This window comes from Raphanus sativus, chromosome 8, assembly GCF_000801105.2.
Source record: "Raphanus sativus cultivar WK10039 chromosome 8, ASM80110v3, whole genome shotgun sequence".
NCBI classification, from domain to species: domain Eukaryota; kingdom Viridiplantae; phylum Streptophyta; class Magnoliopsida; order Brassicales; family Brassicaceae; genus Raphanus; species Raphanus sativus.
In genome coordinates this window covers 22,288,251-22,360,339 of record NC_079518.1, presented here as the reverse complement: position 1 = coordinate 22,360,339, position 72,089 = coordinate 22,288,251, and the positions used below count along the sequence as shown (strand labels likewise).

The 72,089-nt window shown below is 35.0% G+C and overlaps 2 protein-coding genes and 3 long non-coding RNA genes across 7 annotated transcripts in view; 4 read left to right on the top strand and 1 right to left on the bottom strand.

The window, feature by feature from the left end:
- LOC130498355 (uncharacterized) overlaps positions 1 to 2,368 on the top strand; it is a 6,565-nt gene extending 4,197 nt beyond the window's left edge. The window contains exons 10-11 of one of the 2 annotated variants that reach the window (XR_008937248.1): positions 1,793 to 1,874; positions 2,166 to 2,368. This is a non-coding gene — a long non-coding RNA (uncharacterized LOC130498355). Of the gene's footprint in view, positions 1 to 1,792; positions 1,875 to 1,975 lie in introns of both variants that reach the window. The other variant, XR_008937247.1, reaches the window with a different exon arrangement.
- A 16,886-nt stretch (positions 2,369 to 19,254) lies between these two features.
- On the top strand, positions 19,255 to 21,621 carry LOC108819191 (cysteine proteinase RD21A-like). The gene is made up of 5 exons (XM_018592186.2): positions 19,255 to 19,774; positions 20,161 to 20,396; positions 20,481 to 20,621; positions 20,739 to 21,188; positions 21,277 to 21,621. Exons 1-5 carry the CDS (start codon positions 19,315 to 19,317, stop codon positions 21,361 to 21,363), a joined length of 1,374 nt encoding a protein of 457 aa, XP_018447688.1. The 5' UTR covers positions 19,255 to 19,314; the 3' UTR covers positions 21,364 to 21,621.
- A 2,434-nt stretch (positions 21,622 to 24,055) lies between these two features.
- On the top strand, positions 24,056 to 25,761 carry LOC130498576 (uncharacterized). Its single transcript, XR_008937461.1, has 3 exons — positions 24,056 to 24,566; positions 24,968 to 25,487; positions 25,574 to 25,761. It is a non-coding gene; the product is annotated as an uncharacterized LOC130498576 (long non-coding RNA).
- A 5,502-nt stretch (positions 25,762 to 31,263) lies between these two features.
- LOC108821248 (uncharacterized) lies at positions 31,264 to 35,131 on the bottom strand. Its single transcript, XR_001944516.2, has 4 exons — positions 34,981 to 35,131; positions 34,430 to 34,518; positions 33,639 to 33,906; positions 31,264 to 31,460 (listed from the first exon to the last, which is right to left on the bottom strand). It is a non-coding gene; the product is annotated as an uncharacterized LOC108821248 (long non-coding RNA).
- Positions 35,132 to 49,464: 14,333 nt separating this feature from the next.
- Positions 49,465 to 51,163, top strand: LOC108821318 (ethylene-responsive transcription factor RAP2-1). Of its 2 annotated transcripts, XM_018594360.2 has the most exons (2): positions 49,465 to 50,006; positions 50,738 to 51,163. In XM_018594360.2, exons 1-2 carry the CDS (start codon positions 49,584 to 49,586, stop codon positions 50,792 to 50,794), a joined length of 480 nt encoding a protein of 159 aa, XP_018449862.1. In that variant the 5' UTR covers positions 49,465 to 49,583; the 3' UTR covers positions 50,795 to 51,163. The 2 variants fall into 2 exon arrangements, with proteins under 2 accessions (XP_018449862.1, XP_018449863.1); XM_018594361.2 differs by lacking the exon at positions 50,738 to 51,163 and having other exon boundaries at positions 49,476 to 50,246.
- The last annotated feature ends 20,926 nt before the right edge of the window (positions 51,164 to 72,089 follow it).

Here is a 72,089-nt window from a genome sequence, read left to right as displayed (position 1 = left end):
GGAGGTACATGAGCAGTTTTTGACACCGGCCTATACTTTTTGCTTTGTTTTGAAGTTTCCTTTGAAGCTGCAGGTTTTTTCTTGGCACCATCAGTCTCTCTCCGTGGAGGGGTATATAAGAGGCAGTTTCTCATGATGTGTCCAAGTTCATGACAGTGAGTACATGTTGGGGGAACCCAAGGATAGCTCACCAAAACCTCTACAACTTCTCCACTCTGCCTTTCAAACTCAACAACTGAGGGAAGCGGTTGAGTAAGGTCAACCTCCACCTTTACATGCGATAAAGTTAAGCTCACAAGGTTTTTTGTAAAATCATCTGTCTCTTTAGGTTCTCCTACTAGACCAGCAACTAAACTTAATCCTTCTTCATGTCGCAGGTCAAGCGGAACTCCTGTGAGATGCGCCCAAATCTTGATGGCTTTGAGGGGTGTAGCTGTCCTAGAGTGATCAGAAGACCATAGAGCCGTATGGAACATCGTATCGCCAACGTACCAGACGTTCTTATCAAGTATCTTCTGCCTGAGGTATTCACTTTGAATCCTTACGATTGCTGAGTTATTCAACAGATTATTATGGATCTCTAGACGCTTCCCTTTACCCCATAAGTGATTAAATACACTTTGTATCTGGTTAAAAAGCGGAGCTCTTCCGTTGAAATAACATATTATGAAATCCTTGTGTAACTCTGCTCCCTTTTGAAAGACAGAATCAGGAATCAAAACTCTGGGGCGACCATTTGAACCAATAGTGACTGGAGCTAGTCTTCTCAAAGTCTTGTCCTCAGACCTACGGATTCTTTCAACCAAGGAGGGAGGAGCAGTTTCAGGCAGAGAAGTGTTTGAATCTACAAAAAGAGTAGCACTTGAATCAGAGGTAGGGGGATAACAGGGGCAGACTTGGCTAATAGGGATGGATTTTGGTTAGGTAATGGTAGTATAGGATTGGATGAGGATGCTATGTTTGTGATGGTAGGAACAGAGTTTGTGGGGAAAAGGAGGTTAAGGCTTTGGCTATGGTTAGAGTCGCAAGAAGTTTCATGAACAGTGATGTTTCCAGATCCAACTAAAGGACCAGTTGAGACAGTCGAGACTGCTATATCCATCGGAGCAGCATCAACAGATTCAGTACCACCTGAAGTTTCGGGAACAGCAGCAGTTGGGGTGATTACTCCTTTACAAGACGTAGAGGAAATAATTTTAGATCTGAAAGAACTCTTTGCAGATTTAGGAACAGTTTTGGCTTCAGATAAGGTTGGGAAATTGGTTGGGGACAAAGGGGAAGAAGGGGAAGAAGGGTCAGGGGGATCTGGGGTAGCAGGCGGAGGGTCAGGGGGTTCACTAGCAGCCACAGACGGTGGATTACCGCCGGAAACGAGGCCAGGGACACACCAAGCACCGTGCATCGAAGTTTGTGTCAGAGAGAGTTTGACTTTTACTAGTAAAATATTTGCTGATCCCGATTTTCTTAAAACTACAAATATCTAAAAGCCTAATTTTCCTCACATTATCACACACCACGTTCCATATAAAATCATGATCAGAAACTGAATTTTCTATCTTATTTATTTTACTCTTTTATCTTTTTGAACATAGATTCTACTCTTTTTTTTTTGAACATAAATTTACTCTCTTTTTCATAGCTTATTCTCCTTCTGTCGAGTTTTTCTTCTGATCAGAAACAAATTCCACAGAAATTTATGATTATTCATATTCTAATATTTTATTTGATTATTCTTAATATAGATCAGTTTTCTTCACTTCTCAATTAATAACCTCTGAATTGTTCATTTCAGGTAAAATGGCAATTGGTTATGCTATCATCAAACTTATTTTTTCAATAAAAGACTGAGAAGTCAAAGATTTACACCAACTAAGGTAATGATAAGCATTTAAACTCTATTATCTACAAAATGGATATTTACAAATCTGTTCTTTGTCCGACTTTTATATAACTACTTGCCTTGCTTCTGAATTAGTAACAAAAAAACAGTAACGGAGGGGGAAGAAGAAAAAAGACAAACAAAACAAAATCAATGAGCCTTCTCTGCAAAAAACATAGAACACAAGCAGAACCGTACATAAATGAAAACAAGTGACATCTTTAGTTATTCTCTGATTCTCTCTGCATACGTTATTTGTTACTAAAAGCTCTATTTGTTTTTGTAGTTTTGAAGAAATCGCATCTCTTGGCTAACAAACAATTATTGTGATAGCTACGTACTCTACCAAGGGAAAAGAATATCAATGTGAAAGATTCAAATTGGGTAATTACAAATTTGTTTGTTATGGTTTGACTATTTTTGACATATCTATGTTTTCTTATAGATGAGTATATTATGACTGTTTTATAAACGTTTGTAGGTCTATTATATTAAAGTTAACCATTGTACATACACATTTACTTTCATGGTTTTTTATTATATCATTTTTAAGTAAAAATACAAAGACTTGATTACAAAAAAATACAAAATAAAACAGAATGGATCAATATGAATATCTAGGTAGTATACAACTCTAGAAAAAAATGTATCTAAATAGGTTTAATTTTGATAAAAATAAAATAAACTGTTACAACTTTCTTTAAATATAATTTAAATGCAAGAAAAGTCTTCCCGTGCATAGCACGGAGTAATAATACTAATATTTATAAAAATAAGTTATATTAGGCCTTAAACAGTGTTGACGAGATTTCAGACTTTTTAGCTAAGACAGTTAGATCTTTCCATAGGAAGTTACATTTTGTTGGTTGTTCTATTTCGGTATGATTACCCAGACCACCTCAAGCTTGAGTAATAGAATAGGCATTTGCCGTCAAAGAAAAAAAAACAGTGTTGACGATAATTTCCATTATTTCTGACATTTGATTTATACTTTCCACCTGCTCTCCAAAATAATGCATGGGTTATATTTTTTTTCTTATTGATTTTCAAACCAATATGTTGTACTTGTGTTCTATTAAGATCTACTTATTATTCTTGCTTTATGAAGTCTTATTACTCATTTGTAAAAATATTAGAATATTTATGAATCTTTATAAATTGGTTATATAATTGATAAACTAATGATAAAGGTTTATTAATTAGTTTTAAAGGCCTATAAATCAATTTTAAATAACACATAGATGATAATAAAGATTTTCTATTTAATGTTTTCAGTTATCAAAACCCTCAACTATTTTTGAATCGTAAAAACACTCTTCAACTAAGTTTTCAGGTTTATAAACCGTTAACATATGTCACCCTCTCTTACGGTATTTTAGTCGGAGGATAACGAATGTTAACGGACTTAAAAGTGATCAAAACCCTCAACTATTTTTGAATCGTAAAAACACTCCTCAACTAAGTTTTCAGGTTTATAAACCATCAACTTATAAACTTAGTTAATGTTTTTAGTGATCAAAACCCTCAATTATTTTTGAATCATAAGAACACTCCTCAACTAAGTTTTTCGGTTTATAAACCCTCAACTTATAAACCGTAACTTATGTCACCCTCTGTTACGGTATTTTAGTCGAAGGATAACGAACGTTAACGGACTTAAAGGTGAATATTTATCGTAAGATTTTTAGTTGAGGATTTATTTTCAGATTCATCTTTAGTTGATGGTTTTAATTACTAAAAACCCTAATAATCTCAAATAAAAATCCAAAATTTTTCGCAAATTCACTACCAATTAAGCATCTGCAAAACCAAAAAATTAAAAACCCCAAATAAAGTAATCATTTTCCTTGTGAAATATTCATTTAATTATTATAACTAGATTTTGAACTGCACATTCGTGCGGGTAATCTTTCATTTATAAATATAATATATTTATACTATTTTTTATTTAATCATTTTCAGATAATACATTGCTGTCATTTTAAAAATAATTGAATAGATAATATATATTTCTAAATATAAAAATTTAGCATATGTTAATTTTTTTTTATCTTTTTGTAAAAAGTATTACATAATTTATGATTTTAATCATTTTAAAAGGTGAACGCTATTTTAGTCAATTTAAATGGTGAATGATATTTTATTTATTTATCTAAATGAAGATATTTTTTAAAATATATTGGTTTACCAATTTAATATAATTTAATATGTAATTCATTTACTACTTCTATTTTAATATAATATTGACTGAACACACGAATAATTCAAATTTGAAAAGGCGATGGCGATTGTAAGGCGATTCCGCGACTAGGGTTCCACAACCTGATCACGCCGTTGCCTCTGTCGATGAGCCTCACGCTCATTGATGAGAAGATCTGTCTCTCGTTCTATTCCTTTCTCCAGACCATTTTCTCTCTGTTTCGATCTCTTTTCCGGGTTGTACATGGCTTCTCTGGATTTGATGGATCCAGCGGGGAAGTACCCCTGGGAGTCCCCTGTGGTTGGTTTCTCGCAACCTTCTTTCGAGGTATCTGATGGTGTGGCGACGATTAGCATCCCAGAGAATATCTATGCAAGTTCTGATCCGCTTTGGAAATTTTACGTTGTGGGGTACTTTATTGGGGATGCACCTCATGTTGGGAGTATCCATGCTACTGTGAATCGCATCTAGACCATTCCAGGTGCAAAGGTGAAAATTGATGTCCAGTTCATAAGCAAGACTTCAGTTTTGTTTAGAATCGACAATGAAGCTCTTCGCTTGAAGGTCTTGAGAAGGCGGTACTGGCATGTGGCTGATGTACCTCTAGTCATCAATCTATGGACTCTAGAGACAGCGGCATCTCCTCCGGATTTGTCTGCAATGCCTTTGTGGGTCGATCTAAAATCGGTGCCAAGCTACTTGTTCTCTCATAAAGGGCTGAAGTGCTTATCATCTCCAGTTGGGAAGTTTGTTAAATTCCATCCGTCTACAGAACGATGCACTCGTTTGGACGTAGCACGAGTATTGCTGGAAGTTAATCTCCATGAGCCTATTGTTGAGCCTGTGACTTTTACTGATCGAGAGGGATCTCAAGTGGAGGTGGGGGTGAATTACCCTTGGCTGCCCTCTCGTTGCAACCTCTGTAGAAAATGGGGCCATAAGGGTACATAATGTACCTCGAAGCATGTAAAAGTGATGACAAGGCAGTGAGCAGAATGGTTTTTCGAGTGAGTCGAGGGAGAATGAAGATGATCCAGGGGATATAAATCGTACTAATCTAGTGAGAATCCTGCTAGCAGAGTTGGAAGCACTCCCTGCAGTTATCTGGGGAACAAATGAATGAGATTATATGGGAACCTAAATCTCCAACCGAGAATGTTGTCAACGAGGACACTACTTCTATGGTGGCTAGCGCTCTCAACCATCACTTGATGATCCAGAAGTTACAAAAGTCTCTTTTGATGTTGAAACTATCAATCAGGCTTCAGATGGTGCTATTGTCTCACCGTCTCGTTTTAAAGTTTTTGAGGATTTGGCGGAGGATGGTGAGGAGGGTAGTACTGAGGAAGATGAGCTGGTTGAGGATGTAGGGGAACTGGATATGCGTGTCAATGACAAGAAGATGGGAACTCAAGTTGCTATACCTTCGTCCAAAACCTCTGTAAAGTTTGGGAGGGGTGGGGTGGGGAAAGTCAGCTAGAAAACCAATTCGTATGACTAAGGAGTTGAAGTTTCAGACAATGCAGGGCCACTCAAAGAGTTCTTCCTTTGGAAGGCATGACTAGTTTCTTCTCCTGGAATATGCAGGGATTTAATCTGCCGCACAGACACCTAGTGTTAAAAATTGGATGCGAGATGAGAAGCTAATATTTGGATGTTTGACTGAAACTCGAGTTCAACAAGGAAATCATGAAAAAATAATGAGATCTGCTCTCCCGGGGTGGTAGTCTATCACAAATTATGATCACAATCGGCTTGGGAAGATCTGGTTCTGCTGGAAGGATTATGTAGTTGTTACTCTCTTGCATAAAAGTGCACAAATAATCACTTGCACGGTTCAGAATCCAATTTCTTGGGAGCAGATTATTTGCTCAGCTATTTATGCTTCAAAATTTATTGCTGGAGGAGGTTACTATGGGAAGATATCAGAGCAACAAGGGTAGCAAATCCGCATCTCTCCCTACCATGGATTCTGCTAGGGGATTATAATGGAGCAACAAGGGTAGCAAATCCGCATCTCTTCCTCAGAGATTTCTAGAAGTCAAGATTATATGGTGGATCAGGCTGGTATGTGGCAATTCCAGGATAGTGATTGATTGTCAACTTTTGGATCTTCCTTTTGTGGGATATATGTACACTTGGTGGAACAAGCGAGGTTTGGACCCTATTGGTAAAATATTGGATCGTGCTTTGATAAACGGGGATTAGATCAGGTCTTTCCACATTCCTATGCCAAGTCTGAAGCAGGAGGAATATCTGACCATGCTTGCTGCATTGTATCCTTGACTGAGCGACATACCACAAACAGAAAACCGTACAAGTTCTTCAATTTTTTGATCGACAATGCAGATTTCTTACCTCTCATCACTCGTAAATGGGACGAGACGGGAAGTTAAAAACGCTAAAGCATGATCTACGGAATCTCAACAAAACGCACTATTGGGAACCTACTTCTCAAGACGAAGAAGGCATATGAGGATTTGTGTATCTGTCAAAATAAGGCTCTAGTAAACCCATGCTCGGATACTTTTCATGCTGAATCAGTTGCGTCAGACAGATGGCATCACTTGCGCGTCTCGAGGAACAGCTGTTCATGCAGAAATCTACAGTTTAGTGGCTCAGTTTGGGTGATCAAAATACTCATTTTTATCACAATGCTTGTCAAGAAAGGATAGCCAGAAATAACATAAATGTGCTTTTCAGAGAAGATGGAGAGGTTCTCACAGATCCAGTTGATAAAAAGAGGGAAACTGTGGACTATTTTTAAAAGTTTATCCAATCACAGCCGGACAATGCGGTATCTACTAATCTAGAAGAGCTGCAGGAATTACTAAATTACAGATGTTTTGCATTAGATGCCTCTATGCTGGTGGCCCCCTTCTCAGCATCAGCTATCCTTGAAACGTTGTGGTCGCTTCAAAATGGAAAGGTTCCAGGCCCAGATGGTTATAAGAAAGAGTTGTTTGTAGCAGCCTGGCCAGTCCTGGGAAGAGATTTTGTCACTGCGATTCATTTTTTTTCCAGTTTGGGTTCTTGCCTACGGGGGTAAATTTTACAATTCTAGCATTAATTCCGAAGAAGAATCAAGCACAGATGATGAAAGATTTCCGACCAATAGCGTGCTGTAACTTGATGTATAAAGTAATTTCTAAGCTGCTGTCTACTAGGCAAAATAGGATACTTTCTGATGCTATTGAGCCAAACCAATGTGCATTCATCAAGGGGTGTTTGTTGATGGAGAATGTCTGTCTTGCAAATGAGCTGGTCAAGGGGTACCACCTGGATTCGACATCAAATAGAGCTACGATTAAATTTGATATATCCAAGATGTTCGACACTGTAAAATAGGGATTTATAGTCTCAGTTCTACAGGCTATGGGCTTGCCAGAGATGTTTATCCACTGGATTCAACTTTGCATATCAACGGCTTCTTTTTCAGTGGCTATTAATGGCGAGCTAGAGGGTTTTTTCACTAGTGCTAGAGGTATCAGACAAGGCTGTTCTCTATCACCCTATATCTATGTGATCTTGAACAATGTTCTGTCTAAACTACTGAATAAAGCGGCTGCAGAGGGGTGTTTGGATACCATGCAATGTGTGGAGCAGAGATTGACACATTTAAGTTTTGCTGATGTTATTTGGTTATTACTGATGGAAGGATCTCCTCACTTCATGGTGTTCTTCTAGTATAATCAATTTCTGGTGTACAGCTTTCATCTTGCCAAAGGCTTGTCTAGATGAAATAGAAAGTCTATGTAGCGCGTTTCTGTGGTCTGGATCACCCAACACAGACCATAAAGCAAAGGTAGCCTGGAGCGATCTCTGTTTGCCAATAACAGAGGGCGGATTGGGGATTAGAAAGCTCAGAGAAACCTCAACATTGTTTGCTATGAGTCTAGTATGGAAGCTTTTCACTTTATCTGGCTCTCTTTGGGTTGCTTGGGCACATACTGAGCTCATGAAGAGAGGCTCTTTCTGAGAGGTGAAAGAAACGAATAAGGGGTCATGGTTGTGGAGAAAATTGCTTAAGCTAAGGCCTTTGGTTTCTGAGTTTATGCGCTGTGATGTTAGGAATGGGGAATCAATTTATTTTTGGTATGATGATTGGCTAGGCACATGTTGTCTTATTGACAAGACGAGATTTGGGACCGACATATCTTGGGATCCCCAAGCCGGCTCTGATCTCAGAAGGTTGTACAGATGGAGGATGGAATATGAGAAGGCGTGGGAGGAGAGTTTTTGGTAGCATCTATGAAGAGAATGAGAGTGTAGGGTTGCCAAACTATGATGCAGGAAGGGATATTATGCTTTGGAGACATAATGGTGATGATTTTAAGGATCACTTCTCCGTTCGTGCAACGTGGAATCAGATTAGAATCAGGCAGCAGGAAGTCTCATTACACTAGCTTGTTTGGTTTACTCAGGGCGTTCCTTGACAAGCCTTCATAGTATGGCTGGCTATCAAGGATAGATTAGCTACGGGTGTTCGAATGAGACAGTGTGGGTTTACTCAGGGATGTATGTTTTGCGGGGAGAGGGATGAAAGCCGGGAGCATCTGTACTTTGCTTGCCCTGTCACCTTCACTATATGGTCCACCTTAACGGCTAATCTGTTGGGTACAACCTCTCCAGGCTGATCTATCACAGTGACTTCTCTTTTAAGATCGCGCCGTTACAAGTTAGACACTATTCTCCTGAAGCTACTCTTCCAGACGGTAATATACTTCACCTGGAGAGAAAGGAACTCTAGACGACACCAAAAAGCATGGCTTAGCACTGTGACAATGATCAAGCGCATGGATAAACTCATTCGAAATCGGATTCTATCATTGAAATACAAGAGGACTCATAAGTTGGCAGAGCTACTTCAACGATGGTTGGAAATTTATCCATGCTAAGAGATTGAGACACATTTTCTCTTTTTCACATATGATTTTTTCTGAGTAGTTAGTTTCAACAATCTATCTTTATAAATGTCCATTTATTCTTTGATTAATTAATATAAAATTTAATCAAAAAAAATATCGACTATACTTATAAAATTTTTAAAATTAGAATATATTTTTTATATTGTTTATAACAGATTTTTTATTAAAATTATTTAATTTATAATAAATTATACTACTAATTATGAAATTAGCCAGTGCCTTAATTAAAAATAATTATTAAAAAATTGATAGATTTTTTCTCAACAGATTTTGTTATTACTAAAACTAAAATTAAATGTATAGTTAAAATAGATTTGTTATTAATATCCTTATAAATTTTTAGAAATGTTATACATTAAATAAACTAATATAAATAATTAAAAATTTAGTTGAATATATGGATCTAATATGATTATTTGGTAGTAGAAAAAAATGATACTTCTATTTAATAGAGAAGTTTTAATATGTAATTCATTTATTACTTCTATTTTAATATAATATTGATTATACTTATAAAGTTTTTAAAATTAGCATATATTTTTATATTGTTTATAATAAAAATTTATAACAATATTACACTACTAACTACGAAATTAGTCAGTGCATTTATTAAAAAATAATTATTTTAAAAAAACTTTAGTTAAATTTTGTTTCAACAGATTTTGTTATTACTAAAACTAAAATTAAAATTTATGGTTAAAATTGATTTGTTATTAATATCCTTATAATTATTTAGAAATATCATACATCAAATAAACTAATATAAATAATTAAAAAATATAATTGAATATATGGATCTAATATGACTATTTAGTAGTAGATAAAAATCATACTTCTATTTAATAGAGAAGATACTTGTTAGGTTAAGATATCTTTCACGTTTCAACCACCGATGTTTTTAGCTACCTTGCGAATGGCTAAGAACGCTAGCACGTCCTTGGATGTTGATGTTACACGTATGTGGCCTTTTATCCTTTAAAGATTCAAACTTTTTTTTTTGGTAAAATTTTAAAGGTCAAACTTCTTCGATCCTTTTTTGTGTGTTTTGAACAAATTTACGTAAGTCATGCCAAAAAATAAAAGAATAATTTTTTTTTTTTAAAGAACAAATTTACGTAGCGGTTTGCTCCAAGAAAACAAAAATATACGTACCGTTTTGTTTGGGATAAATTTTACTTTGTCTTCTTTAAATCTTTGGATCTTCTTTACCGCGGGTTGCGAATATATAAGAAAAAGATAGTGTTTTAACGTCACACGACTCACACCCTAACTCTTAAAAGCATTTAATTTTATTAAGTAATTTTGAGTAAGCTAAATAAATTATAGGGTTGAACTAACCAATAAAAATTGTAACCAACCTTCAGGCGCAAAAGATTCTTTCGAAAGAAAAGAAGCTTTAAGAAGTCAACAATGTGCTTTCTGTGTCGAAAAGAAGGACATTATGCTAAGAATTGTCCTAACAAGTCAAAGAAGAAAAAACAATATCTAATCAGCTCGATATCAAAGATCGCACCAGATATTGACATCGACACCCACGACTTATAGTCAGTTCTATCCTATGATAGTGACGACAGCGGAGCCATTTGTGGATACTCCGACTCCGACTCTGATGATTCCTCTGAATCATCTCACGAGGAAGACGAAGACTGCTGCTTCAAAATCACAGAGATACCAAAAGAAAAAGAAAAATACCCTCCGCATCTTCAGGTGAAGATCTCTGATCCAGCCCATAAAGAGAAACCGGTCGATGCCATCGCATTCATAGATACTGGGGCCTACACGACGATAATAAATCCAAAAATTCTCCCGTCTTCTATGTGGCTACCGCATCAACAAGAATTTCGTGTGGCAAATTCAGGATCATTATCCATCAAACTCAAATCAAAGCCAATCACAATTGAGCTTTTTCCAGGATGCCGAATCACGACTAGAGTCCTTGGGTCAACAGCACCAGGCAAAGACGTAATATTAGGGTGGGACTCATATTGCACTCTCAAGAAATCGTTCAACATCTCGATCGAACCAGAAGGCATACGGTGGAAGAATTTTTACAAATCCTTCACAACAGTACCGCGACTTTTTGCAGTTGAAGAATATGTCTCCCAAGAATACGCGAGAATCAAAGAAGAGATGACAAAGTATTCCTGTGCAGATTCTCATACGGAATTCCTTCAAAAGTGCAATAAACCGCTATGGCTCAACTCCTAGTTCTTTGTCTCGTTACCTTTCAAAGAAAATGTTCTGACCACGCCGACGAAAGCTAGTCACGCAGGAATGCCACCAACCCTTTTAAAGCAAGCTAATGAAGAATGTGATCAACTAGTAGAGCAAGGAGTAGTTTCAAACACGACTTCTCCATGGGCATGTAAGGCATTTTACGTCAACAACCGTGCAGAACAAGCAAGAGGAAAACTCCGGCTAGTAATTGACTACAAGCCACTAAACCAATTCCTCCAAGACTTCAAGTTTCCTCTACCAAACAAAAAGGCACTTCTTCAGCACCTTCAAGGAGCAACTGTATTCTCAAAGTTTGACCTCAAGTCTGGATTTTGGCAACTTGGCGTTCAACCAGAAGAAAGATACAAGACCGCATTTTGTTTACCAAATCGGCACCTTCAATGGAATGTCCTACCTTTTGGCCTAAAGACAGCACCGTCACTGTTTCAGGAGGCAATGCTACGTATATTCAAGCCTCTTCTCGAATCAGCTTTGATATATATAGACGACATCCTGCTGTTCTCGTCAAATGAGAAAGAGCATGTTCAACTCCTTCAGCAGTTCCAAAGTATCATCCTACAGTATGGAATCAAGCTATCGGCCCGAACGGAAAATTAAGAAAATCAGCAAAAGCAACTGGATTACCATTCAAGAAGTGGATTACCGTAATCCAGTTGCTTTTGCTGATTTTCTTAATTTTCCGTTCCAGGCAGATAACGGTGCGAACCATGTCAGAAAAGTGGAGAGGCATTCGTTGTGTCCACGGAGAGGGTCGTCGAATTGAGCATTGATGTATTGGTACAGCCATTGAATATCAAAAACTATGCCGATGGTGTAGCTCGAGCAAAGATACCAGAGGAAACAGAGGACTTCTTCTGGCATGAAGGTGTTCTCGATTCTGTAAAGATGTGCGAATGGGAAGTCAGGGTGAATCCCCATTGGGCTGATGAAGTGATTGCTGGGTCCATATCTTGACAGAATAGTTGACTGGTATCGAAAGATCATTTGTCTGAGACGCTCGCGTAGAGTGTTTTTGTTGATGAGTTTTTGGGCGTCTTCAGGCATGTTGGCTGCGAAGTTGTAGAAACTCTTTGAGTTAGAGCTCTCCATCATTTGTATTTCTTTTGGTGGGTTTCTACTGAGCATGTCTGCTAGAGTGTTCTTCGAGCCCTTTAAATAGACGGATTCGAAGTCGTATTTCGAAAACCACTCGCTCCATCTCAATAATTGTTGATGTGGGACCATCTTCTGCTTGAATTGTAACATCTTTGGAAAAGATGACATATCCATTTCGATTCGAAATTTATGCCCAATCAGATGAAACTCGAACTTCTCGATAGCCTTCTTGACCGCCAATATCTCTTTGAACGTGGAGTGATAGTGCATTTCAGAATCTTTAAAGCGTCCGCTTCTGTATCCACAGATTTGACGTTTCCCATTTATCTCTTCAAATAAAATAGCTCCCCAATATTTGTCACTCGCATCAGTCTGCAGTATGCGTGTTCCTGTGGAAGGAATCTTTAAAGGTGGTAGCCTCTGCACCTCTAGTTTTAGGCTTTTGATTGCCTCGGTTTGTCGGTTTGCCCATTGAGGTGGATTCTTTGTCAGCATCTTCTGGAGTGGTCTTGTCAGTTGCGAAAGTTGCGGGATGAAGTCGCTTACATAATTGATTACACCAAGAAATTGCTGGACTTGTCGCTTAGTTAGGTTTTCGTCGGGAAAATCGAGAAGTGTCGTAGCTAAATGGGCCTGAGGTGTAAAGTTGCCATCTTTTATCTGCATTCCAAGGAATTCGATGTCGGGCTGGGCTATGACCATTTTGCGGGCCGATAGCTTGATTCCATACTGTAGGATGATACTTTGGAACTGCTGAAGGAGTTGAACATGCTCTTTCTCATTTGACGAGAACAGCAGGATGTCGTCTATATATATCAAAGCTGATTCGAGAAGAGGCTTGAATATACGTAGCATTGCCTCCTGAAACAGTGACGGTGCTGTCTTTAGGCCAAAAGGTAGGACATTCCATTGAAGGTGCCGATTTGGTAAACAAAATGCGGTCTTGTATCTTTCTTCTGGTTGAACGCCAAGTTGCCAAAATCCAGACTTGAGGTCAAACTTTGAGAATACAGTTGCTCCTTGAAGGTGCTGAAGAAGTGCCTTTTTGTTTGGTAGAGGAAACTTGAAGTCTTGGAGGAATTGGTTTAGTGGCTTGTAGTCAATTACTAGCCGGAGTTTTCCTCTTGCTTGTTCTGCACGGTTGTTGACGTAAAATGCCTTACATGCCCATGGAGAAGTCGTGTTTGAAACTACTCATTGCTCTACTAGTTGATCACATTCTTCATTAGCTTGCTTTAAAAGGGTTGGTGGCATTCCTGCGTGACTAGCTTTCGTCGGCGTGGTCAGAATATTTTCTTTGAAAGGTAACGAGACAAAGAACTGGGAGTTGAGCCATAGCGGTTTATTGCACTTTTGAAGGAATTCCGTATGAGAATCTGCACAGGAATACTTTGTCATCTCTTCTTTGATTCTCGCGTATTCTTGGGAGACATATTCTTCAACTGCAAAAAGTCGCGGTACTGTTGTGAAGGATTTGTAAAAATTCTTCCACCGTATGCCTTCTGGTTCGATCGAGATGTTGAACGATTTCTTGAGAGTGCAATATGAGTCCCACCCTAATATTACGTCTTTGCCTGGTGCTGTTGACCCAAGGACTCTAGTCGTGATTCGGCATCCTGGAAAAAGCTCAATTGTGATTGGCTTTGATTTGAGTTTGATGGATAATGATCCTGAATTTGCCACACGAAATTCTTGTTGATGCGGTAGCCACATAGAAGACGGGAGAATTTTTGGATTTATTATCGTCGTGTGGGCCCCAGTATCTATGAATGCGATGGCATCGACCGGTTTCTCTTTATGGGCTGGATCAGAGATCTTCACCTGAAGATGCGGAGGGTATTTTTCTTTTTCTTTTGGTATCTCTGTGATTTTGAAGCAGCAGTCTTCGTCTTCCTCGTGAGATGATTCAGAGGAATCATCAGAGTCGGAGTCGGAGTATCCACAAATGGCTCCGCTGTCGTCACTATCATAGGATAGAACTGACTCTAAGTCGTGGGTGTCGATGTCAATATCTGGTGCGATCTTTGATATCGAGCTGATTATATATTGTTTTTTCTTCTTTGACTTGTTAGGACAATTCTTAGCATAATGTCCTTCTTTTCGACACAGAAAGCACTTTGTTGACTTCTTGAAGCTTCTTTTCTTTCGAAAGAATCTTTTGCGCCTGAAGGTTGGTGAGCGTTTTGAGAAACGCTTTTTGAATTTCTTGCGCTTTCCATTAGACTCACAAGAGCATGATTTCTTGGACTTCGAGCATTTGATCGATAGATCTGGTCTTGCACATATTTTCGATAGTTGCTTGGATTGATCCATAAACTCCATCCAGAACTCCTTCTGCTTGCAAAGTTTTTCGAGAGTTCTGAAGACATATTGCTGGATTTGGCCAATGGAGATTTCTTCAATTGTTTGTCCTTGATCTCTGATGTATAACTTAGTCTGCTGACTAAGATAATCATCAATAGACGATAGATAGACGTGCTTCAGGCTTGGATTATTAAGTCCGTTTAGCGCATAATATCTTCTCGTCTGTCTTTCAAAATGTTTCGCAAGATCTTTCTTTTTTAGAGAACAACATTTTGCTGAGAAGAATTCTTCTTGAATTTGCTCCTTTTGGTGTGTCGGAGTGCCAATGAATTCTCTGTGGATTTCTCCTAGAAGCAGCGGAATTGTTGTCTGATAGACTTGTTGTTGTCTGTATTCTCCGAGGGAATTCCACCATTCCTTAAGTGCACCAGACAGTCTCGCTGTGAACTGCTGAATCACCAAATTCAGAGGAGATGTAATGGCTTCTGAGTTCATCCATGCATGGAATTCGTCCAACCGGTCATTCCATTTGTCAAAAGGAATGTCATCGAATGTAAACACCATAACCTTCGAAGAGAAACGCTTATTGCGAGTTTCTTCTCTTGGAGCTTCGTAATTCATATCTTCTTCACTTGAATATACTTCGTTGACATTTGGCTCTTGTTTAGGAGTACTTGAACCTTCACCAATTACATACTGTTTTGGGAGTGATTCTTCATCAGAATCTATATCGTACTCGCTGGAGCTTGAGTCTGAGAAGTGCTTGATGTTGACGACCAGTGAAGGCCGAGACTCTTCTTGAGGAGCCGGTTGATGCTCCGGTAATTCGGTGGTTTTGACAAGATTATCTAGCAAATTAGTCATCGAAAATTCGATGATGCCGATATCTTTTCCTTTGTTGTCCACCGACTCATGGCTAGATGATGACGTAAGAGTTGGCCTTTTTGGTGGGTTGACTTGAAATTTAGCCTCTTTGTGCCTCCTTGATTTTGATCTGGTTTGTTTTGGCTTTTCTGTGAAGATCGAAGATGAGCCGTATCTTGATGTAAAGGCTTCATCAGAGGATAGAAAACCAGGTAGTGGCGATCTCATTTTTGGGGTTTGGTAGCCCGAAAGGAATCCTGGAGAGTATGATCCTTGGTACATCGGTAAATCTGCCGATGAACTCCCCAAAGGGTTGAAGTAAGAGTCTTTCTGTCGTTGGCTGTAGATCAGACTCTCTAAGCTCCGTTGGAGGTCTTTTAATTGATTTTTGAGGCTTGCCGTCTCTGCTTCTTTGCTTCGAAATTGAGTCGTGTCAACCATCATGTGCTTCGCCATCGTCATCATTTCCTGATGGAGACTATTGAGCCGGCCGTGTATTTCTGCTATTGAGTTTTGAAGGCTAAGATGCCTTTTGTTAACTCCTTCAGTTAGCTGATCGACCTTCTGGTTTATTGCTGTTAACAGATAATTCTGAGCAAGAGAATTTTCTGTTTGCCAGTTTAAAACCTTTTCTGCTTGGCTAAGCTGAGTAGGTCCAGAAGAACCTATTGCTGCCGAAAGGATTTTTGGGGTATGAGCAACGTCGTCTTTGATGAAATCTTCTGGTGGAGGAAAGTCGTTTGGGCTGATCATCAATAAGTTTTGCTCTGGTTCTTTCTTTGCGCTGGGGTATTCGACTATAAAGTCATATATATCATCGTCTAACGGACCAACAGAAGGATCTCCTTCGAGATACCTTTTGTATAGAGGGTCTTTTTTCTTTCTTCTTCGTCTTCGTTTTTCGTCGTCAGATTCGTAGCTCCAGTAAGCGTCTGAACAAGCTTCACAGTTGCAGACGTCAAAACGGCAATGTCCATCTTCGTCTATGAAAGGATAGATTATACTTCCGTCTTTATCGAATCGACAGGGCCTTGGGATGTCTTGTTTCTTAGCTGGGCCGTAGAAATCTCTTTCGTCAACTTTGATGGCAAATTGAGTAAATAATTGCTTCATGAATGACGAAGATCTTGGTTTTTCAAACATGATTTCCGTTGTTCCATCTTTTCGTGAATGAAAACTAACGTCTGATGATTGAACTGGTGATTGAGTGGCTTGAGGAAGCTTCTCGTAGCTTGTCACCCAAGACTCTGGTAGCCGTCTTATCAGTTCTTCGCGTGATATCTGGCGAGGAATTTGTATCGAATTTGGTGCCTGAGAAGCTGATGTAACTTCGAGATACAGGGCTTTGTCAGACGAAGGTAGTACAAGATCGAGAGCGTGATCTTGAATTCGGTAGACGATCTGATGATGCAGAGTGGCTGCTACACTCTTCTCTTGCATAGGTGCTCCAATTAGTTGAAGCTGTACCTTGAGCGTCTTCAACAGATTTGGATCTTGTAGCGAAACGTTAAAGTTAGGAAACAGCGTTACGAATACTGTTCCTGCATTTAATGTTGTCTGGACTGTTCCGATACATGCTTGTTGATATGACTTTAATCGGGAATCGATTAAAGCTATCCTAGCAATGACTGGTAGACCTTTTCTGGCGTGTAAGGTCAGACCAATTCTTACTACACCGAAGTGGAGATGGGTGTAGCCTTGTTGTTGCCATAATCTGGGTAGGTGCTCCGGAATATTCAATGATATGAACTGTTCTTCTTCAGTGGTTGGTACTTGGCAAGATGAGAACTTGCTGGATTGAACATACTCCATAACCTTTCGGTTAGAGGATGGTTTTATGAGTTCACGAACGCCTTTAACAGAGAAGGCGCTAGGCTTTTTTGCAAAGTATTCATATGGATTCACTAAAGGAAGGGTTGTTTCTGGTAACTGGTCACCCGGAATGTACTCGATTTCATAAAGAAAGTTTATAGTGGAAGAGGAAGAAGAAGAACGGCTTTTGTTTTTAGGAAGGGTTGAGATTGTAAATTGGGAATCGATTGGAGAAGGTTGTGAAGTAGACATTATTAAGAGGGTTGTTTTTCAGAACACTCAAAACATTCATCAATAAACAAAGATTCTATCATCCAAAACTCAAGATTAAGGCTCTGATACCATAATAATAGAGAGGGCAATATAATTTCTAATGGGTAATAGAGACAGCGGTATAATTTTTAAGGACTTTAGTTCCGTAGTATCTAATTCAATACTATGCATTACAGAAGAATCTCTCAGGGACAGGGTGCATACAATGTTATCCCCGCGTGCGTGAACACTCAGGCGCTCAGTTGTGTGTACATGACATGTTGGTTTGCCAATCGACCTGATCTACTTGACGTCTCAATTCTTCCTTCCAATATTTTGTCTATCCAATAACTACACTCACATTTCAGGATTGGGATATTTGAGTCTATAATTTTTTTTTTATAATTCATCAAATAACAATATCATTCTTTAGGTTATGATATACTATATAATGTATATTAGTTGCCACTATATCATCTTCGTATACACACATAAATGTTTCTTTTTTCCTTTTGTTTTTATTACAAATATGTTTTCTCCCTCAAATCTTAATCAACTTTAACTTTATAAAATACAATTTTGTAATTCGTAATTTACATGTAAAATATAAATTTTTTTCTATACAACTGTGGAATGATTAGGTTTCCTTCCGCATTGAGGTGGGTAATTTCAACGAATTCTGTGCCGTCTGGATTAAATCGCAGTAATTCACTCTTGGGGTTGTTGGTGTTCACGTTGCCTTCTTCTGCTTCAAATGCGTCTTGTCTAACCATTGCGATTTGTATTTCACTTTATAATGTAGAAAGATAGTTTTGTTGAATTTTCTCTTTAATTCTAGCGTCAAAATGTTGGATCTCAAAATGTACTTCAGAAATTAGATTTAGAAATTCGATTATTATATGAAGAAATGAATAAAAAGATTATACAAAAACTGTATATTGATAATTTCGTACAATGAAATATATATGATTAGAAATACAAATAGAAAACAAGAATAAATATTTGAGGTACATATAAGAATAAAAGAAGTATGTAAAAACATTCCGTAATGGGGGTAGACACTCTTCGAGATGCTCTTACATACCACACCTAAAACATGTTAAATATATGTCTCAGAGTATTCATTGCTATTGATACCCAAACTGTAGGCCAAGTGTAAAATAGGTTGGCTATTACCCTCGATTAAAATGTTTACCTTATTCTACAACTTTTCAAATGATCTCTACCAACTTTGAAATAATGGTAAACTGAAGTTCATAATTTTTTTTTAATTGTAGTAACAGAAATATATTATATATTTATCATTTTGATTTGATTTAAGAGTTAATGTTTATATATCAAATATATCATTTATCTTCCAAAAAGAAGGTTTTTGTCCAATATTTATTTTTCTCGGTGTAGACTGGGTTCAACTTGTTTGGATATATATCACTTTTGATTGTTTCGCTTTCAAATCATATTTAAAGCCAATTCCTATCTAGATTGAACATTCTAGCTAAAATTCAGAATTAGTCCATTTTCGAAATTAAGAAGAGGAACCAACATAACACACAAAAATAGAATACTCTTTTTTTTTTTAACACAAGAAAAATCGAATACCCAAACATTTTATTTAAAAGAGAAAAAATAGTTATTACGTTATCTCATTTGGCTTTATATATACACTCCAGGACTATCTCTTGTCCAACGTCCATCCATCCTATTCTTCTTCTCCAAAGAAAAAAAAAAACAGTGAAGGAGAAATGAAACTCCTTAATCTGGTGATCCTTTTCCTTACGATGATCGCCGTTTCTTCAGCGATGGATATGTCGATCATTTCCTACGACGAGAGCCACCACACCCTCGCAGGCAGCCGGAGCGACGCCGAGGTTTCAAGACTCTACGAGGAGTGGCAAGTTAAACACGGGAAGGTTCAGAATGCTCTTACAGAGACGAAAGATCAACGGTTCGAGATCTTTAAAGACAATCTCCGTTTCATAGACGATCACAACAGGAAGAATCTTAGTTACAGACTGGGTCTTACGAAGTTCGCGCATCTCACTAACGACGAGTATAGATCCATGTACGTCGGCTCTAGGCTCAAGAGGAAATCCACCACGACCAGCCTTCGGTACAAGGCGCGTCTAGGTGACGCGCTCCCGGAGAGCGTTGACTGGAGGAAGGAAGGTGCCGTGGCTGAAGTTAAAGATCAGGGAAGCTGCGGTAAGTTTTTCTTTCACTCGATTTTATATCCATCATTTATAGTTCTTGAATCTTAACTTGTTAGTTTTCTCGAATTACTTCATCCTGAAAACAAAAACAAATATATGTAACGGAACTTGTTAGACTTATGTCTGTCTGGTTCGGTCAAAAACTATTGGAACTTGTGGAGAAAGACATGTTTGTCCCTTCCAGGAATGTCGGGTGGAGATGTTGTAGTCCCCACGTATGAAATAATTTTAACTGTCAATGAGTTAGTTGGTGTAATTGTGTTTATTGTCATAATGAACATTGATATGTAGGTATGTTTTCTTTTGATGTTAATGGTTTATCGTAAGCTAATGTTAATAATGATTAATTAATTAACTAATTTTTTTTTAATAATGAAGGGAGTTGTTGGGCGTTTTCAGCCATCGGGGCAGTGGAGGGCATAAACAAAATCGTGACCGGAGACTTAATATCTTTGTCTGAGCAAGAATTGGTTGATTGTGACACTTCATACAATGAAGGTTGTAACGGAGGCCTCATGGACTATGCCTTTGAGTTCATTATCAATAACGGTGGAATTGATACAGAGGAAGATTATCCATATAAGGGTGTTGACGGACGTTGTGACCAGACCAGAGTTCGTGTTTTGACCAGGAATTATAATTCTTAACAACTTGTGGATGATTCTTATATCACTTCTCTGTTTTTTTTTTCGTTCCAGAAAAACGCTAAAGTTGTCACAATTGATTCATATGAGGATGTGCCAGCCAATAGTGAAGACTCCTTGAAGAAAGCACTTTCTAACCAACCAATTAGCGTCGCCATTGAGGGTGGTGGTCGTGCGTTCCAGCTCTATGATTCAGTACGTATTTTTACCATGTTCTCATAGTTCTTAGGAGTTATATCATTGCCTAGGTTGTTTGTTTGCTTTTACATCTCTGTAATCTAATGTTTTTACTGTGTTATTTTCCTTCTGAAGGGTATATTTGATGGAATTTGCGGAACGGATCTAGACCACGGAGTTTTGGCGGTAGGATACGGAACAGAGAACGGAAAAGACTACTGGATTGTGAAAAACTCATGGGGGTCAAGCTGGGGAGAGAGCGGATACATAAGGATGGAGCGTAACATTGCAGCTTCAGCGGGAAAATGTGGTATCGCTGTGGAGCCTTCATATCCGATCAAGAATGGCCAAAACCCACCAAACCCGGGACCTTCACCTCCATCTCCCATCAAGCCTCCCACTCAATGTGACAGTTACTACACATGTCCTGAGAGCAACACTTGCTGTTGTCTCTTTGAGTATGGTAAGTATTGTTTTTCTTGGGGATGTTGCCCACTAGAAGCAGCCACTTGTTGTGATGACAACTATAGTTGCTGCCCTCACGACTACCCCGTTTGTGACCTTGATCAGGGAACTTGTTTAATGGTAAGTTCTGCTTCTTCCACTTTGCAAGGAAACAATAAATTAATGTTAATGCTTGAAACTAAGTCTTTTGGGAATGTGTCATTTGCAGAGCAAGAACAGTCCGTTTAGTGTTAAGGCCTTAAAGCGCAAACCTGCAATGCCACTCTGGTCACACGGCAGGAAGAACATTGCTTAAAGAGATGATGCAGACACTGCACATTTTCTTCTTCATAGAGGACTCTGAATCATATGAGAGCTTTGAAGAGATTTGTCTGATGTTTTTAATGTTGTTGTTTATGCCATAACTAGATACATAAAAATGCAGTTGCCGGGTTTCGTGTATACATAAAGAACCATAAGCTGCATTTAAAGCTCTACGTTGAGGTTCGTTGATACAATAGACTTATTGTTATTTTGGAAAAGGTTTACAATCTATGGCAATTTTATGGAAGTATCCCTTATCTTTTATGAAATGAAGTTTTTTTTTTTTTTTTTTTTTAAATTATATATTTATTTATTTATCTTCCCGAAAACGGGCATTCAATTTTGATTACAAGCTCGTTTTCACCAAAATGGTTTAAGTTAAAATACACCGGCTAGCTTCGCTCAAACCACCAGTCCGGCACGTTCCACTAGCCGGTTTCTAAATTCTTAAACTATCCAACACCGTTCTCAGCTTTCGATGTGATCCGCAAGAGGGTGGCGTTCACCTCATTTCTTCGGTTACCGGAACTCACACGACATCTCCGGAGTAGCTGGTGTTAGACGGCTTCTTCGAGCTTGAGCTCTCCATTGATCATTACGCACAAACCGGATAAATAAAAGGGAGAAGGAGCATACCACACGGCAAGCTCTGCACCACAAGAATCCACCGTCAAGATTGAATCAATGCGAATGTGAGAACCACACATCATCGAACAACCAGAGAAAGACAGGCTGCGGCGAAGCACCACCAAGGAACGAAGCTCTGTGTCCTGCAAAAGAATCGAAACATTAACCTGCTCAAGAAGCCAAATGGCCAACAGAGCATCACGAAAGCTAACATCCCACTAGGTCTCCTCGTCGGTTGAGCCTCAACAGACCAAATCAAAACTCTGAAACCGACGCCCTAGCCCGAGTAAGAGAACCCAACCCGGTCTTCTTAGTGCTGAGCCGTTATGCCACGTTGGAGAGACGAGACAGAGACGGCAAAGCGGACACGGAGAAGACGAGTCACCCCGAAAGACTCAGTCACAACGACCTTGCAAAAGAAGAATCCAGACAAACAGAGAGAGACCTCCAAAGACGAGGCTGAATCCGCCATAGACGACAGAGCAACCGACGGCTTGAATCCTCATACGCCGAATCTCAGACAAACCGCAGCCACACGACCACAAAGCTGGCTAAGCACGCACCACCAGCCTGAACTGATGTCTCTATTGAGAGCCGGCTAAACCGAAGGACGAATCAAGACTCCAAGTTTCGTCCGACTGAGATCCGACAAACCACTCCAAACGATACACAAGATGCAGAAAAATATGAAGAGCAGAGGAGAGAGTCCGACAAAACCCCTCACGCGCCACCAACCGCCGAGACATTGGCCAGATCTACAAAGAGAAAACGATATCTAACCTAGCCTCACCCTAAAAGCCGACTCCTTTCACTGCTCAATCCTCGCCGGCTCATCGAGACACCAGAAACCAATCATACCTACCGGATCTATCACTCCCCGGGAAGCTTTAGGGTTCTGGAGTAAGACAGAAACCAGGGCCTCAAACATGTCGACGGACAAGGAGAAGAGAGGAAGAGAAGCAAATCGAAAAACAGAGGCAAGGGAAAGAGAGAGCCTCCAGCACCGGAGCTAACGCGAGCCCAGACCGGAGCCAAGGCCTCCGGACACCGAAGCAGAGACTGAGATTGAAAACTTACGGCTAGAGATGGAAGAGAGAAAAGGGGAGGAGAGAGAAAAGGGTTATCAGCTCCGTTCGTATCCCACTTGAAGTTCCACATTTCCTTTTTCTTTTTGAGTTTTCCCTGTTTAGTTCTAATATACTTAGATTAAGATCACATGAAGCAGCCCAACCTAATGACGATCTACTTTTTTTTGGAGAGGATAATGGAAGCAAACGTGATAATGAATGTTTTCTGGAAAGGATAAAATCGGGTCTCGACAAATAGAAAAAGATAGGGCAAAATAGAAAGATATGGATCAGCGGGAAAATGGCAAGATGACCGCCCATGGAGGAGTATATAAACAAGGTTGGGACAGAGAATAAGAGAATAAAATTAGCTACAGAAACTCTCTGCAATTAGATACTTTGCCTTTTTTCTTTTTACTTTTGCTAAATCAGCTGCGGCTCGTATGGGTTATTCGAACCTAAACTCAAACCGAGCATGCAAATACTCGAACCAAATCTGCAAATATCTGAAACGAAACTAAGTGAACCAAATGGTAATCGCATGCCATCTGTAATTAAATGTAAAAAGAGTGTTGATAAAAAAATAAAATAATTAATAATCTGGTAAAAGCAGAAAGAATAATGTAAACTTTAACTCATATCAAGTTGTGTATTTGTGAATATTTTTCTTCGGTCTCCCGTTTCTCTTTTTATAATCGAATTCTTTTTTTTTCTTTTTTGACAAAGAATTCTTTTTTTTTTTCGCAAAGGAGTTTAACTCTATATTATCTTTTGATCAAAGGCGGGATGCTGAAACATGGACTAGGGTTCACTACAAGAAATATGAATATTGGTAGCAGTTCGCGATAGCACGAATTCACCAACTGCTACTAAAAATAGTAGATTTGGATAACAACTCTACTATAGCATTAAACCAGTGCTAGGACCGAATTTTATTAGAAAGAGAAATTAAAGACGCGGATTTTGTTTATAGTAACACTTTTGTGCAAAGTTTTTAATTTTAGTCCGCGAAACAGAAAAGAAAACCAAAATTTTGCCACCAAAACACTTATCCAATTCATTTCCCTCCTCCAGATACATCAAGGAAAAAAACAAGATTACAAACCCTCTCCCGATTCTATTCAACCCTTGAATCATGATAAACCTAAAATCACAAAGTGACAAGATCTACACACAGAGCTTGACTCAAATCAACCTCTCACGATTCATCTGAATAGTGACAAATAGAGGTGGCGGAGCAGTGCCGGTGGCAATTCGGAAGACGTCTGTCCTTCATAAGTAGAGAAGGAGAAGAGGCTTCAATGGACACGACTCAGATCTACTCCAAATTCAGATGGCTCATCTACCGCTACGTCTCCGGCTTCGTCACCGCGTCTCCTGCTTTTTCGCCGCGTCTCAAGCTTCGTCTCCGGCTTCGTCTTCGTCGCTGTGTCTCCGAACTATCCCTCTCGGGTGATGGTTTACCAATCATGATTACTCTGTTGAGATTGTTAGAGAATGAGTGAGTAATCGTTGTTGATTTTGGGTTTTCTTTTGAAAGTACTTCTCTTTTGCCAAAGAAACCGAATGAAAAGTTGGATTCTTTTCAACTATGGTTCCTTCTACTGATCTAACGTTGAAGAATATGTTGAATAGACATGGGGAAAACTCTGTTCTTGCTCTTTTGTATTGTTCAGTGATCCCTGTAGGTCCTGCTTAGAGTAATTTAATCACAAGGATTAGTAAACGAAACCAGCAACATAGGGTTATTAACAAGATCCCCCAAGGCTGGTGATGTGCCAGTGACAAACAATATAGACAAATGCTTAGTAATATATTTCTATAGCTAACATCACATGCTGGAATCTGGCCTTTACTACATGTTGAGTCTCTTACTAAAAAAATTCTCTGTATTTTTTTCAGGTCATAAAAGCTCTCTCTGCTTCACCAGATTTTCTGCTTAAGCATATCACTTAGAGATGTGTTTTCGGAACAATGGGAGATTGTGTGTCGACTAGTAGTAAGAGTATGTGTAGTAGCTGCAGCAGTGGAGATGAGCCTGTGCCTCGACCATATCTTGGGATCGGTTGTTGTGTGCCAAGAGAACGTTTACCAGATCGTATCATCACCAGCGGTAAGAGCAGGAGCTCTTGCATTTTCACTCAACAAGGACACAGTGTATTAACCCGGACGCCATGATTGTGTGGGAAGCGAGTTCTTCCTTTTCTCACTCTTTCTCTCCTTTCTGTTTCTAGCTGTATAAAGAGAGGCTTTGTGCTTGCGTTTGTAGGATTTTATGTCTGAGGATGTGACCTTATGTGTTGTATTCGACGGTCATGGTCCTTTCGGTCATCTTGTTGCTTAAGTGAGAGATATATTGCCTGTGAAGTTGCAGTCTTTCTTTCATGTCCGAGAGTTGATGCTACAGAAACATAGTCACAAGGTAATCAAAATTTCTCAGTGTCCTTTTGGTTTTTATTTTTAATCTGCCGTTCGTTAAACCGGTTTCTGGTTTTTTATATTTGTCAGGAACGTTCTCCCGGTCCATTCAAGTGCAGACAAATTTTTCCATTTCTCTGAAGTTAGTAAATCGATGGCTTACCCAGACAAGATATTAAGACTTGGCAAAAGTTATGTTGGTAGTATAAGACTTGAAAACATTCAAGTAAAATTATATGTTTTGTAAATTTATTGAATATAATTTTCAGTTCAGTTTATGGACTTAGATCAAACCAAGTGTAAAATGAAAAGTAAACGAAATGTTAAAACTAAATATAATTTTGTGAACCAATATTACTATCGGATAATAGAAGACTCAAAATTTCAGAAAAATCATCTCAGCATAAATTCTACAATAATAAATTAGAAACGAAAACCAAATTTTTGTTTATCTCAATTCCTAAACCCTAAATATGCCCTAAATTCTAATATCTAGCACTTACAATAATTTTCAAAATAAACATTTGTAGTAATTTATAATTAGAAAAAGTATATAACTTAAAAATATAAGTATATTTACATTTTTAAAAATTTTGTATTTTTTTACAAAACCCTAAACCCTAAACATATTTTTAAACCCTAAACATATACTTAGAAACTTCAATATTTTCATAATATAACTTTAATATTAAAATTAAATTCAAAATTTCATATTTTAAAAAATCTAATCTTAAATTTAAATTCTAAACCTCAAACACTAAATTTTAAATCTACACTCTATATCTAATACCCTAAACCCCAAACGCAAACCCTATATACAAACAAAATCATAAATCTAATCTTTACAAAATTATAATAGAAAGTTTAAATTTAAACTTCGAGTATATTCTAAAATTAAAATCATATACTTAATCATAAACATTAACTCTGATCCCTAAACCAAATTTCTCATATTAACATAAATCATAAAATATTAAATCTTAAACTTTAAACCCTACATAAAGTAGGTCGTAGAACTTACGGCTTATCTTTACAAATAATATAAATACTAGACTAAACCTATTCTTTATAGAAATTATAACTTAATTTATTTTTCAGATGATTTTCCTAAGTATTAACCTAACCACAATTCTATTTCAAAAACTTCAAACCATATACTTTATTAAACTTAACTACAATTAGTAGACAACAATTATAATATTAATCAGCATATTGTTAAAATTAAACATCGAAGTATTAATTATACAATGAATTTTTTTTATCAAACATCGTTTTTAAAAATTATAAACCAAAAGACATCAAAATATAAAAAATGGAACAGCAAAAGATAAAAACAAGAAAAAAAAAATCTATTGAGCAGAGTAACTATCAGAAAAAGGAAAACTATAAGCCAATCAACACAAATCACCCGGATCACCCTCTGAACCGTAGGATGCAATTAAATGAACGGATGAGATGTTTTAACTTTTTTTCCCTTTTTTTTTCTTTCTCTCTTATCCTCACAGATCTCTTTCTCTCCATCCATCGACAATTTTTTCTTCCACCTTCTCTTCTCTGTTTTCAGAATTTATTTCCACCATCTTTGTTCTTCATCATCTCGCAACACAAACACTGCTCTCTGTCTATTTCCACCATCTCTGTTCTTCTTCTTCTATGTCTCACTCTAATAATCTCCTCTCTCACTCACAACAGATCTCACAAACAGAAGAAATAGGTATTGACCAGTCAAGATCTGCGTTGCTTCACCTCTTCACCACTACCACAGGTCAACTCAGTTCACCTTCGAATTCCTCTTATCTGCTCTCTTCTTCTGGTCATCTTATAATTCTATGTATGAATTTTGTTTTGTTTACAGATTTATTAAGAAGCAGGGAAGGTGAAGCAGTGGTGTGACATAGCGGTGTCTCCGGTCAAGCGTGGTGTAGCGGTGGTTCAAACCGGTGGTGGCCGTGCGGTGGAGACGCGAGCAGAGTGCGGCTGAGACGCGAGCAGAGTGCGGCTGAGACTGAAGAAGTTAATTAGGTTTAGTTAGGGTTAATTAGGTTTAGTTAGGGTTAACTAGTAAACCATTTTGTAATTGTAAACCGATTTGTAATCGTAAACTGATTTGTAATCGTAAACCATGTAAACCAAAATTCAATTTATAAAAATATCAATTTATTAAATTTTGTCTACTAAACTGATTTAATTATAAATTAATTTATAATTTATGCTTTCTAAAAAATATATATATTCTGGATAATTAGAAAAACAAAAAAATATATATATATTTTTAGTGGCAGTGAAAATGTGTTATTATAAAATGACGTAACAGCACGACATAAATGCCATAGAAAATTACATAATAGCACAAAACATGTGACAATAAATAAACGCTACAATATATATATTTATTGTAGCATACGAGAAACGCTGTGATAGGGGGGCGTCTACCATAGCTGCGGCTGTCAGAGCGTTTACAAAAACGCTACCAAAACCCTATGATAGCGTTTTTCGTGTGCTATTAATACTGATTTTTCTTGTAGTGGTTCCTTTTTTGAAATTTTAATTATAATTATGCTTAATTTTAAAAGTTTTATGGACAATAAGAAGTACAAAAGGAAAAAATGAAAAAAAAACAAAAGGCTATAAGAGATATCGTAAATAAAGTGGGACCTATAATTCATTAAAGAATAAATAAAACCAGATGATAATTCGAGTCCTGCGTGGAATAAGTTTTTTTTTAAAATATATTGCATCTGAATATTTATTTCAGTAATATTAAAATTTCAAAAATGAAACAGTCAAAATCTTAATCTATTAAAACTGAAGTACAAAAATAAATTAACCATTAATTTACCTATTTAATTATATCAAATGCCACTGAAGTAATCTATACTATTAAAACACAAGGCTCTTTTTTGAGGTGTCCTTCTGCTTTAACAATATTTACAGCTTCATGCCACTAGAATATTTTAATGATATGCTTTTAATTTAATTCTGTATTTTCTATTTTTTTTTAATTCAGGAAAATCACGGAGTTTCATTGACAGATACACATCGACATTTTCTTTTTTCTGAATGACACATTCATATAAAAAATTTACAGATGATAGTTACATATGCTTTAGAATCTACTATATTAATTTAGAGTCCTGTTTTTTATCTACCATTTAGAAGTTGTCATTTATTTTTGGACTTCCTCTAGAATAGTAACTGTTTGGTTACTTAAATGTGTTTGGCTATTAAGATATATCAGTAGAACTTATAACTTAATATAAACCAACATAAAAATACAAAGTCCATCGGTTATGTTTAAGTCAAACCAATTCTCATACCAAGCCACATTTTTTTTTCTATAAGTGTAACATAATCCTTTTTATACAAAACATCAAACAGAAAAAACTTTAAAATAATTTTTTCTTTCTTTTCTTTTTCTGGGTTTTTTTTTTGAAGATCAATCAAACCGTGAGGATTAGGGAGAGAGACTCGATGGTGATTCGATCTGGACGAAAAGTGTTTTGAGATTAGTTTGGATTTTGTCTATAGGTTTAGGCAACATGGTTACCAAAATCATATTTGGTGATAATGATCTCGGCGGCGATGGGGATTGTCGGGACGAATTAGAAGGTTTAGATTTTGTTGCATGTTTAATTTGTCTCAAAACTGTGGTTAAAGAGGTGGAAATATGTTAAGGGATTTGTTTCCTTGACACGGAAGTGTTGCGACTTGCGCATGGATGTGAATGAAAAAACTGTATAATTCAAGGAACTGCATAAACTATTGACGATGACATATAGTTTCTTGAATCAATGAACAACCGGTCTTATAATCAGCTAAGTTTTGACAATGATGTTTTATGGAATCATAAACCATAAAACGATTCATATATTTGATTTCCTATTGATTTTCTAACTATTTGTATATAATATTCATAAAAATTAAATAAGATCCTTCAGATATGGTAACAAAAAAGATCCTCTTGATAAATGGTATAAGAGCTTTGATAATATGTTTCCATAGCGATATCTAATAAAAATCAATTCTAAACAAGAAATATATGGCATTAGATAAGATCTTTAAGATCTTTGATAATTTTTTAGAAAAAAAGTCTTTAACCATTTTATTCCACAATATTCATATCTAATACTAAAAAATTCAAACAAAAAAAATTGGTAACTCACCTTACAATATAATCTAAATTTTAAACTTTAATTTTTTTGTAATTTTTATGTATTAATTCGTATTTCTTTTAATATTATTGAAAATTCATTTATTATCAGTTTATTCCTTAGTTTAGTTTTTAAGATAGATTTTCTATATTTTTGTTAGATATCTAATCACATATATATATTGGCATCTAAGGATATTTATTAAGTATTTATGGAAATATTTAAAATCGAAAATGAAAGAAAATTGTGGAACCATTTACATAAATCAACATACTTGGACATACTACGAGTTTCCATTAAAAATATATACTATGCAAATAAAAAATATAAAATTTCATTTGAACTTATATAAAATATCAACATTTTGACGTGTGGGTCCGAATCTATTCACTTATTAACTAGAATTCTATCTTTGAACCTAAGTTTTTAAATTAAATATACATTTCTATTTTATATATTAAACATACCTTAATTCACTAATACTCATTCTTTATAGTATTATCCATGTTTTAAAACAATGCAATAATTAATCTTATGTTCAAACAATATAAAAACTAGATTTCATATTTTTAATATATATTAAACATTTTTTTCCAGTTGTTTCGATATATTAAATAATTGAGAAAATTCAAATAATGTATAAAAACAACAAAATAAATAGAATTTTTTTTCCAGGTTTAGATACTACAAAAAAGTTTCAATCAATAACAAATCAATTAATATGGATTATTTTATTTATGTTTCCTAAATAATGGTTATATCATTTACTTAAGTAAAATAATAATTCAATAATAGCCATTACATAATATATATATATATAAACTATACATTGAAAATAACTATTTTACAATAAATATAATTATGAAAAATGTTCAAAATATATATTATCTGGAAAAATGCTTTAACACTGATTGTAAACAAAATTTTTAACCGATTATAATTTAAACCAGATCATTAACAAAATAAGTTACACAAAAAATATAATCAATCTAATTAAACTATATAAAAAAGTATTATGATCAACACATATTTATACTTCTTAGTTATTTTATATTTACCATTTTTCTCTATCAAAATTTTATAGAAACGCTATTATTTCATATAATTGCAAAACAATGAACTTTAAAATATAGATTAAAAGGTGACAAATTATGAAACAATAAGAATCTAAATCAAATTTGATTACATATAGGTTATCTATCAGTTAAGTCGGTTAATCTCTGATTTTAGTGATTTTTACAGGTTTTAAATATATTCTTATAAACTTCAACCAAACTATCTGATCATCATTACTCGGTTTAACCGTGAGTCCGGATCGATTTTAATAGCACTCATATAAATGCAAAAATATATTTTAGATGTACAAAATTATTATAAATTAACAAAATTTTTGTTATTAGTGAATTTTTTCATCATAAAACATCCCGCGCTTGAAAAGCGCGGGTCAATATCTAGTCTATACTATTAAAACACAAGGCTCTTTTTTGAGGTGTCCTTCTGCTTTAACAATATTTACAGCTTCATGCCACTAGAATATTTTAATGATATGCTTTTAATTTAATTCTGTATTTTCTATTTTTTTTTAATTCAGGAAAATCACGGAGTTTCATTGACAGATACACATCGACATTTTCTTTTTTCTGAATGACACATTCATATAAAAAATTTACAGATGATAGTTACATATGCTTTAGAACAAACTTCAGTTGCTAGAAAACACTGGTTTTCGTTTATTAAATAGTATATGTATCAATTCTGCAGTAAATTGATGATGATATTCCATGCACACTGATCTTTCAACGTTTATTAGAATCTGCAAAGTTCCACTTAAAAACAATACATTGATATGTTAATATCGGTTCCACAAACATTCATCACTTCAAATCAATTTTTTGTTCATCAGAAAACATAATACCAAAGCTTCAATGGTTTTGTAACAAACGATTTGCATAATTCAAAATTATTAAATCTTACATTTTAATTTTCGTAATTGTTTTTGTAGATTGTTTTCTGATATGTATTTATGTATGGTATGCAATACAAATGAAATCATAAAATCCAAATTTTTTTTATATATTTGTCACCATTAATAACAACCAATCAAAACAAAATCGCAAAAATTGGTAACTTAAATATTGATTATAGAATAAACTTTTACATGGGAAATACACATAATCAAAACAAGAAATCGCAAAGCTTTACGGACCAATAACAATAAATATAAACAACTATTTCAAACGCCAAAAAATTTCTAATCAATTAAATTTTCAGAATTTCCATACCTAACAATATCGAATATTCTAAATATAAATATCAATCTTTTTCGAATCAGTAACCGTCTATAGACTAAAAACTTACATAAAATTTTAAATTTACTAAAATTAACTAAAATGTCGGAAAGTTGTTAAATTAACACAACCAAATATAGTAAATTATAAATAGCTGAGCAATCTAAATATTTTCATATATTCTAAATATCAATAACAACCAATTGCATAAAAACCGCAGCATTTAATAACTTAAATCTATATTATAATAAACAAGAAAATCTAATTTACCATAACTTGAATACACTTGATCTTCAAGATATAAGATTTACTTAAGATACGGCGAATTTTGCCAAACAATATTGATTTCGAATATCCTAAACAGTCGACCTTTTGTTTTCCTATATATACAACATTTTAACTTCAAAGAAATAACACAGAATTCAAAACATTTCTCATATAATGTCTTCTAAGAGAAAGATGGTGTACGAAGAGGCCGGGGAAACCAACTTGGATGATTGAAGCCAAAGTCATACACACATAGAAACCATCACATTATAACTTTGGTGAGAATTTAGAGATCATACTCGCAGAAAAAAGTATATATTGCGATTTTTTTGTCACCAGTTTATGATTTGTTTAACTGTATTCGTCTTTTAATGTATTTTTCTTTAAAAAAAAAAATTCTTCCAGGGGATCAGAGTTCATGCTACTTATAGGAAGAACTATTTGAGATCTTTGGGGGATCAGTGCATTCTTTAAGCCCTGTGATTTCCAGAATGATGACATGTTTCTATCCTTACCAGAATTTGATTCTGTTTTGAGTGGAAGATTAGAGAATGACTTTTTAATTGGTACCTTTTTTTACTTATTCACATATTTTACTATATTTATTTTAACAATTAAAGTAATAATATTTTACTATATTTATCTTTACATCAGTCAATTATATTAATCTTACTGTTTTTGTTAAATGTAGACATCGTTGGACAAGCCATAGATTGTGGGGAGCTTTGAATTTCTTCAATCTATGGAAATGAGTTAAAAATAATCAGAGTTCACCTTAAGAAACATCAGGTAGCTAATTCTAATCTCATAAATTCATCCGTGAATTTTCCTATTATTTTGTTCAGTTAAAGACTCTCGCAGTATAAGACTAAAAAGTTGACATAAATTCACAGTGATGAGAGCGTAGTGTTGTTTGTGCACTTGCTAAAATCGGTTCATTTAGAGGTATGATATATATATATATATACATATATTTTTTATTTTTTTTATTTAACTGTGATTTCTAATTGTTACTAATTTCTTTGGTAATCTCCAAATATCAAATGCTTATGATTCCTCCAAATTGGTTTTCGACCCTATCATAAAGGAAGTGTAAATGTTTTAAAAACCTTTCTTTGAATTATTAAACTTTATTGATATGCTAATCAGGTTCTTATTATTTTTGGTTCTAATGTAATGTCAGTTACAAACTTAATGATGATTGAGTATTGTTGAAACAAATGAAGGGAAACAAGTTTTTCCTGAAGCAAACTTTGAGACTCAACCGAAAGTTGATCCTTGGAATGAATTTGGGTATAAAACCATTTCTGAGATACTGACATGCACACAGGTTTACGTTTTACATTAGCTACTCTTTTTTATGATATATAACTTTTTTTTTATACTGACATTTGTCTACAGCCAACGCATCCCTAATACAGTACTAATACGAATTGAGTAGTATATTACCTGATTTATGTAATAAACTGTTTCATAGGCATGCTTTATTTCAGCACGGTTTTTTCCATATCTCCTTTGTTGTTTCTCCTTGCGTATATTAACTGTTTAAAAAACATTGAATTCTGCTTTTAAAATAGTATGATTATTATATATTCTTTAAATTTGTTTTCAATTAAACCATGAATGGGTATAAAACAGTATAGACTATATTCAGGACAACACTTATCTTTTTCAGATTGGTTGTAGTTCATGCCTTGATGACAACATCTGGTAATTCCTGCAGTTCACAATATAAAATAGAGGACAATCTATATTATATAAAAATATTACAAGATTTACAGTAAAATATATAACACTTTCAAATAAACACAACCGTGATAGTGCTTACTTTTATCAATGTTTAATGAAAAATATTTCCATTTGAATGAATTGTTTCAACACTACCGTTGACAAACCTCACAATTTTTTTTTTAAAAGACACTAAGAATAAGGGAAAATAGCTTTATAGAAAATTAGTTCCATTCCTAACAGTGCCGTCCCAAACTTTTATGAGGCTTAAAGCCTGTCAAAATATGTGGCCTTTATTAAAAAAATTGCCAACAAAAGAGGGGTATGGAGTGGCTTTGGTATTGCTCGAACTAAGGACAAGAATATCTAACTAATTTTCTTAAACCATTTAAGCTACCTGCAATTTTAGTTAGTGTGGCCTATATTTTATTTTTCTATTTTGTGGCCTGAAGCCAGTGCTTCACTAGCCTTAGGGGAGGAACGGGTCTGATTCCTAATGTGTTAATCTATACCCATGTATTCTTCGTTTGATCACTTCTCAGCTGTTCCGTTATGTTCCTTATCTCTTAGGTGTTTCTCCTGACCTATAAGGCTATAACCACTGTGAAAGAAAAATAAAACATTAGTTTCGTGTGTTTCAAGTAGTTAAAAATTAAATTACCATTATCTGTTCCATTCTGTTCCTTATCTCTTAGGTGTTTCTCTTGATCAAGTACACTTATCTTATCTCAGTTTGGTTGTATTTCACTTCTTAGACAACAAAACATGGAACTCAAACAAAATATAAATTTTTTATCTGTTTCTATATTATAGAGGACGTAAATACATAATATATACCAAGTTTAACAAACGTATGAATACACGTTGTAAGTATCGAAATCTAAACAAGTCAGTTTTCTTCGGAGTCATCACAACACCTTCAATCTCATAGCAATAATAATATAAGTCACTGGATCCAACATGCAAAACCGATTAAAAAAACGATTTTTTGCTTTCTTTTCCATTAATCATTTAAACAGAATGAGATCAAAAAAAAAGACCAATATGTTTAATTGGAATTTACCTTATGGATTTGTTAAAGTTCTTCTGTCATAACTCTCAGCATCTTCGTCTCTTTTCCAAATCGAACGAGTACACCAAGATCTGGGTTTGAATGTCAGGGTTCGGCTTCTCTTTTATCGGATCCATACCATTCAAACTAATCAAATAAAAAACCAAAAAAAACATCTCATTAAGAAATATACCCTCCCTTTCAAAGGGTGGGTCAGAATCTAGTTAATACAATTAAAACAGTAATTCCTTTTTAACATCCATATAATTTGTTTTAAATTTACAATATGCCGCCATATATTTATTGTTATTCAAGAGAATATTGTATTTAACATCCTTTATATAACACTATTCCCACTTATTAAGGAAACAATAAATTTCAAAGATAAGCTACCTATTAAATAGAAGTATATACAACAAGGATTTTGACCAAAAATAGATTTTATATTTTGAATTTAAATTGTTGAGGAGATTTTCAACCAAATAAAGAAAGTAATTAAAAATCTAACATATCATTTTGTATTAAATGTTATATATTTACAAGAGTTTTTTTTTTTTTTTTTTTTTGCATCGAAAGGCTATTCTATTACTCAAACTGGAGATGGTCTGGGTAACCAGACCGGAATAGAACAACCAAAGTAGCAAAGCGATCTATGAAAGGTACGAGCAGTCCTAGCTAACGAATCAGCTATCACATTTTCAGTTCTTGGCACATAATAGATCTTGAAGTCTGAGAAGCACAACTTTAACGTTTGAATCGTCTCCAGTTCCGTTGAGAAGCTTGGCCATGCTTGTGGTTCCGTCAACATTGCAATTAAGTCTTTGCAGTCTGTACCAAATCTCTGACAGTCCGAATGTTGCAACATCGTTTCCATCGCCCATTTCAAGGCTTCCAGTTCCGAGTGTAGAGCTGTTTCTCTTCTCCTGACGTTCCTTGTCCCCAATAATTGGATCCTCCCCCTGCTGTCTTTCCATATCCATCCAATTCCACTAAATTGATCCATAGAGGTCCATGAACCATCTATCATGCATATATTACCCAAGCTTAGGACTTGAGGCTCTTGAATAACATGAGGCGTAGTCACATTCTCTTTAGCGTTATGCCAAGCTTGGCATTCACTTTCTGCGTGCCTGACTAGCTCCCCTGGATCTCTGTCTATCCCTCTGAACAACTTATCATTCCGAGCTTTCCAAATGTACCAGATAATCCAAGGATATGGGTCCCTATCATTTTCCGGCTCCTGAATACTGTTTTTCCTCCAAAACAAATAATCCATATTATTGTAAATGCTCGTTGAAGGAAAAATTTGAGGACTTGATGGTGTTGATGATAATGCCCATGTCTGTAAAGCTGGTGGACACTCAAATATTGCATGAGTAGCAGTCTCTTCTGGCTCTCCACATCTTGGGCAGTAATTGTCACATCTCATATTTCTCCGTACCAGATTTCTTGTTACCGCTACCTGTCCCGTGATTAATTGCCATAATAGATGTCGAATCTTTTGTGGGGCACTAACTTTCCAAGCAAAGGCTTGAAGTTTAGTAATGCTGGGTTCCAGGATTTGGTTATCATCATCATCATCATCCTTCAAGATGTTTGTAGCTACCCAATATCCAGATTTTACCGTGTATTGCCCGTTTTTGGTGTAGTTCCAGCAGAACGTGTCAGGTCGGTGAGTTGGGCTTATGGCCATACTCTGTATACTTGGTATATCCTCGTGATTTCACATATTGTTCCAGCAAACGTAGATTCCACTCTTTGGTCTGAGGGTCAATAAGACTGCTGACTAACATTCCTGGGTGTACCACTGGGGCTATCGGTCGAGCCGGTCTAGCCGGTACTGACGAAATCCAAGGATCCTGCCACACTTTTATCTCATACCCTGAGTGTACTTTGTTCCTAATTCCCAACAACAGTAATTTCCTCGCTGCGATTATTCTTGTCCACACATAAGATGGGGAATCTACTGAACATACTCACAAGGGCGAGCTCAAACGATAGTATCTTCCTCTTAGTACCCTTTCCACAAGAGAGTCTGGAAACTGGGCAAGACGCCATAGCTGTTTAGCTAAAAGAGCTAGATTAAACTCATGGATCATGCGAAAACCAATGCCACCTTCCTCTCTAGGCTTACACATTTTATCCCATGTGGACCAATGTATCCCTCTCTTTGGCGGATTTGAGCTCCACCAGAATTGTGCAATGGCACTGGCGAAATTCTCGCAAATTTCAAGAGGGAGTAAAAAGCTAGACATCACATATGTCGGAAGAGCCAGGAGAATAGATTTGATAAGCACTTCCTTTCCTCCTTTTGATAACCATCTACTTGTCCACCCGTTCACTCTGTGAAGTAGCTTCTCCTTTAGGAATGCAAATAGCTTGTACTTGGACCCACTGATGTCTTCTGGTATTCCTAAGTAGGATCCCATTCTACCTTCATTTTGGATGCCTAGAATATCTTTAATTTGTTGACGCTCGCTTGCTGGTATCCTCTTACCAAAGAGCAAAGAGGATTTGTCAAAATTTATGCATTGTCCAGATGCCTGTCCATACTTCCTGACTACTTTCATAACTTCTTCACATTCACGGGGCTCCGCCTTGCAAAAGAACAGGCTATCGTCAGCAAAGAGAAGGTGGGAAACCGGGGGGCTAGCACGAGCGGCTCGCATTTCGGTTATCTTTCCTTGATTCTCTGCTTGACTAAGAAGGCTAACGAGCGCTTCCGTGCATAGAATAAATATGAAAGGAGACAAAGGATCTCCTTGACGCAGACCTCTTTCTGGAACTATGTCTGGGCTCTCCATTCATCAAAACTTGGTACTTGACCAAGGTAATACATCTCATGATCCATTCTATCCATACCTCAGAAAAGCCCATCTTCCTCATGACTGCCTCTATGAAAAACCACTCCATCCTATCATAGGCTTTGCTCATGTCCATCTTAATGGCCATTCTCTTAACCCGGCCTCCTGGTTTGGTTCTCAAAGTGTGGAACATTTCCTGTGCTATCATCACATTATCTGTTATTTGCCTTCCTGCTACAAAAGCCGACTGGGTTTCCGATATCAAGTTTGGAAGAAACTTTTTTAATCTTTGGCATAAGACCTTAGATATTATTTTGTAACTGACGTTGCATAGACTGATAGGCCTAAACTGTGTCATCTCGTTCGGCTTTGTCGTCTTAGGTATTAAACAGATATTTGTATCATTTAATCCTTGCGGCATTGTACCATGAAAGAGAAATTGGTTAACCATATGAGTTAAATCCTCTTTCACAATATCCCAAAACTTCTGATAGAAGAGAGCTGTCATTCCGTCTGGTCCTGGAGCTTTTTTTGGATGCATAGCAAAAAGTGCTAGTTTAACCTCCCATTCTGTTACTGGCGCAATGAGTTGATCATTGATTTGTCCAGTAATAGTGGTCTTAACCTCCGTGAGTGCTTCTGCTATATCCTCTGGGTTTGATGATTCAAATATTTGCCTGAAATAACTAGTAGCAATGGCTACTAATCCCTCTTCATCCTCCACTAAATTTCCATTTCCATCTAAAAATTGTGTTATCCTATTCTTCGCTCTTCTCTGTTTTACTAATGCATGGAAAATTTTTGTGTTTCGGTCTCCCTCCCTTAGCGATAAAACTCTGCTCTTCTGTTTCCAAAACATTTCTTCCGCCTTAAGAGCGTTAGAAAGTTCCTTTAGGGCCGCAGCTATCTGTTCAGATGTAGCATTATCATCTGAGTACAAGTTTTCTACCTTTTCTTTCAGTTCTTCCACCAACTTTTCAGAATTCACATTATTTTCTCTCCTCCACTGACTCAAGGCTTTCCTACAGCTAGTAATATGGTCCATTATACTTGCATCAGGTGGTAGATCGTCCAATTTCCATCCTTCAAGAATTACTTGCCTCAACTCCTCGTCCTGTAGCCATCTTTTATCAAATTTAAATTTCTTCTTCCTTCGCTTTGGCCTCTTGAGAATCTCTGCTAGGACTGGATGATGGTCCGAACCCTAAAGCCGTAGATATCTCGATGATGTGTGTGGAAATTGTTCATGCCAATCCTCATTTCCCACTGCTCTATCTAAACGGCATCTCACTGTTACTCCTCTAGATCTTTTTCCTACCCAAGAGAGCTTATTTCCAGTGAATGGAAACTCCAACATACCACAATTACTAATTAGCATTTTTTTAAAAGGTAAGAATGAGCTATCAGATCGCCGTTTGCCACCTTCTTTCTCAGTATGATCCACTATTTCATTAAAGTCACTAATCATGAACCAAGGTCCATTTCGAGTTGTAGCAAAGCGCGTAAGACGCTCCCAAACTTGTTCTCTACGTTCTAAAACAGGGTCTCCATAAACAAATGTCATGTAGACTTTTATTCCATCAATGACTGCCTCAATGTCAATCATCCGGTTATTTGAAAATAAAACATTAACTTGAAAATCATCCATAAATAAAAGAACTAAACCTCCGCTGAGTCCAAGTGGCTCAACGGTGAACAAACGATCAAATCCTAGGTCAGCCTGAATGTTTTGCAACTGCCGCCTTTTATTCTTCGTTTCAGAAAGGAACACTAGTCCTGGGCGATGCTTCTGACACATCTCCGTAAGGCGTCGAACTGTGAGGTCAGTCCCTATCCCTCGACAGTTCCAACTAAGTGTCCTCATGGATGGTTTTGTGATGAGTATTTGGAACTCATCGAACCATCAATTTTGGATAACTCCTTTGAATCTCGTGACACATGTCGTTTCCTTGCCTTCCCGTTTCCTCCTATAGTCAGCACACGTGAAGAAGCCGAGTACTTGGTGGGGGATCCTCGACGGAGAATCTCGAACTTCTTATGCGGGATACTCGACGGAGCACCTCTCTTGACGCCAAGCTTCTTAGTTCGTGCCACTCTCGGAGTATTGCTAACCCCTCCCTTCGCATCCGTCAGCGCGTTTTCTTGATTACCTTCCATCTCCATTAAATCCAGTCCTAACAGATCATCATCGTTAACCTCATCTTCAATCATTGCATCACATTGCTGCTCCGCAAGCTCCATATCGCTTAGGGCCCCTATGATCTGATCATCCTCATTAAGCGAGCTCATACTTCGCAAAGGAGATGAAAAAACATCCGTTACGTCCTTGTTTCGAACTGTTACGTTAATTTCGTTGAGAGGAGCTTCACGGGAAGGTGTAACTATTTTACTTGCCAATTTTTTAGCACTTGTTGCCTCTCCACACTTTCCCTTACTGCCATCACCGAGTGAAAGAGCTCTAGAACCTGAGACTCGTTCATAAGGAACGATGTCATGCTTGTGTGTAGCCTTGTTCTCTCGTGTATCTACATTGTTTAATGTATGTCTACGCGTTAGGTAACTACCAACTATTTAAGAGATCTTTCCTAATTTATTTATATCTAAATATTTTAATAGTCTGATCTTTTAAATATTTCTCCATAGCAAAAACGTGAAAAATGCTGTTTTGAAAGATACCGAGCTTTAAAAAAAATCCATTCATACAATCAATTCACGGTAAGTTTTAGGGAAACTTTGAATCATATTATATGAAAGTGACAAAATGGAAACATATAGCTCTTATATATTCTATACTTTTATGTGACCATGGCTTAAGATATTCTGATCATATCGTTATATTTTAACATAATGCAACACATAATGTTTAACAGAAAACAATTGATGATATTTGGTTGTAATCAAGAGGAAGTTATATATTCTAAACGTGATTTTCATATCCTATTTCCAGAAACTATCTAATTATCAGCTCCCTTTCCTAACCAACAAACATATTACAGAAAAATAATTTACTTTATTAGTTCTCAAGTGCTCAATCTATGTTTATCGTAGAACAAAACTTAGCTTCACCCCTTAAGGTGAACCTCTACATTCATTCACCAATAAGAATTAGTTAATTGAGATTTGATATCTCTTAAAAAAAGAAACCAAGTAATAAGAATTTAATGAAATAAAATTATGTTTTTAGATAAATAAAAATAGTAGCAATTATCAAAAAAATATATTCTTTTTAATATTGATAAATCCGTCAGAAAATACTAAACCCTAAACTCTAAATTCTAAACCCTAAACTCTTGGGGAAAGCATGAACCCTTGGGCAAATCCTATACCCTAAATCGTTAATTTTAAACCCTAAACCATTAATCATAAACCATAATATTAAACCCTAAATTATAAACACGAAACCCTAAACCCTAAACTCTTTGACAAATATTAAATCATAAACTCTTAATCCTATGGTTTAATATTGTGGTTTATGATTAAGGGTTTAGGGTTTAAGATTAACGATTTAAGGTATAGGATTTGCCCAAGGGTTCAGGCTTTTCCCAAGGGTTTATGATTTAGTATTTATAATTTAGGGTTTAATATTATGGTTTATGATTAAGGGTTTAGGGTTTAAGATTAACGATTTAGGGTATAGGATTTTCCCAAGGGTTCAGGCTTTCCCCAAGGATTTAGGATTTAGTATTTAGAATTTAGGGTTTAGGGTTTAGTATTTTTGACGGATTTATCAATACTAAAAAAATATTTTTTTATAATTGCTACTATTTTTTATTTATCTAAAACATAATTTTATTTCATTAAATTCTTATTACTTGGTTTCCTTTTTTAAAAGATATCAAATCTCAATTAACTAATTCCTATTAGTTGGTGAATGTAGAGGTTCACCTTAGGGGGTGAAGCTAAGTTTTGTTCTTTATTGTAGCTTTGAACTTTACCAATGCTTCAACATCACTGTGTAATAAAGAAAAAGAACCTTTAAATAAATCTATAATTGAATGTTTATCAAAAATATGTATCACATAAATCCTCAAATAAGTTATAACATTAACACAAAGAAATTATATATCACTAAGATAGACTAAAAATTACCTATTTCTACAAATATATTATAGAAATTTTATTAGCAATTCATGATGACAAATAAAACGGGATGTAAATTTAATATTACCTATTTATCAATTCATTCTATTATACTATGATATATCATATATATATAATATTAAAATAACTACAATATTATATAAAATGCATCAAACAAAAAAAATTTGTAAAACGGGTTGGAAATTAAAAAGGTGATGTATTAGATACAATATATATTTACTATAAATAAATAACAAATACAAAATGATATAGTAGAACAGAAGATAGTATAGATATAATTTTCATATATGTATGATTCTAACAAACAAAACATGTTATATTTTTAAAACAACTAACATGTATCATGTTTAATATAATAACAACTTAAAAACAAATATATATATATTATTTTTTTATTAAAACTTTTTATGAAATAATCCCGCCCTTTTAAAGGGCGGGTCAAAATCTAGTATAATTATTAAAACTGAACAAAAGATTGATGATCAATGAACAATTTACTACATGCTAAAACGTTGGAGTTGGACAACGACGGCGCTGCTAATACCACTACAAGAAAAAACCATAACAAATGTTTTTCTGATGTTCATGTTTTTGTTTCTGTCAATTTTGTTGTGGGAAAATGTCGAAATGTTTTATTTATATGATTCTTTGTCAAAACTTTTCTTATATTTTTATAGATCTTTCTTATTGAAACATAATCCTCTCTTTGACTTTATATTTCTTTTGTAGATTTTTAAATTAAATTCAGATTTTTTTATTTTATAGTTATACCTACCTTAAATCCCCAATAATATTTTCTTTATATTATAATCTATGTTTCTAAACAACACTATAATTAATATTGTGTCTAACAATATGAAACATTAGATATCATTTTTGTTTTAAAATAACAAATTTATTTCAAATTATTTTGATAAATTAAATAATTAAAATAATCAAATATTTGCTGACAAAAAAAAGAAATAATCAAATATTTTTAAGAACGATGAAAATATATAGAACTTGTTTTTGAAGGTATAGTTATTATAAAAATTAATCAATAAAAATCAATTAAATTAATGGATTTTTTTGTTAAATGTATTATTTATTTATTTCTAAATAATTATTTTATTATTTATTTAAATAACATAATAATTCAATGATAGCCATTACATAATATATATATATATATATATATATATATATAACACTATAACTACATTGAACCATAAATAGAAAATTAATAGAAAATATTACCTTTTAGGATAGTAATGTTGAAATTTAAGTGATGACTAACGATCTAGGAAGAGAGAGATTTTCTCTCGATTTCATCCTTCTTGTTAGGGCTGGGCAAATAAACCGAATCCGAAAATCCAAACCGATTCCGATCCGATAAAAATGAATCCGAACCGATCCGAACCCGACATAAATACCGAATGGATCTTGTTTTATGATATTTGGGTTATGGGTATTATCCGAACCGAACCCAAATTTAAATGGATATCCGATAGAACCCGAAACATTCAAACCCCAAAAAATCTTGTACCAGACATGATCTCAATTCCAAATATGTATCCAAAATACACTCAAAAATATATTGAACATCTAAATTATTATCTATTACATAAAAGTTGGTGGTTCTATAAGATGAAAGTTGATGGTTGAAGGTGGCCGTTGAAGTTCTTATATTTGGGTTTTGTTTTCATTGAACAATGTTTCTCATTTCATGAGAAATTGATTTTCGTTTTATACTTTCATTTATTTGGTTTTATTCCTATCGATAAATATGTTTAATTTTTTGTCTGATTTTGAATGATCAAGGTTCGTGTTCATTTCTTATTTTTGAATCGATGTTACTTATGTTTTGGTTACAAAATATGTATAAATCAAGTATTTTAAAATCAAAGAACCGATTTTATTTAAGTCTTGAAGATTAAAGTTTGAAGTTCGTAGTTGAAGATTGACAATGGTGCTTGCAGTTGAAGCTTGAAATTTTATTTAAGTTTTTGGTTTTTGATTTTATTGAATAATATGTTTCTCATTTGGTTTTGGTTTTGGTTTTAGATTTCTTTAATTTTCTCATTTTTTGTTTTATTTAATTATATCAAAAAACATGTTTGGTTTTCGTTTCAAATTTATGTCATTTCATAGTTGTGTTTGACGAAATTGATGCTTTTGACTTACTTATTTGTATTGTAAGTTATCATTTATGTTGATTTGTATTGGTTACATTTAGAGCATCTCCAACTCCACTCCATAATTTACTCCAAAATTGAGAATGGAGTTGAAAATGGAGTGGAAAATGGAGTGATGACCAAAAAATAAAAGCATTACTCTATAAATGGAGTAATGCTTTTATTTTTTGGTCATCACTCCATTTCCCACTCCATTTCCAACTCCATTCTCAATTTTGGAGTAAATTATGGAGTGGGGTTGGAGATGCCCTTAGTACAAACGATATACTCAAGAACTGAAAGTCCATTTGAAACTTAAAACGATAGTATTTCGGGTTATACTAATACCAAAATAATTTACTATATCCGACCCGAACCGAAGAGCACCCAAACCGATCCCGAATCGAAGTTTTAAATTATCCGAATGGGGTTAGTTTTTGGTAACCATGAAAACCCGAACCCGATTAAAACAGAACTAACACCCGAAAGGTACACCGGTTGCCCAGCCTTACTTCTTGCCACATAAATATCTTTCAGAAGGATGAATCAAATTCCCTTTTTCTGTTTTTGTCAAATAAATCTTCGATCATGTAGATTGATTTCGCTTTTTCGCGTTAGGCGATTTTAATCCTTTTTTTGTGTGCTTCGGTCTCAACTCAAAGATGTTCTATAAGCTTATCTTTTCTTTATATCGAGATCGATTTAAAAAAATTTTCCGATCTTTGTTATCGGAACATGGAAGAGGTTCCTGAAACTTAACTCAATCCCGGAAAACCTCTATTCAATCGGAAGCATCAACCTTCGATTGGGTAATATCGTGTTCGTCTGTAGCTGTCAGTCCTTAGTGGGGCAGCAAGAAGATCTTCAGATCTGTTATGCTGAAAACGCGGGTGCGCTCCTCTCGGATCGATGAAGAGGTTTGAAGATGAGGAACGATGGCGAGAACAGGAAGCTTCTTCATAGGACCTTTAGCGTTTGCAGTAAGGGTTTCGGTGAGACTACAAAGAAATTGAAAGACGGAAGCTGGAGGATCGATGCAGAGTTTCCGGTAGTGAAGATTCACGGCAGCTGAGTTTGCCGTTTCACATGAAGGACACGTTGCAACACGTGTCCCGTGACTCTCTGTTCAAGCTGCACATGGACTGGACAGAAATTAATCACCGTTTCCTCTTCTTCGTTTTTTCTTTCTTGGACTTAAATTTGTAATGGACTTTGTTATTATAAACGTTAACCCATGTACTAGCCCATTGGGCTTCATTAATATACATGTTGGCTGAAAAAGAGAGAAAAAAAAGTGATGACTAACGATTGACGTCCGCAAAGAGATAAGAAGGTGGAGGACGGAAGCTGAAGGAGGTTTATGTCGGCCAAAATTTAGCTTTTCTTTTGTTTTTAACCCATCTGTCTACCGTCTACGTGTCTCAGCAATTTATCTTTTCCTTCAGTAACGTGTTGTTATTGTAACAAATTTAATTTTCCCAATATCCAATATTCAAGAATTTTTACAAATATAGCATTCATAATGTGATAGTGGAATAGAATCCCCTAGACTATATTTGAGAAGTGATTTTGTCACATGTCCTCTCTACAATCAGTTTCACAAAAAAAAAGATGACATGATTACTACAATTGATGACATGGCTTCCGAAAAAATATGACATAGATTATTTCATTTAATGTTGATTTATATTTTTGGTAAACTTTTTAGAATATGGTAATAACTCATACCTTACATTTAATATTGATATTTATTTTTGGTAAACTTCTTTAAATATGGTAATATCGCATACATCATCTCTAAAATAAATATATTCATATATAACATTATAATTTCGAAATTATATTTTATTTTTATTTTCTATAATTATACAATTGTATTACTAAATCTTTAAAAAATTGCTACAATTTTTTGAAAAATTTGATTTCTAATCGTAAAATCATTAGATTCTTATATATCTACATATTCGATAAATATTGTTAGTTATTTTTTTTGATAATTATACATATATTTTTAAATAAAAAATCATTTTAATTTAATTTAATATTTAAATAAATAAAATCTATATTTAAATATCGGTAAAAATAATAAAATCTATAATATTTAATAAATCTTATTTTAAATATAAATTAAATTTTGAAAACAATTTTACTGCACATGGTGCAGGAAAACACCTAGTAACCTTTTAATTAGGGGTGGATAAAATATCCTTAAAATTTGATTCGGATCGAATTAAATTTGATCCAAAAAATTTGGATCTCCATAATTTTACGAATTAAAACAAATAATAAAATTCAATATCGATTAAATAAAGAGCAAATTAAAAGTACTCATTTAAAAAAACGAATATCCGATCCGATCCGGTCCGTAATGTACATATGAATATATATATATATATATATGTGGATTTTAGTTATTTTATCCAGTAAATTAATTATTTAGTCATTAAAATTTTAAAAGTATCTATTTTAAAAATATTTTGCAATGAAATACTACTATTTTATATTAAAAATTTTATTTTTCTTTTAATATATTTGAATTATTTTTGTCGGATCAATGGATCCAATCGGATATCCGGTAAAATATATTGATTTTCCCAGATATTCGTAACACCGAATATCCGAAATATAACATATCGAATCAAATCAGAAAATCGATTTTTCGTAAGGAACATATCGGATCACGGTTATCCGCTCTATGCCAACCCCTATTTTTAATGTCAGAAATGTGATAACTGCGTTACATTTTTGGTCACATTTCTTCCAGTTTATCATTACGTAAAACCGTGGACAGTTGAAAGTGATGCAAAGAATGATTACAGGGGATAATTCAAGGAATGATTGTTATTTTTTTATTCTGATCTCCGAACAAAACTAATACTCTTGTTTACCTCGATCAAAAATAAAGACGCACTGTTGGAGGAATTATAGTAGTAACAGAGTTGGGGGTGCATGTGCACCCATAGTTTTATCAATATTAAAGTTCTGTATGTAAAAGTTATAATTCTAACTGACTAAAATGGTTGAAGTCTTCATGTGCACCCATAGATATCCAAGGTTCTATATCTGCCTCGCCAATTTTTTCTTTTTAACTTTCCTAGCTTCGCCCCTGATGTCATCATCTTTTAGCTATGCTGCATACAAGAGGTTCTCAGCAGAAAAAGATGAGATGCAAACGCAATTCATAGAGAGAAAAGAGAAACATCGGAGGTGTCATCGATGACGTTCAATATACAAAACAATACTATAAATTTTTTTAAGCAGGACAAATGGATAGTTAATTCTATTTATATACGCAAATTGATAAAGTTGAACATCAAATGTAAAATAATATAAAACCAATAACGAAATCATAAACAAATTTCGTAGAAAATTAATAATGTAGAACATTGTATACAGATGCAAATGTAATAGGCTGGAACACTATAAACAGTATACTATAAATTAATCATCAAATGATACAGGAATATTATACTATATAGTCTTAAATTAACAAATTGTTATGCCTAAAATTTACAGTGATGACACTACTCTTCTTTTTCGTCTTCGACCCCACCATCGTTTTTAGGTCACGTTAAAAGAAGGGGCGAAGCCATGTACAACAAGACTATGGGTGCATATGCACCCCTAATTTTTCAGTTTTTGATCACTCTACAATGATGAGGAAAAAAATGATAGTAGTATCGAAAGAACTCAAAATCGACAACATCAATAGATATTAAGATCAGCTACATCGAAGAATATATATCAAGATCAACAACATTGTAGAAGGAAAGAAGAAGAGATCAGTGGCAAAAGAGATTGAAATCGACAATAATGGAAGAGTTCAAGACTGATGGCATCAGAGAAAAGCACCTTCAAAGACATTGAAAGAGATCGATCATCATTTGGATTTCACAGCAAACAGGTAATCAACTGGTTAATAAGCGTGATAATTTAATGATATATCCATAACACAAATTATATTGTAAACATAACCCTAATTTGGCTACACAACTAATTATAAAATTGTTATGTGTTATATAAACCAATTTTCCGTTTTTTTTGGTCAAATACTAATTTTCCTTTTTAAAATTAACAATCTCTTTTTGAAAACCCGATTCAGATAGCTCACAAGTTTTGAATATAATTTCTAGTACTTCTATACAAACCAATCAGTTAAACTTTATAAATTAATACTCGATAAATTAATAAACACCGTAAATTAATAAATTTTTCTAATCCCAAATTGAGTTGGTTCTAAATATGATACAAATCAATAAAATACTAAAATAATATTTTTTAAGAAAACTCTCTATATAAATATATGATCCCTTTAAAATCATAAATTAATAATTGTATATATACATTTATATATGTTGCAAACCAAACAGTCTTTTGTTTTATATTCACAATGGCATTATTTCTATTTTTTTCTTAAAAATTCAATATATTTTGATAATATTTAGTAAAATTATATCTAAAAACTCATTTATTTATTTCTAAAAAATATTTCATATACATCAAAAACATAAAAATAATATAAAATTCAAATTTCTAAAACTTAATGAATGTATATATGTAAAAAAAAAATTCATTTTAGATAAAATATGTACTTTAAAATAGAAAAAAACTTTTGTAAATTAATAATTTATAAATTAATAAATTGTTATAGTTCCAAGATTATTAATCTATATTGTTTTTACTGTATGATTGGCCATGGATAGTGGCACTGGCACATTGACCAAGTCGGAGATAACCTATGCAGAATACTCACTGCAAATTGCAATCAACATAAGAACAGATCTGAGATTGGAAGAAATCTTGATTGAAACCACAAGTGCTGCAAAGGTATCATGCGTAATCATAATAGTGATAACTGATAACCAACAAGAGTACTAAAAGACTCGCTAGACTCTGACGATCAAGAGAACCAGATGGTAATGATAAACTACTGTTAGAACATATCTGTTTCACTTTTATCCACAGCCTTATATCATTCAGTTGAGAAGACAAGATAGCACGAAATATTTTATTTTCAGTGAATATGCATCCAGAGAGAATAAATCAAACCCTAAAGGCTTGGTCGTCTTCGCTCTCTCCCACAGAGTTGTTATTGGTTATACAATTTTATAAATAAAAATTATGTGTTATTCAATTATAGAGATTTACTAATATATTTGATTTTACTATGAAGTTCAATTGATTTGGAAGAATTTCTTTGTTCAAAATATAAAGATTTTAAATCTGACTAAAAACCTCCAGATTTATAGATTTGAGTTAGAATACATATGTTAAAGATTAGAAAAGCAAAATATTTTACATGTATTTGCAAAACTTATATGGATTTTCAAATCAGTTCAAATACATAAACCAATAATAATTCCGATATTATGTGGCGTATATGAATTAGAGAACTTTGACATGCTGATTATCACAAGTTCACTAAAGCGATAAAATTGAAGAGTACGAGGTTGCTTGGCGGTTTCTGCATATCACGATATCTATAGACTTTCAACCGTTCAATTCTGTCACCGTACTTTATAAACTTCCACTACCCTCAAAAGTTGTCTTTTTATTAATGGAAGGAGAACTACAACAAGAGCCGTGTAGGCGGAAGCGAAGGCAGCCACCGCAAGAAAAAGAAGACACTCACGTGGCAACGAGGCCGCTTAAGCCGTACAGGGGGATACGTATGAGGAAGTGGGGAAAATGGGTCGCTGAGATACGTGAACCAAACAAACGTTCACGTCTTTGGCTCGGTTCATACACAACCGCCGATGCCGCCGCTAGAGCCTACGACACCGCCGTCTTCTACCTTCGTGGCCCTTCAGCACGCCTCAACTTCCCTGATCTTCTTTTTCAGGAGGAGGGGCAACGATCAGCAGCGGCTGCCGCAGTCGACATGCCCGCCTCTCTGATACGTGAGAAAGCTGCGGAGGTCGGCGCTAGAGTCGATGCTCTTCTTGCTTGTTCTGCGAAGTCGCCGTCTCCTCCTTCACCGGTATTAGTTGAGAAACCTGATTTGAATCAAATACCTGGATCATGAGATATATAGTGAAGTTATAGACAACATATACACATTTTGTTTTGTTTTTAAAGGCGATTACAATTACATACGTGATACACAGTAACACAGACGACACATATGAAAATAGAGATGTACACATGAATAAAGTTACGAATAATTGTTATACTCTGGTTTAATTTGCAATATACAAGAAGAGAGTTATTGTTTTAGCCTTTTCCGTAATATTGTTTGAGAATTTCTAATTAGTGTTTTCTTCCTATTTTATTACTTTGAATTGTGAAGCTTGATCTAGTGGACAAAACACTTGTTCTTGTAGAATCCTTGGTAGAAAGAGCCCCACTCTCTACTTAAATTAATTCTGTTCCAAGATATATAACTTCTTTTGGGTTAATGACTCAATCTAAAGACATCCTCTCTAAAGTTTCCTCCGCTTTCTCAAAAGTTATCCTTTTCTGTTTGGAGTTTTCAAGGGTGAGGGCTCTCTTAGCCACCGTCAGTCAATTTGTGTTCTCTTTGTTTCGTTAGCTTGCATTTATTTTCTGTTTATCTGTCTATTTTCAAATTCGAGCTGTTGGTATTTATAGAGCTATATCTGTTTTGGGGGTGGGGTGGGGGGGGGGGAGAATTGTGTCGGTAATGGTTATTTTGGTTTCGATTTTTCGGTCTGATTTCGTCTCTTTTTTGGCGTTTGCTATGTTTCTTAGTTTTCACCGATGATCGAAGGACTTCTTTCTTCCTTTCTGGCATTAAGGTTTCTCTGATTTTGATTCTTGAGGGTTTGGTTTCTATATATCATCCGGCTCGTCTTCAAAGACTTGGAGCTGCGGCTCTTTGCAACCTGATGTGGAGGTTTGAATGATAAAGAACAAGCATTCTTCCTCTGGAGTTTCTTATCTGCAATATCTCGGCTCGTCAGGTGGTTGTCGGAGCAGTAAAAGAGATGCATGGTCTTCCTGAATAAAATCGTCAGTTGGTGTGCGCTTAATCCTTCCTTCTTATCTCGGTGGTTTCTCTTGTTTGATTGTGTTTCTGTTATGATCTAGTTTACTTACAGTTTAACTTTGCTCTATATTTATTATGTTTTCTATTTGTTTCCGGAGAATTTCATTAATTATGCCGGCTTAAGTGGCGCAGCGTCAAGCTGATAGACTCGAGGATCGTTGATTCCCACAGAATAGCCGTTCAAACGAGGGTTCTTGATATTCGTTGATTCCGAAGAATACCGAAGACAAGGAAGAAGAACAAAGTTCTAGGGTTTTTATTATTCAATATATTAATGATCGTTCTTTACAAAGTGACCATCCTATTTATACTATACAGAGATAGGAATCGTATCTTATTCTACGCAATCTACAAAGATATAATATAATCTTCAAGTAAAAGAAATCTAAACAACTATTCACTTGACAAACACGTAAAGCCCAATAAATGTGTTTGTCGTTAAAAGGCCAAATCCATCGGATGCGCTGCATCAGTCTCTCCAGGTTAGAAAAGATTCGCCCACGAATCTTGCTAGTAATCTTCACAAAATGGATACGATCATGTGCAACTAAATAAAGTGGGCTTGTGACAGTCCGTCGTATCTTCACTCGGCCTGTATAGTAATTGAAACGCTCTAACACTTTAGGTCGATCGAACCTACGCGAATTCAACTTACGGCGCTTAACGTCAAACGCGCTCTTAATGGCTACTGTAGAAGTTCCCAACATGCAAGGTGACTTCCAAAATAAGTTGTTGCAGTTAGGCTGTGGCATCTTATGTAAAGCTGAATCGACAAACCATTGTTTGCTTGTTTCGCAAGCGATGCTCCTCCAAAAGAATCTTGTGGACATAGAAATGAAATCCAAATGTGGGCTACAAACATCTTTGAATTTCCACGCCAAAACTCTACCATTAATCTCATATTGAAGCACATTAGTTGAGAAGATCCACAATAACATGGGCGTGAACGCATGACAATGAAACACTAAATTCCCGAAAGTCCACAATACCAATAAAAAGTGCACCTCCTCTTTGCCATCGTCTACAAACACATCGCCACATTCACTGTCCAGAAACCATGCATACACGAAGTCCTTATATCCCATCACTACTGACTTTAAAAAAATAATTATTTCTAACCAGCTTCTTGCACATATACTGCTATGCTCATTTAATCTTCCTCCAAAAGCTCCCCAAAGGAACTCCAATTGTGGCAAGTTGGAAACTTTGAACATCACATGACGTGCAACTGAGTGGGGATGATGAATAAATATCAGTGCCATGTGTACCCAAGGTGGCCACTCAAAAGAGAACAAATACCTCAAACGTTGGATTTCCATAAGTTTCAGTATAGCAAGACGTGGTGATAACTTCTCTGCAAACTTCACGTAACTCACGAGAAAATTCCACTGCACCATGATCTGTGACATCTCTTTACTCACATAAACGTCACAAGAAAATCTCAACTCGAATGAAGCGAGAAGAAGTAATTTCCGTTGACCACTTTTAAATATCAACCGACGAGACACTTTCAGCTGTATCCTCAATGATGGACAGAGAAACAAAGAAGCCTCTCTACTATTGACAACATAACATTGTAAATAGCCACCATCAGACATAAGGAACAACGAAATCCACAGACTACAAAGAGAACGACAAACTTCCCGAAGATTCAGACCACAATAGTCAAATAAAACGCCACAATGGTCAAATAAAGGAGAAACCTTAGAGACCCATCCTTGAGAAAGGAACTCCCACTCAGAGCCAAACAAGCATTGTATTATGTTTGCAAAGGCATTTTCACGATGACAAAAATCAAGGAGTTGATGTTGTCTTGATGTTAGATCATTCATCAAGACTCCAAAACTGAGAGTGACTTCCATTAATATTGTTATATTTCTCACCATAAGAGAGAACTTAGTGCAGGATGGCGGTCTAACGACATGGGTGCTAACGACATGGGTGCACAGGTATGCTAACACTTCACGTGGGTGATGAAAATCAGCATGAGAATACCACCACACCTTTCTTGATTCACAAGGAAAATCGCTCCACCAAAAATGCATCGTTGATGTGTAGGTGAAACTGATTGGTAGACTGTGCACATCTCTTACTACCAGCTTTGAATCTCCATATTGAAGTACCCCTATTGACCACAAAACCCTAGGTTCCACCATGTCCTTAAAGACTAAGATCACACATGAGCTAAAAGACGTCACCACACACCGAGAACAAGGGACGAAACAAAGATAGCTTCGAACTATCTCAATCTCCATTTCGGTCAGAACAATGGCAAGACCAACATGAGAGACGATGCCGCTAACGATCAAACACCAAACAATGCATAACTTGTTCTCCCTCCTCTTTAGTAAATAAAGTTCGCAAAGGAGAAAAACAAGAGAATGGTGGTAGTGTGGATTTGGCAACTCGGTTAGATCTCGAATAATGAGTTGGTCCTCAAATAAATCCACTGTGGCTCTCAGACCCATTCTGAGAATAAGAATACAAAATCTCACCCATTTAAAAGCATATTGCGTCCTATGCACGTGTCGGAAAGAACACCACCAACAGTACCATAAATATGAAAGTACGAAGCATATAAGGTAGTGCCTCCATGGTTCACATAAAAAGTTAGACTCCATTGCACCAACAAATGAACATGCCAAGTGGGTATCAACTGGACACAATAGAATCCGGAAATAAAAGACCAAATGATCAGCTTTGTAGACCTTCACAAACTTTGCTTTAAAAAGCTTCCTTGAACCACCATCATAATGAACCACACTAGCCATGAGAAAATTCCATTTGAATTCAATCATGTGATTCCATTTGTCCACAAAGAGATGCTTACAATGAGAAAAATCCAGGAATGGATGGTAATGATGATTTGATGCCTTCGTGACAGCTCCAAAAAGAAAGACGACATCTGAGACAGCCGCCACCGTTCTCAAAACACGCCAATGACTACAAAGTTGTTGTCTCCACCGAGGATGAAACCATTCCAAAACCAGTCCTTTCTGTCCATATTGACTAGCGCCAATCGCTTGAGAGCGCAACATCACTGACTTGCTAGAATCCATTCTCTCTTGAAACCGAGGCTTAGACATAGAGAGTGGAGAGAGCACCACATCAGATGAAAAGCAATGTGATAACCACTTCCTCATGAAACACTTCAAAGAATTTCGTGATTGTTTTAGTGTTTCTACACTCGACGTGGCAACACCTTTCTCGCCATAAGAAGAAAAGTTTATCGGGTCAGCCTTTCCAAGAGCTTCATCTGAAAATTTTGAGTTTGAAGGGGTCACATAGATCCTTTCCCTTTGTTGAACTGTTTTGACTCTCCCATGGAAAATTATTTTTGCAAATCCCCATTGATGACAAAATACCTGAGGTTGTACACTTTTTTTGTAGTGATCTTCCCCACTTTGATGGGAAGTATACGTACTGTGAACAATATCTGGCGGCTCTTTGTTCATTTGTTGATGATCTTCCTTTTTCCATAGAACACAATCCATAGGTTGATCCTCCCAGACAATATACATATTGCTATCTGTCTTACTCAGAGTTCCTATGAAATTCGTGTCATCTCTGTTTAGTACGCCAACAGTTAAATCATCATAAGATTCAACATCACGTACTGGAACTCCAAAACAGATGTACTCCGACGAAAATAAATCTCTCTTATCTGATAATTGTTCATCATCAAGAGCATCATAAATGTTGACAACCGGTTTATCATTGATCTCCTTTTGGTTGTAGAAGTTCAACAAGTCGTTATCTCTTTGAGAAAAGGGATATGGTTTCTCCTTGCCGATCCGCCAGTGCAGATCTCCATAATTCGTAACTGATACTTCTTCATCATTAAGACATAAAATCAGCTCGTCATCATATACGTCAAAAACAGGTTCACCCGAAATCTCAATCTCGATGTAGTCTTCACTCTGAGAAAACAGATTTGATAGTGATTCACTGCTGCTGTATTGATCCTTTGAGATGAGAAAATTGTTAAATGCCATGATTTAAGAAAAAATTCCGAACAGGAACGTGCTTGCTCTGATACCAAACTGGCGCAGCGTCAAGCTGATAGACTCGAGGATCGTTGATTCCCACAGAATAGCCGTTCAAACGAGGGTTCTTGATATTCGTTGATTCCGAAGAATACCGAAGACAAGGAAGAAGAACAAAGTTCTAGGGTTTTTATTATTCAATATATCAATGATCGTTCTTTACAAAGTGACCATCCTATTTATACTATACAGAGATAGGAATCGTATCTTATTCTACGCAATCTACAAAGATATAATATAATCTTCAAGTAAAAGAAATCTAAACAACTATTCACTTGACAAACACGTAAAGCCCAATAAATGTGTTTGTCGTTAAAAGGCCAAATCCATCGGATGCGCTGCATCATTAAGTCTCCAGAGGAAGGTCTTTTTTCCTGCTGGATTTAGTTTCTAAGGGCTAGTTCATGTAACTTTCTAGCTATGGTCATATCCTGTATATAATCTCTGCTGTTCTTCAATGAAATCTTTCAGAGGAAAAAAAAATTCAGTCTGACGGGAATTTAGTCACATTACTTTTGGTTTTGGAAAAGTATGTCAATTTTGGCTTAATCTTCATTTCCTTTACTTGAGGACAAGCAAAGATTCAAGTATAGGGGATTTGATGTGTTTTGTTTTTTACACTTCAAAACCCATTTTGGAACAAAGAATGATCGGTTTTTAAAGGTATTTCGATCATTTATGCGCCTTTTGTTTCTCCTCAATATAATTTGTATGTTGCAAGTTAGTTTGTGGGAAAAGAACACATTTGGAGAGGTTTTTGTAGCTAAATGGACCACTAGACAAATTATAGTAAAACTGCGATATGGAGCGCCCGATCTGCATGACAAGGAGAGCCGTTCCTCAATAAGGATCGACGATCTGTATCACATGGATCGGTCGATCTACTTCATGGCGCTGAAACTTTCCATGTTTGTGAATAAACATGTTTTGGAGAACTAAAAACCTAAAAACTCTGTGTCTTTTCATCTGTTCTTGTTCCTGACGGTCAGAGAGAGAGTGCTAGAGAGACTTTAGAGATTTGCAACTAATTTGGATCATTTTGTAGACTTTTGGAAGATAATTTTTCTTGTACTCATTGGAGAAGATCTTCTTAACCTTTTCTAAATTTCAATACAATTTCATGATGTTATATCCTCTAATTTCGTTTTGTTATTGTTTGATTAATACTGAGTAGTCTTCGAGTTGGGTTAGGGGTTCTCATTGGGGATTTCTCGATGTATTGATCTAGAAAATTGTTAGTCTAGGGATTTATGATTTTGGATCTTTGTCTACTGATGTTATTAAGGCTGAGACTTGTCCGATCACCTAGCCTCTGATTTTAGGAATTTCATCGCACTAAAAATGTTGTTTGAATTCCTGAAATATCAGTATCTGAGCAAGGTTTCTGTGACAAACGGAAGTTGATGTTACTACCCATTGGGTACTGATGAAACCTATACCTAAATTTTATTTAAAATATGAGATATAGTGAAAGCTAGTATTTAGGATTCTGAGCATAGGGTATTAGCGCTAAAGAAGTAGGTTAACTCTAATATTGTGATTTGAGTTCGAGATGTTGTAACTTTGTTTCCATGTCTGTTTGTTGCATGATCATTACTGAAGAGAGATACCTGAGAATTCCCATTGCCTAACACTTGTTTCATCTGTTTACAAACTCTTTTTAATTTCCTCTTGTTCCCTTGTTCTCTGCTTTATTGAATTAAGAAACTGAAAACCAAACAGACAATTTTTTTACCGATTTAGCAACTAACTTGTCTGCCACTTCATGTGTGGTCATCGTATTTTACTGTGCACTTGCAGTTAGATAATTGGGTTAAAATCTGACCTATCGGTGTTCCATATGGCTAATTGTTGTGGTTTACAGACGTATACCATCTGATGAACTATGCCATTTGTAGAGAAGAACAGAAGTAAAAAAAACAAACACGGTTCCGTTGTTACTACATATTTTCTTAACTTTCTTTCCAAACTGCATATCCTAGTAAATGCATCACTATTGCAAGACCGATTTTACTTCGGATTTTTTAAAACAATTTTTTTTCCAAATAGCTCTGAAGATATTATTAACACTTTCTAAGAAGTATCGAGCTCCACACTAAGACATAACTCGATATGTTGCCCACACATTAACATGTATAAGTGAAAAAAATCCTCTATTTTATTGATACTATAATAAAATACTTCTCTTGTTGGATTAGTCCAAAAATAAACTCACAAGGACCTGGAGTAGCTAAGTTCAAAACATAAATATTAGAAAATAAATAAAAATTTGGAAAACAACTGAAAGGCAGGACGGCCAGCCGATGATGCTATATTCTGATCAATCCGTGCACTAACCTTGTTTACTCGTGCATAAGAAGCATCAATAAGATAATAGACCCAATCACACTCTTCACTGTCTCCAACAGGGTCCTCCCAAAAAGGTTCTGCAACACATAAATCACATCAGTGAATACTTTTTTTGAAAAATTAGCAAATTTGAAACCGATACCAACATGCAATTTAGTTTCAGAACAAAAACACCATCTAAAGGGACAGTTTCTCCAACAACCACAACATTCCTATGCTTGTGAAAATGTGTTACCACCATTGGCAAAACCAACAGAGTAAGGAGATGTGCGTTTAAAGTCACAAAGACATGAGAGATCACCCGTCATGTGATGAGAGGCTCCCATGTCGATAATCACATCTCCCAATTTTTTATCAAGATTCTTACCTGAATTTGTTTCTGAATTTCCACCATTTTTTCATGAATTATATGAGAAATCTCCCTCTTTTTTTTCTGGTGTCAGATCATTTGAGAAAGTGATGTAGGAACTTGTAGACCAAAATAAAATTTTGAACCTTTAGATAAAAATCAATCAATGGTCATGAGTTTAGAGTTTAAGGAATGATTTTGTTCCCGCTCAAAAATATGAAACTTTGCGATACAAATTACACTTGACTTATAGGTATGATACGGCTAATTTATACCATTAAGATACAATTTAGAGTTTAAGGTTTAAGGTATAATATTTAGGGTTTATGGTTCTCAAGTGTGTCCTCTGAAAAATATAAGAAAGTACACACATTTTAAGTCTAGATAGTATCGCAAGATCAAGTTAAAGTCTCAACTTGAAAATTCAAGAAAGTACACAAATATAATGTTTTAAGTAATAGTATAAGAACATATATCTCAAGATCAAATAAGAGTCTCAACTAGGAAATTCAAGAAAGTACACATTTAATTGACTTATATCCACTTGATATTGATAAGAGGAGCTTCGATATAACTCTTTTAAGTAATTAAATTCCATTTCTGATTTTAGGGTATGTTTTAGGTATAGCTGCGTTATATAAATGACACGGCTGAGTTATACAAACATTTTCTGATTTTAGAGTATGTTTGAGATATTACTGAGTTATATAAACGAAAAAGCTGAGATATATAAACGGATGAGTTGTGTAAAACATAACATAAATCAAGTACAAAATACACTGATGCGTTATGTTTCTCAGAGAGAAACACACAAAATTCAGGTTTGCTGCACCACTCCGGTGATAACTCTTCTATGCCTCGATTATTCAATTAACTCCTTCGCGTCGTCTCTGTTAAATTCTTCACTTCTCTCCATCTCCTCCATTCTATTCTAGCTCAAGCTTCTCTATCACTCAGATTTAGAAAAAAATTAAATTAATCCAAATCTGGGTATCAAATCACAAATTATACCAAATCTGAAAGAGAGTGAGGACATACCTAAATCGTCTCTTCTTCCTCTCATGTGGCCCTTCATCAAATAACCAATACTCATCATAACCACCACCGACAACATAAAAAAAAAATCCAAAGCACATTCTTTTAAACAATGGACACATTAATGAACCCAGTGATATACCATCGATTTTACCTGATTTTAGCTATGGTATATAGGAGTTTTAGGATATATTAATCATGTTTTAGAGCTTAGATAGCATATTTACATGTTTAGGAGTGATTGGAGAGAAGATGGTGATTTTGGAGCATTTTGGAGAACTTTAGAGATTTTACCCGAGATGACCATATCGACCAGCATTTGAGGTCGACACGAAGAGATACATGTTGATCGATGCACACTATGTGACATCGATCGATGGCAAGCACGCAGAAGCCCATTTGGTCACAGCCGACTTGAAGCCCAAGATCTCATCTAGTTACTAAACTACCCCTGACGAGTTTTAACCTAATATTTATACTTTACCAAAGTGTTTGAGGCAAAGAGAGCTTTCTTGTATTCTTAATTTCACAACAAAAAGTTTTCTAGGATTTAGTATTCGATAGAAGATCCAGAGATATTTGTGATTAGAACTCCATTATTTCTATCTATCTATTCTATGCAGTTTTACTTAATGTTTATGATGTGTTGCTTAGCTATGTCTGAGTAATCACCTTGTTAGGTTTAGAGTTCAAATAGGTTATGAGGGATTAGCCCCAAATATATAATAGTTATCTTAGAAGATTTTTCTTAATGCTTGTGTAGGATTAGCTAACCTGAACTTGATTTAGTAAATTCATCCACTGATTTATCTTCTCTGAGCTAGGACATGCTAGACACAAGCGAAAGCTGATTTAGCAACCCTAGTGTACACGTTATCAACCCACACTAAAAGCTTACTAGAAGCGTATCGATCGATTCTCCTATAGAGAAATTGATTGACACGACGAAATGCATATCGGTCGATTCTCCTTTAGAGACATCGGTCGATGCTTTCCTAGATTTCTACAACGCAAATTAGAGACCTTGGATTTAGTAATAGATAACCTAGAAGATGAAAGTTGATCGGTTATTGTTATTGCTGAGTTCTTTAATATCATGAAAACATCTCATATAGCATGTGACAACCCGTCCCGTGGAACACCTGCCCATGGACCCCAGGCTCACAGCGCTGCAGCGCACCGACCCCAACCCCTCCATTATGAGATCTCACTATCTCCATAATTAGGTTGTTGGTGAGACTCGAACCCAGGTCCTCACCCTTTAACAGCATTCCCACAGGACAAGCTGTCACCAATTGACCTGGAGATAGTGAGATCTCATAATGGAGGGGTTGGGGTCGGTGCGCTGCAGTGCTGTGAGCCTGGGGTCCATGGGCAGGTGTTCCACGGGACGGGTTGTCACAAAAAAAAGTCGACTTTTTTTTATGTGACAACCCGTCCCGTGGAACACCTGCCCATGGACCCCAGGCTCACAGCGCACCGACCCCAACCCCTCCATTATGAGATCTCACTATCTCCATAATTAGGTTGTTGGTGAGACTCGAACCCAGGTCCTCACCTTTTAACAGCATTTCCACAAGACAAGCTGTCACCAATTGACCTGCAGATCAATTGGTGACAGCTTGTCCTGTGGGAATGCTGTTAAAGGGTGAGAACCTGGGTTCGAGTCTCACCAGCAACCTAATTATGGAGATAGTGAGATCTCATAATGGAGGGGTTGGGGTCGGTGCGCTACAGCGCTGTAAGCCTGGGGTCCATGGGCAGGTGTTCCACGGGACGGGTTGTCACATAGCATCTATATCATTATAATCATGGTTACCTGAATAGAAGCCCAAAGTCTAACACCTTCATCATAACTGTTAAACCTCCAAATCAATCAATTGAGCAATTGTCTTGTTCACTGCTTTAGTTTACTTGCAATTTAGAGTCTTTCAATATCTAACCTAGCTTAGTTTAATAATATCTAGTGTGTGCCCCAGCTCCTTGTGGATTTGATCCATAAGTACTACAATTTGACCTCTTTTGATGAGAGTAATTGTTGCTCTAGGGTAATTTGAGCAAACTATCACTCAGCCGTAAAGCGCTATGGCGATATTAACAGCTGAGTTATGGTTACGTAGCAGATGAGTTAATCAACATGGCTAACTTATGAGACTTACGAACATAATTCAGCCATTAGTGATGTCTTATTTACAGAATTTGGGCTGATTTATGAGATAACGGCTGACTTACGAACAAAAGTTACGGCTGATTTATATATCGGTGTGCTGATACTGTCAAAAATTTAATTGAGTTGTAGTTAAGACACAGCTGAGTTATGTTTCTCTAACTTATTTAATGATCATCGGCTGGCTGAGTTATTAAATTTACATCTGACTTATGGGATATAGTTAGAGCTGATGTAAGTATAATCAGTCGTAGTTGATGAATAAACAGTAAACTCAGCCTAATTACGGCTGACTTATTAGCGAAAGATTAATTACTAGAATAACATTCATTTGACATCTGATTTATTTGACAATACGACTGGCTTAATATTTTCAGCCTAATTGTGGCTGATTTATTAGCGAAAGATTAACTACTGAAATAATATCCATGTCACAGCTGAATTATGTTGTACTATGGCTGATTTATTTAGGCTGAGTTATGTGTTCGTTTGGCGTCTGACTTACCGATTTTCTATGTCATCAGCTACGATTTTACATGTTATCAGCTTTTAATGTCATTAGTAATTTACAACATTCAAATTAGGGTTTATGTTACAGAGTCCATGTCTTCTTCTTCTTCATCTTCTTCATCTATCTTCTTCATTATTATTCTTCTCTTTCTTCTCTCTCTGAGATCTTATGGATCATGTCGTTATTGTTTCTGGTAAATAGGTCAAGAAAAACAGATATGTATTCAACGCTGATAGTAGAGGGTGTAGATTTTTGTATATATATTAGGAAACAACACATGACGAACTTGCAAAGTTGGTGCTCAAAGATTACGGTGCGGTTTATGATGGTTTCAGTTTGGAGGAGAAACGCAAACAAAGACAACCAACCCAAGACAAATATTCACCAATAATGCCTCCTAAGAAGAGATATGGCGAACATGAATGAATTATTAAGACTGAGGTATGTATACTTTACAGATGAGTTATGCATATTTTACGGGTGAATTATGATTACAATACTCATGAGGTATAATCAAATTACGGCTGAGTTATGCAAATGTTATGTATAAGTTACACATATGTTATGGCTGAGTTATGGTTATAATACAGATTTGTTATACTCAAAGGCTGAGTTATGGTTTTTAATAGAGTTGAGTTATGGTTACAATACGGTTAAATTATGCATATGTTATGGCTGAGTTAGGATTACAATACATGCATACAAATCAAAAGGACCAAGTCAACCAAAAAAAGTGTCTAACATGCTCAAGATTCATCATCCAAACTTAAATTGAATTCAAAAATCAAAAGAGAAACTAAAAAGACGAGTCTAGAGATTAGGAATCAAGAAACTAAAAAGACAGAGACAGTGATTCCTCTAGTAAAGTGGAGGAGAAAAAGACGAAGTAGGTGAAGAAGATGAAGTAGGCAATGAAGACTGTAAATTTGAAAGCCAATTTGATATGTTTGATGAATCGGATGGTGTATCATATTAAGATGATAACTTTGGTTAATACAGTAAGTCTCCAACACAAGACAAGATTCCTTGCGATACCTCCTAAGAAGACATATGGTGGACATGAATGCTTTTTTTACGGCTGAGTTATGTGTGCTTTCAGCTGAGTTACGCATACTTTACGGCTGAGTTATGATCACAATACCTCTGAGTTATAATCAAATTACGGCTGAGTTATGAATACGTTATGGCTGAGTTACGCATAAGTTATGACTGAGTTATGTTTTTTAGTACGATTGAGTTATGGTTAAAATAAGGCTGAGTTATGCATACGTTTAAAGGTCTCTAACATGCTCAAGATTCATCATCCAAACTTAAATTATATCCATAAACCAAAAGAAAAATTAAAAAGACAAGTCTTTTTTTTTGGTCAAAAAAATGACGAGTCTAAAGATTAGGAATCAAGAGACATATCAGTCACATAAACAATGTAAATCTAAAAAATCGAAAATCTGAGACAGATCTACTGCAATGGTCGTCGTCTTATCCTCCATTTTCATGTATGGGGATCCGACATCCTGCTGCTCCCTCTTTCATCGAATTTTTCATCTTGGAGAAGAAGAAATGGTCAAAGAGAGAGATGAATAGGTTAAGTCTCGTAAACTGTAAGAAAAAGAGAGAGTTGAACAAAAATAAGTAAGAAAAAGAGAAAAACAATTTAGCCTTTAGATTTCATTAATCAATGGACATAAATTGTGATCGTCGAAAAAATATTAACCAATGAGAAAGAAGTGTGAAGATATACAAAAAAGAGAATTTTGAACCCTTAGATTAAAATAATCAATGGTCATGAGTTCAGAGTTTAAGGAGTGATTTTGTTCCCACCCAAAATACGAAACGTCGCGATATAAATTAGTCTTGCCGTCTGACTTATAGGAACGATATGGATGAATTATAACATTTAGATACAGTTTAGGTTTAGGGTTAAAGTATAATATTTAGGGTTTATGGTTCTGAAATGTTTCCACTAAAAATATAAGAAAGTACACTCATTTAAGTCTAGAAAGGATCTCAAGATCAAGTTAGAGTCTCAACTTGGAAATTCAAGAAAGTATACAAATATAATATTTTAAGTAATTATAAATTAACATATATTTCAAGATCAGATTAGAGTCTCAATTTGGAAATTCCATAAAGTACACATTCAGTTGATTTATATTCACAACATATTGATAAGAGGAGCGTCAGTATTAATTTTTTAAGTAATTCAATTCTTTTTCCGATTTTAGGGTATGTTGAGGTATGACTGATTTATATAAACAACACTGCTGAGTTATCTAAACAACACGGCTGAGTTATATAAACGTTTTCTGATTTTAGATTATGTTTGAGATATGACTGAGTTATATAAACGAGACGGTTGAGATATATAAACGGCTGAGTTGTATAAAACATAGCATAAGTCAAATACAAAATACACTACTAAGTTATGTTTTTCAGAGAGAAAACACAAAATACAGGTTTGCTGCACCACTCCAGTGATAACTCTTCCATGTCTCCAAGCTTCATTGAACTCCTCCGCATCGTCTCTATTGAATCCATCGCTTCTCTCTGTCTCCTCCATTCTATTCTCATTCAAGATTATCTCTGTCACTCAGATGTGAAAAAAAATTGGATTATCCAAATCTAGGTATCAAATCACAAAATCTGAAAGATAGTGAGAGACATAACTAAATTGTTTCTTCTTCCTCTCACGTGGCCCTTCATCAAATAACCAAATCAAAACAAAAGCCTAAATCACATTCTTTTTAACAATACACACATTGAAACCAAATGTATCACATGGAAAAACGAAGAAACAAAATTTTAACAATATAATCAATATTTTAACAATAAAATCACATACCTCTTCGATACAAGTGAGATTGAGATGGAGACTGTCATTAATCCAACCAAGAATCTCGTTTCTTTTAATGAATACACCCCACAATCACTAACTTGGATGTTTTTATGGAATGTATACTTACCTTTTCTCCTAGGAACGCAAACTGATTATAGCTAGGTTTTGGAGATTGGCAGGAAGTAACTCATCCACAGCTGCATATGTAAATCGGCTAAAACAGAAAACTAACACAGCCAGAACATAAATAAAACTGAGCCACAAACTCGAAAAAATTACAAGTAAAGCTTCGAAACATACCGGAGAAGAAAATTTCGGAGAAGAAGCTTACAGAGAATACGATTTCAACCAAAGTGATATTAGATAAGACAAATTCAAGCAGACGATTTCAGAAAAAGAACGATAAACAACAATGTCACCCAATTACGGTAGAAGAAAGTTATCTTTTTTTCCTTTAACATTGGATGTTTAAATTAAAGGGAATTTCAATTGATTGCCTTTCCTTTTCTCTTTTTATCACATTTATTAGTGATGTGGATTATAGTTTTAATGATGTGGATTTGTTAATTAAAATTAATTTTAATTAAAAAACTAAGCAAGGATCTTTAATGTAATTTACTAGGATTAAAACACATTATAGTAATTTAAAAGACACAAGAAAATAAATTTCTTAATCAGTAATTTTTTTAAAAAAAAAATTAAGCAACTAAAATTTAGACTAAATCTATAAAATCCAGCTCTAATGGCGAATTCAATGCTCCTCGTCAACAACACCAAATTGATATGCTCAAATTAACCTTAAGTAACTCTCTCAAATAAGAGATCAATTGTAATTCTTAAAGATTGAACCCACATGGAACGTGGACCCGCAATAGAACTTATTTAATGTAAGATCAAGCTAGGCATGTAATATGATTAAGACAGTAACTAACAATAAGCAGAAAATCAGGTAGATTGGTTTAGTTCACAAAATAAGATGGAAGCTAGACTTTCAGGTTAAGGTAATCCTAATTATGATGTAGTTGCTAATTGCATTTGATAATCAATCCTAGAACTCGAATGGTAATGTAAGATACCGATCTCTCAGTGTGATTCTACAAGTCTGAATCCATATCCACACTTTCGCGTATCACAAGGAACGAGCATCGATCGTTACGCTTCCAAACATGCGTTATTGTTCAAACCAATAAGTTCACTAGGCCGATTAAATTAGCTAGCTACAGCTCATGTTTAACAACGTCACTCAATAGAATTAATATCAGGTATGAGCCTACTCTCGCAGTTGTAAACTCCTAATTCATGATTCTAATTAGCTACTCTATAATGCAAGCAATAAGTTCTAACTCTGTGAAGGATTCTAGATTAATCACCTTAGCAATCAATAATTCATCAATACCATAGAAACCTTACATCTAACAAGGTTACTACTCAGACATAATCAAACAAGACATAAAGATAAACTAAATGAATTGCATGATAGATTAGAGATAGATAAACCAAAGTTCCAATACAATACTCAAAAGGAGTTCTTGATCTTCTCTCCAAAATCTTAAGCTTCTAAAACCCTAATAATTGTATGTGTGTCTCTTACCTAAGCAATGGCACAATATACACACACACACAGACACACATATATATATATATGTAAAACTCATCAGGGCATTCTTGTAATTTATGGTCTTCTGGGCCCAAATCATTATCTCGGTCCATAAGGCCTACTCGCATCGGATGTATACATCCGACACCATGGATGTGTCTCGACCGACACTTCTTCTGGGTGTCGACTCTATCTCCTCTTCATATGCTCAGCTACGGGTTTGGCTTCCAATTAAGCTCCATTTAGCTCCATAAACTCTACAACGTACAGAACATAAAGATTCTAAATATGATATATACTATGGCATAAAAAGTGGTCAAATCCATAGTATATCAGTGAATCTCTTCTCCTGGTTCTGTTGGAGCATTTTGACATCACATAACTCCTTGATCTTTGAGAATCTGGACTACCCAAGAGACATCGCAAACAGAGCAGTTTGGTTGGCTTGGGATTGGGAAGGCACAGCCTCACACAGCACAGAAACCTCTCCATGTCATCACGAGGCAACCTAACCAGCACAGAACAGCTGAAACAACGTCTACACTGATGTGGCATGGCTGGCACATTATAAGGTTGCAGGTTGTGGATGGCACATTATAAGGTTGCAGGTTGTGGCTGGCATTTCTCAGACCTTGTTATGGGACTGCTAAGCCAATGAACATCAACATAAGCTTTTGTGGCATCACCCCTCATGGCGGAAGCCTTAGCAGTCCTAGAGGCTCTCATGCAGGCTAAGACACTTTATCTCTCTAAAATCTGCATTAAGACAGATTGTTAGATGCTCATCAATGCAATAATCTCGAAGAAAATTCCAGTAGAGCTCTACGGAATGGACATCGAGACACTATCCTCTTCTTTTACTTCGATTATGTTTGTTTTTATCCCTAAAAGCTTGAACTCCACTGTTGATGCCATGGAAAATCAGCATTGTAATACTCAAACTTTTTTTGGCATTCTACTGGTTTAATCAAATGGTTGTTCAAAAAAAAGGGATGGGGTTGGATTTATAAACTTCTAAAAGTAATTTTTATAGATTTATTAATGATGAGAGTTAATTTTGTCTTTTTCATACTAAATTTAAGGTATTTATGAAAATAATTATCATTCAAAGGTAAATTTAAAAAGTGGTATCAAATTTTATGTATAACTAGAAATTTACATTTATTAGTTTAATTATTTAATTTTTAAAAATTATCTAACTTTTAGTAATATATATTATTTTATATTATTTTGGTTATTTATTTATTTTTTTTTAATTTTATTTGCACTGATCAAATCAAATATCTAGTTTAAAACTATAATTTCTGGATATCCAGGTAGATACAGATCAAACTGAATCGATAATTGATTATTACCACGAAACAAATCAGATCATGAATAATCCTAAAAACCTAATATTGTATACATGCCCACTCCTAAGTATGGCTGAAAAAAAAAACTTGAATCTGAAGAACCGAACCAAATCCGATCCGAAAAAGTAGTACTGAACCCGAACTAAAATTGATTAAATATCCGAACGGATTCAAATTTTTTCTATTTAGAGAACCAAAACCAACCCCGAGTCGAACCGAAGTATTTTGTAAAATGTATCCGAAATAGAATTATATACCTAAATATATTAATTATTTTTGATTAATGTATATTAAAAACACACAAAATAATATAAGATACTTTAAGCTGTCCAAAATACCTGAAAAATATATACAAATAGTCAAAGTAAATGTCTAAAATATTTTAATTATACTCAAACACCAAGTTTTTAAAATGTATATTGATTCTCTATCCAAATATCAAACGAACCAATTTATATGTTCATTTTAGGTATTTTGATATATGTTTTTTAAAATTATATATAATATATTATTTTTATAGATTTTGAGAAATTTTAAGTATATAATAAATTTTAAATTATTTAAAATAATTTAAATGGGTTATCCGAACCCGAATCGAACCCGCAAAGATCCAAACTGAATTCAAACTGAAATTTAAAGATATTTGAATGGAGGCTGAAATATTTGACTCCAAAAACCCGAAACATGAATAGACCCAAACCGAATCTGAATGGGTACCCGAACTTCCACCCCTACTCTTAAGTATATCCTCTCATCAATATATTATAGTGTATAGTGCATACTAATGAATTTATTCATAACTGCAATCTTAATGGTAGGTTCTACCGGATATCTAAGCATTGGAAAATGTAAAGCAATGAAAACAGAATGAGAGAGAATGAGAAAGAGTTGTTAACTAAAAAAGAGAGAATAAGAAAGATTTGTTTTAAGAATCTCAACAAAAAAGTTTCGCATATTCATTTAATAGGTGGTACTTTATAATTGGTTATATTTATGTTTTATGATTTAAAATTTTAGTTATTAATCCAGACACATTAAATTGTTAATATTTTATTCTTAAGATACCACTAATGAAATATTTGATAACTAAGTTTGTTCCCTTATATATATGTGATAAAATGTCAAGTATTTGAAGTATTTACATTTAATCAAATTATTGATGTCTTTTATGCTAATCAAACTATTTAATGATTTTATGTTTTAAATGTTAGTTAATTTGATTCTTCTTTTTAATTACTTTAAATTTTATTTTGATATGTAAATATATCATCTTATTGTTCTAATTTTATTCTTATATGTCACAAAAATTTAACACGTTTATAATTATGTCATATCTATGAATAACTTCACCAAAAAAAACTCGCTAATGTTTAAGTTAAATTCAAACAAAACACTCATCAAACTTACAATTGTGTAATCAAACCCCGCATAAGAAAATGATTTCGTTATGATATCATACTAAATTCGATGAATGTAGAGAAACAAGCTATATGCCAAAAGCGCATTATTTCATTAAATATAAAATTAAAAAACTTAGTTCTTATATATCCAGTACATGAGTCACTAAAGGGGGTGTATTTAGCCGAGAGTTTTAAGTGGTTTGTATTAAAATGACAAATTCACTGTTATTCAAACATGAATTTTAAAAACTCATTTAAAATCCACTGTTATTGAACTTGCTGTTTCGTAAAGTACTCTGAAATCCACTGTTATTGAAAATATTTTAAGTTGTGGAATTTTAAAGTTTTGAGGTGATTTTAGGGTGTTTGGGTGGAGTTTTTAGTTAAAAAAATTAAAACTCAAATCCCATGATTTTAGATAATATTCTAAAGTAGTTTAACACAAATCACCTAAATCTCTGCAACTTAAAAAATCATCTAAAACTCCACTAAAAAATAAGTCACATCAAATGTTAAATTAAATACACTCCCTAAATTAATTAACTATCAACCTAACCACATAATAACTTATCAGCAAATAAATCCTTTCTAAACTATAATACAAGTTTTTCAAATTGGTGATAACTGTGGGTGAAGAAGAAAATATATTGAAAAGGTTATAAAATGGAGTGTATTCCACAATGAATCAAAAGATGAAGAGATTTTGGATGCAATTTTTTTATAGCAACTTTAACCTCACATGACTTTGACAATTTACTCGCCATGCGATCATAATGTCACACACTCACTTCAACCCTTTTCAATTCATTCCAACTTTTTCACTTTCTTAAGAAAAAAGGAGGGAAGATTGAAAAAGAAAAGAAAATAAAGTGAAGGTGAGTGACAGAGTGAGTCTGAGTGCCCAAAAAGCAAAGGCAATTTTGCTCATTCCAACTTTATTTTCTACTGCTAGCTACCAAAACGCGAATCTTCCATCCAACTTATTTTAGGTAGATAAGTACTTTTTCTCTCAACTATGTAAATAAATTATATAATTGTAGCAGCGGTCAATGATAGTTTTTATTGTGAACTATTTTTTCATGTCGCCTAAAACTTTTCTTATGTTTTGTTTAGTTTTCCTTCTATTAATAACCAAACATAATCTAATAGTATAAAAGACCTCGTGAAAAAACAAACTGAATAAATAAAAATAAAAATCGTTGTCAATGAAAACCTATCTAGTATGCAAGTAACAAACAGTCAAGAGAACGGTTGTGGTATAAGAAGCTACCGACGGACGTACATTTTGAGTTTTTCCTTTACATTTTTTTTTCTTTCATTGACGGTAAATATATTTTCCTTTACAGTTCTAAGTTAGTTGTATCAAACCATATATATAAGATCCTATTTGAAAAGATTTTGTACATATGCAGCTTGAAGGTTTTTTATCGGAAATAGTTCGTGATGATTTCTATAGGAGTCTATATAGCAGTGTTGTTAAACCCGGACCGAACCGGCGGTCGGACCTGGTTCAACCGTGAACCGGATACCAACCCGGGTTGGGTTAATGCTAAAACTCAACTAACATTGAACCGGTTAAAAATTCATATTGAACCGTTAAAAACCCGGGAACCGGCGACCCAACGAACCGGAAAAACCCTGGTTCGTATAGAAAAAAAAAATTAGTTTGAAAAAATATAGGATTTGTGATAAACTGTAATTCATAAAATATTGTCATATTTGACGTTTTTTTCCTTTTGAGTCTCTGACATCTCTACAACAAAACTGCAATTCACAAGGTATTTTATACTTTTGTGTCTTTGATGTTTTTGTAAAACTTTTGCGATGTACTAAGTAATAGAAGAGAATGATCAATAAATATAATTTCTACCAAATTCAAACACAGAAAAACAATAACTGTCACAATGAAAATAAACAATCGTCGTAACTTTGCACTAATGTGTATAATTTTTTTAAAAGTCACTTATGGTTCATAGAAAAAACAACGTTGGAGAAAACAAGGGAGGTGGAAATAGAAAAAAAACGGAGGAAAGAGGAATAAAATATGGCACGACGACTTAGAGTTCGCTGGCGAACCAAGACGCGTCGGAGAAAACACGTTGATGGCCAAGACGGGAATCACCTTTGTCGAACTTCGATGGAGAAGTGTATAAGACGATTTGGTTTTGTATTTTTAAAAATTTATTTACTTTTACTATACTTTAAAACTTACTAATATCATATTATAACTATATTTAATTAGTACTTATGTTTTTACATTTTAATTATATCTATAAATCTAAATGCGAAGGATTAAAGTGGGGTTTCCTTATAGTTTGTACTAAGGAGAAAAAGATTAGTAAATTAATTCTAAGGGGACAATAGTTTAGTTATTTTGTCCCTTAATTATTTCCACATTTCCTAAAAATAATTAATTATCAGTGTAATGATATACCATGGATTTTACCCGTTTTTAACCACGGTATACTAGTATTTTATTATGTATTTAATCTGTTTTCTAGCATGTTAGGTATGTTTTCAGGTTCAGGAGCATTTTGTGAGAAAGTGATGTTTTGGAGCATTTTGGAGTACAAGAGATGATATACCCGAGTTGACCATTCAAGACTAAGTCGGAAGTCAACATTGCGATTATAATCGATCGATACTCATCCTGAGTCGTCGATCGATGTAGCTGAGAAGATCCGCGTACTAGAAGATTATAATCGATCGATACATATCCAGTGTTGTCGATCGATATCGAAGACGAAATGGTTTAGCCGACTACTTCACCAAGACTTCACCAAATTACGATATTGCCCCTGGCGAGTTTTTAACCTAATGGAAATGCTTAAATATTCCTGCTAAGTATCTTTTGACGGCAACCTTCGAAAGAAGCAAGCTTTTAACAACCCCCAAAGCAGAGAGTGTGAGAGAGAGACTAGAGTTTTATTTGTTTGAGAGATTGGAGAGATTTCTCATCTCCTTTTGTATTTCTATTTTATTCTATATATGCAATTATTTCATCTATCTATTGTTATGAATTGCTTAGCTATGTCTGAGTAGTCTACTTGTTAGATCTAGAGTTCAAATAGGTTTGTGGGATTAGTCCCAAACTATAATTGCTAAGTTGTGATACTCATCAAATGGATTGCACCCTATACTTATTTTAGATTAGCTAACTAGAACATAGATCACTAGGATCTTTGATTATCTTGAATTATCCATTTGAGCTTGCCTGTCTCCCGTTGAGAAGAGCGACAACTCCTCCTTGAGACCTTGTGTTCATATTCGGCTCGCGCCTAGGCAGATCTAGAAGCCGTTGATCGATATCCCGACAGGTGAATCGATTGGCGCTGCGAAAGGTGTATCGCTCGATATCTCAAAAAGATATCGACCGACTCTTTTTCTGTGTCATCATGCGAAAGGTGTGGCC

Excerpts from the sequence above, each read along its gene's own strand:
- LOC108819191 (XM_018592186.2), top strand. The coding sequence starts at position 19,315 with ATGAAACTCCTTAATCTGGTGATCCTTTTCCTTACGATGATCGCCGTT. Across the intron at positions 20,622-20,738 it reads CGTTCCAGCTCTATGATTCA|GGTATATTTGATGGAATTTG; the intron begins GTACGTATTTTT and ends TTCCTTCTGAAG. Across the intron at positions 21,189-21,276 it reads ATCAGGGAACTTGTTTAATG|AGCAAGAACAGTCCGTTTAG; the intron begins GTAAGTTCTGCT and ends TGTCATTTGCAG.
- LOC108821318 (XM_018594360.2), top strand. The coding sequence starts at position 49,584 with ATGGAAGGAGAACTACAACAAGAGCCGTGTAGGCGGAAGCGAAGGCAG. Across the intron at positions 50,007-50,737 it reads CGCCGTCTCCTCCTTCACCG|TTTTCACCGATGATCGAAGG; the intron begins GTATTAGTTGAG and ends TATGTTTCTTAG.